Genomic DNA, 70,830 nt, shown 5'->3' on the forward strand with positions numbered 1-70,830 from the left:
AGGGAAGGGACCGCAGGAAACAGGGTCCCAGAGACACATGGAACCTCTTCCTTGAGCTCTTCAATTCAGGTCAGGTCAGGTCAGTCCAGTCGCTCAGTTGTGTCCGACTCTTTGCGACCCCATGAATCGCAGCACAGCAGGCCTGCCTGTCCATCACAACTCCCCGAGTTCACCCAAACTCATGTGTATTGAGTCGGTGATGCCATCCAGCCATCTCATCCTCTGTCGTCCCCTTCTCCTCCTGCCCCCAATCCCTCCCAGCATCAGGGTCTTTTCCAATGAGTCAACTCTTTGCGTGAGGTGGCCATAGTATTGGAGTTTCAGCCTCAGCATCAGTCCTTCCAATGAACACCCAGGACTGGGCTCCCTTAGGATGGACTGGTTGGATCTCCTTGCAGTCCAAGGGACTCTCAAGAGTCTTCTCCAACACCACAGTTCAAAAGCATCAATTCTTCAGCACTCAGCTTTCTTCACAGTCCAACTCTCACACCCATATATGACTACTGGAAAAACCATAGCCTTGACTAGATGGACCTTTGTTGGCAAAGTAATGTCTCTGTTTTGAATATGCTATCTAGGTTGGTCATAACTTTCCTTCCAAGGAGTAAGCGTCTTTTAATTTCATGGCTGCAGTCACCATCTGCAGTGATTTTGGAGCCCCCCAAAATAAAGTCTGACACTGTTTCCACTGTTTCCCCATCAATTTCCCATGAAGTGATGGGACCAGATACCATGATCTTAGTTTTTTGAACGTTGAGCTTTAAGCCAACTTTTTCACTCTCCTCTTTCACTTTCATCAAGAGGCTTTTTAGTTCCTCTTCACTTTCTGCCTTGAGCTCTTAGGTGGAAGCTATTTTGGGGGTGGCAGCAGCCTTCTCAGAGGACCTGTCTCCCCAGCACCCCCCAGCCCCAGAGGTAAGTCAGGGCTCCCCCACCGTTCTGCCCCTGCCTCTGCTCCTCCATAAAAGCAGGCTCTCATCTGAGCTTTCAGCATGCAGTCACATCCTTTGTATCACTGCATCTCCTGTGATCCTTGTGATGAGCAAACAGAGGCCCAAGGAGAAGAAGAGGCCCCCCACTGGGCCCCCGCTGAGGCCACGACACAATTGGAGTTTAAAATTAGTGCTTTTTCTAAAAAAAAAAAAAAATTGTATGCAGACCATTCTTTTAAATTCTTTACTGAATCTGTTACAATATTGCTTCGGTTTTATGTTTTGGTGTTTTGGCAACGAGGCATGTGGGATCTGAGCTCCCTGGACAGGGATTGAACCCATACCCCGTGCATTGAAAGGGGAAGTTTTAACCACTGGACAACCAGGGAAGTCCCCCAACCTAGTATGTTTTGTCTTCATCAAGAGAAGGAACTTCCCACAGCAGTTTGGGTTCTTTGCAGAATGAGACTCCAGGGACATAAGGAGGGGAGGGCCCCATGGGGACCCTGAAGGGCCAGCGCCCCCATCCCCCTCTGAACATCCCAAGGCCCTGTCTGAACATAGCTGAGCAACAGGGTCAAAGTGCAGCTGCCCTGGTGAGACCCTTTCCGGGTGGGCAATGCCCTCCCTTCCCCGCACCCAGCACGTCTCCCCTCCTGTTCCTCACCCCTCCCCTCCCTGCAACACAGCGCCAGGCAGCACTGTCCTTATCTGTAATTAATATTTAACATCTCTTCAGGGTCACTGGTCTAGACCCAGTATCTCCCTGGCGGAGGGTGGGCCAGCCCCTTCTCCTCCCGGCAGCTGCTACGCTGGCCCTGATGATTGCTCCCTGCTCCGACACGGCAAACAAGCCTGCTTCCTGTCACTCGGGGTGAACTTGGTCAAAGGTTGACGGTCTCACCTGGTTTAGTCATGAAATCAACTTACCAGCTGGACTCTTCTCACCAGGTGAGTGGGTCAGGGTGTCAGAGACTTTTTAATTAAAAGCTGTAAACATCTCTTCCAATTCACAAGGCCACAAAGCTCTCTAAGCTCCCTGGGGTAACTGTTGGTCCTACAGTCCGTGAGTCTCTGAGTCCTGTGACCCTCCTCAGCCTGGCCCTGCGTCTACTAGGCTTTGTCCCCTCTCAGGCCTCCAGCCTGCAGGCAGGAAACTCAGGCTACAGATACAGCTGGAACCAGCTAGGGGGCAGCGTGTCCGAGGCCCGGGAGCTGGGCTGGGGCACTGGCATTCCTGAGCGTCCTAGACCTTGACCGCCCTGCAGCCTGGCCCCACCCAGTCCAGAGAAAGGTGAGTCTGGTGTCACCAGCCTCCAAGTCACGCAGGGCCCAGCCCAGAAGCAAATGAGTAAGAGTCCAGCAGAGCCCGACAAGGAGTAGTAAGAGGAGGAGGGACTCAGTCTCACTGTTGGGAAGTTCCTGCTCTTGATGACTCATTCTTCCATTAACCTGCCATTTTCCTCCTTTGCAGAGTATCAGTGATGCAGCCTAACCTGCCATGATAGGCTGCATCACTGATATTCTGCAAAGGAGGAAAATGTGGCTCAGAGAGTTTAGGTGCTGCTGCTGCTGCTATGTCGCTTCAGTTGTGTCCGACTCTTAGCAACCCATGGACTGTAGCCTACCAGGCTCCTCCGTCCATGGGATTTTCCAGGCAAGACTACTGGAGCAGGGTGCCATTGCCTTCTCCGGGGTTTAGGTGAGGTTTCCTAAACTTGCCTCACAATGAAAAGCCCTCGAGAAGCTTACAAAAAATACATCTTCCTTGGCCCCAGCCCAGACCTGCTGGGTCCACAGCTCCTAGGGAATCAGGCTTTTAATAAAGTCCTTTAGTGATTCCTCTTAGGCAAGTGGAGGAACCCATGCTATTATATCAATAGTTCTCCTATCCATTGGTCTCAAATATCCCCCTAGAGCCACCCCTATCTAACCCCCTAGACGGGGGTGGGGAGCTGAAAGAAGGTGGGGCAGTGGCGGGGGGTGGGTATTTCAATCTGGGATATCTGAAGACTCCTGGCCTCCCAAACCCCTCACCCTAGGAATGCACATGGTTTGCCTGAGTTTCCACCCAGAGAACAGGGCCTTTGGGGATGAGGGTTCCTCCAGGGTCCCATAGGACAAGGCTGGATCCCTCTGTGCCCCTCCCCAGTCTGAGTGTCAGCCTGGACAGAGGGACACAGCTCTGAGACCCCAGCCCCATCCCCCACCCTCCCACCCCCACCCCCACTCAGCCCTTCAGTTGCTTGAGCCAGTTTTCCCTTCCCACTCTAATGAGGAAGGGGCATGAGGAAGATGCGTTTTGACCTGTTAGTATGAGACGAACTGTAATGGGAATTAACTGAAGTGTGAGAGCAACAGAGGAGGGAAGGGAGACGACTGACGCAGGACAAAAGGAGGTAGTGGGAGAAAGCTTTGGACCAGACAGTTCTCCCCTTGGTCACCAGGTGGAACGATCAGCCAAAGACAGTTTGGTTGCTGTCCCAGAAACCCTCATGGCAGTTCAGGGTGGCCGGTAGGTAAAATAGGAGGTGGGAGGGGGGTTCAGGATGGGGGACACATGTACACCCATGGCTGATTCATGTGAATGTATGGCCAAAACCACTACAATATTGTAAAGTAATTAGCCTCCAGTTAAAATAAATTAATTAATTTACAAAAAAAAAATGAGATTCAGATGAGTATCCTTAATATTCATAAATCCAAAGAGGGCAATGAAAAGGAAAAGGAAGGGGAGAAAGAATTAAGTATTTAAGAAGAACTACCTATGGGTTAGAACTTCCCAGAGGGCGAGGGCTTCCCCAGTGCTTCAGAGGTAAAGAAACCGCTTGCAACGCAGGAGATACAGGTTCAATCCCTGGGTCTGGAAGGTCCTCTGGAGAAGAAAATGGAAACCCACTCCAGTATTATTGCCTGGGAAATCCGATGGACAGAGGAGCCTGGCAGGCTATAATCCATGAGGCCACAAAGAATTGGACACAACTTAGCAATTAAACAACAACAACAAGCCATGAGTTAAGTATTATACCAGGCACTTCATGCATTTTAACCTGATTTGAATCTCATAAACATTCTTCAAGGAAGGTACTCATTCATTCATTTTTAACAAGCATGTATCAAAGACCGGGTTATATGCCAGCGCTGTTCTTGGGGCTGGGGATACAGTGAACAAGACGGGCAGGCAATTCCCTGTTGTCTCAGAGCTTGCATACAATTTGCAGATAAAGAAGCAGCCCAGAAAGGAGGCCAAGTTCATCCCATCAGTAAGGACAGCTGCCAGAGGTTGGTATTTAAACCAAGGTTCATAAAGCACCAAGTCTGACCTCTGCTCTACCTCTCGACCTGAGGCTTGGTTGTGCTCACATTAAGGCACCCCAGGAAGAGTGAGGGCCTCACTGGGATTTGGTCTGCAAAGGGTTACATGGGAACACCACACCCAAAGGAAGGTAGAGAAAGCTCTCCGCTTTCTCAGTCTCGAAGCTAGTGGTGGAGCTCTCATTTAATAATGCTGTTGGCAATAGCATTGTGCAGCAGGCTTCACGTTTCCTAATTTAATCTTTTCAATCAGACTGCAAGGCAGGCATCACTGATCCCATTGTACAGGTGATAAAACCCAAATGGCTTAGTGACTTGTTCAAGATCATAGAACTTAGAAGTTATTCAACATCATAGAATGTGTTCAAGATCATAGTGATCAGTAGCTCCTCCACCAGGCTGCTTTGGGGGAAAGGGGTTTATAGAACCAGTTTAAATGACTGTCTCCTGCTGGATTGGAAACTCAAACCTCTTGGTTTTTTGTACAGGTTCACACTCACTCCTCACAGTGAACGCATAAATGTGGAAATCCCTTCTTAAGTTGGATCAGTATAAGATGGGAGAGAACAGCCAAATGATCTCCCCCCAAAGAGGCTCTTAACACTGCAGTCAGGGATGAAGGGAGAATGCTGAGGAAAGAGTTTTCAAAAAGATCAGGTAACTAAGATTTCTTATTTTAATATTAATGTTTTTCTTGGGGTATAGTTTATGTATACAATATTACATAAGTTTCAGGTATATGACATAATGATTCACAATTTTTAAAGGTTATATTCCATTTATAATTATTATAAAATTTTGTGTATTCTCTGTGCTGTACAATATGCGCTTGTAGATTATTTATTTTATACACAATAGTTTGTACCTCTTAATACCCTACCTTCATCTTCCCCCTCCCCTTTTCTCTCTCCTCAGTAGTAACCACTAGTTCTCTAAATCTGTGAGTCTGTTTCTTTTTGTTATATCCACTCATTTATTTCATCTTTTAGATTTCATATATAAGTGATGATATATCATACAGTATGACTGGAAGGACTGATGCTGAAGCTGAAGCTCCAATACTTTGGCCACCTGATGCGAAGAACTGACTCATTAGAAAAGACCCTGATGCTGGGAAAGGTTGAAGGTGGGAGGAGAAGGGGACGACAGAGGATGAGACGATTGGATACTGTCACCAACTCAATGGACAAGAGTTTGAGTAAACTCCGGGAGTTGGTGGTGGACAGGGAGGCCAGGCATGCTGCAGTCCACGGGGTAGCAAAGAGTCAGACACGACTGAGCGACTGAACTGAACTGATCATACAGTATTTGTCTGTCTCTTTCTGACTTATTGCACTTAGCATAACATCCTCCAAGTCCATCCATGTTGTTGCAAATAGCAAAACTTCATTCTTTGTTCTGGCTGAGTAGTATTCCATTGTATATACTTACCACATCTTCTTTATCCATTCGTCTACTGATGGACACTTAGGTTGCTTCCATATCTTGGCAATTGTAAATAATGCTGCTATGAACATTGAGGTTCATGCATATTTTTAATTAATCTTTTCATTTTTAAAATAAGTAGCCAGGAGTGGAATTGCTGGGTCATATAGTAGTTCTATTTAATTTTTTTGAGAAACTTTCATGCTATTTTCCATAGGGGCTGTACCAATTTACATTCCTGTGAGAAATATATGAGAGTTCCCTCATAGGAGACTGAGATTTTGGCTGAAGCTCTCACTTGTATGTTCTGTCTGTCTGTCTGTCTCTCTCTCTCTCCCCTGAGGAGTCCCCAGGGCACTAGGGAGACTCAGCGCTGCTGGGCCCCTGAGGCCCCGGGAGGAGGCCAGGAGGGGAGTTGTGTCTCTGGAGTTGAGCCGTCACCGCCTTCCCCAAACCTGCTCATCCCCTGAGACTGGCTCAGGTGCCCCTCCTGACCACTCCCTGCTGTAACTGCCTGTCTCCCCACCTAGATGAGATGTGTCCTAATGGCCAGCATCTTCTCTCTCCTCCACTACTTCCCCAGTGCCCTGCAGGCCTAGGTGTGAATGTCCGTGAGGGGAGAGGGTTGAGAAGGGGAGGAGGAGCAAAGGTCCGGAAGAAAGTTCCCCCGTGGCCACTCCGGAAGCCTGGGAACTTTGGATGGGGAAGGAGGAAATGACTTGCCCTCCTCTGCTGCTTGTGCCACATCCCCCACACTGCCCACACACCCTCACGCCACCCCACACATATCATCGCACACCCTCATACCACCCCACACACACCTCATACCCTCACACACAGCACACACCCTCACACACACTCCACACACACCTCATACCCTCACACACTGCCCACACACCCTCACACATACTCCACACGCACCTTATACCCTCACACACACCCCACATACTCTCACACACATTCCACACACACCTCATACCCTCACACACACACCATACCAATTGTACACACATTCCCATACACACCTCATACCCTCACACATACCCCACACACTCTCACACACATTCCACACATACCTCATACCCTCACACACTGCCCACACACCCTCACACATACTCCACACGCACCTTATACCCTCACACACACCCCACATACTCTCACACACATTCCACATACACCTCATACCCTCACACACTGCCCACACACCCTCACACATACTCCACACACACCTTATACCCTCACACTCAGCCCACACACCCTCACACATACTCCACACACACCTCATACCCTCACACTCAGCCCACACACTCTCACACACACTCCACACACACCTCATACCCTCACACTCAGCCCACACACTCTCACACACACTCCACACACACCTCATACCCTCACACTCAGCCCACACACCCTCACACACACCCTCACACACACCCTCACACACAACTGCACACCCTTATGCACACCCACACAAACCTCATACCCTCACACACACCCCACACACTCTCACACATATTCCACACACACCTCATACCCTCACACACACCCCACACACTCTCACACACACTCCACACACACCTCATACCCTCACACACACACAATACACAATCATATACACATTCCACACATACCTCATACCCTCACACACACCACACACGCACACACACACCCTCACACACACATACACACACCCTCATACCCACACATACGGCCCACACACATTCCCACACACACCTCATACCCTCACAAACACCTCACACACTCACACATTCCACACACACCTCATACCTTCACAAACACCCCACACACACACACACATCCCCTCATACCCGCACACACAGCCCACATACAATCTCACACACATCCCCACACACACCTCATACCCTTACACACACATTCCCCCCCACACACACATACCCTCACACACACACACCCTCATACCTGCACACACAGCCCACACACACCCAAGACACCCTCACACACACACTCACACACAACTGCACACCTTTAGGCATACCCACACACACCTCATACCCTCACACACACCCCACACACCCCCACACACCCTCACATACACTCTCACACACACCTGCACACCCTCACATAAACACACACATACCCGCACACAAACACACACACTCACACCCTCACACACCTCACCATAGGCGAGCAGAGCCAGTCAGTAGCTGCTGTGTGGGGAGTGGGGGTATAGAGATGAGAAGAAACCCACTTCTATTTTAGCAGTGATAACTTATGAGCACTAAAGAGTCATTTTTCCAGTCACACATCATGTCTTCCTGATGTCTGGGGGCCCAGCCTCGCTGTCTCCACTTTCAGAAGGGGAATCAGATCTGAGAAGCTGCATGTCTTGCCCAAAGCACCTGTCACTGGGGGGAGCCGGGGGAGGAATTCAGAGCAGAACTCCCAGCAGCTGAGAAAGCTGTCCCTGATCCATTTTCCATATACCCAGGCCTGAGCTATGAGCTTCTTTCCACTGCAGCAGGGGCGAGGGTTGGGGAAGGGATGGAACCCAGGGGAGGAGCTGTCTGCGGGAGGTGGGTGGGGGGTGTGGGGACAGCTCCACCTGTCGCTGCGGCCCGGCAATGCTGGACCCAGGGACCGGCCCCTCCCCTTCACCCCCCCACACCATAGTTCTCATCCATTGTCATCACACTGCTATATTTAAGGCCCGTGCAAGCTCCAGGATCACATTCTTCTCCCGGTCCCCGCTGAGTCCGGGGCAAGAAGAAACCAAGGACCCTCTCATCCTCTGGAATCGTCCCCCCAGAGCCACCTGAGTGGGCACAGCTTCTTCTGTGAGTCATCTCCAGAGATCAGGGGAGAGAGGGGAGACCTCCAGATAGTGAGACCCTCAGCTTTTCATTCGGAAGTGCGGTAGGGGTGTTGGGGGTGGGGTGGGGGAAGGATCCTGTGAGACCGGGAAAGAAGAGGCAGACTTGTGCTCAGCCGTGGAAATGAGAGGGGATTCTAGAAAAGAAATCCCTGCCCCGCCTCACTGTTCTGTGTGGCCCTGGGTCTTCTGAGCTGAGCCTTCTGTGATATGAAAGCTACAACACTCCCCACCCCGGCCCAGATCCCTTGGGGATGCCCTGGGAAGTGGAGGCTTTCCTGCAGGCATCGGGGATCAGCAGGGACCCGGGTGGGCTGGCAGGTCCAGCCAACCTAGAGCTGTCCTGGCGGAGCCCTGCTTGGCCCGGCTAGCGGGCAGGGGATGAGAGCAAGGCCGCGGGGCCCACATCGCAGGGCTGGGAGGGCGCTCATCCAGCCTGGACTCACTGGCACCAAACCCGGGCCAGCACTCCCGCCTCAGAAACTGGTGGGGAGTATTAAGAGCACGTCCCCGCCTGCCCAGACCCCTGGGTAGGCTGTGTCTCCACTCCTGCCCACAGGACCCAGCTTTCTGCTGTCAGGGCTCAGAGTCTCTCTGGCTCGTATGCTTCTCTTCCCATCCTGAGGAATTGGAGAGACCTCCTTGACCCTTCTCACTGGGAGATGCAGTCAGAGAGCTGGGGGGATGGTGGGGGGAGCATTGCAGACAGGGCAGTGGCCAGACTGAGGCTTGGGAGGAAGGTGGAGAGAATAGAGTGGGTGGGGAAGGCCACAAGGCAGGATCCCTGGTGGCTTTGCACCCTCAGGGGAGGGCAGTGGGGGCCGAGGTCCCCTCCTGACCCACCACGCATCGCTGACCCCTCCCCAGCAGACACACACCGCCTTCTGGAGAGAGAGGGCTGGAAAGCTGCAATCTGCTCACAACCTAATCCCAAGCCTCAGTCAGCGCTTTAAAAAGAACCGATGGCTCATCCCTAAAGCCAGGGGTCTGGTTGCGGGCGGCCCAGGAGGTCAAGGATGAGCGCCAGGCCCACCCCGCTGTGCCCGTCAGGAACAGAGCATCCGGGGAAAGCAGCCAGCAGCTGAGGCCAGGGAACGTTAACCCTCCGCTGCTGGGGCCAGGGCCGAGCCGGGGCCTCCCTCACTGGCACCCAGCGGCTCTCTTCTGGGCTGAGGGGAGGAAGGCACAGAAAGAGCAGGCCAGTCATTGTCTGGGTGCAGCCAGCCTCTTCCTCGAGGGTGTGGGGGTGCTGGATAGGAAGCCGCGGGATGATGTCCTGTTGTGTTCAGCGAGGTCATTGCAGGAAGCCTCACGGGCAGTCCTTGGTCCCAGCTAACACTCTGCAGTGACCCAGGCTCTCCTGGGGTTCTTTTCTGGATGCCCAAACGGAGCAAACTTTAAGGAACCAGAAGAAATAAATTCCCATTAAGACGGACCCTTGGCAGCCTGAGCCCTCTGACACCCCAGAACAGGCCTTTCCGGCTCAAGGATCTCTGATGAGGCCAGCATGCTCACCTCCCACATCATGGACTTAGAGACATGGCCCTCCACAGGCATGTTCAGGTCAGAACACAATACACACACACACACACACACACACACACACACACACACTCACTCTAGCTTGGCCAGCAGGCCCCGCAGGAGAGGCGGGGACAGGGCAGAGCCTAGAAGCAGGCAGGAGAGGGCTAAGGTGCAGGTCTCCCCTTCTGTCTCCTCCTTTGTGCCCAGGGTCTACATCAGGGCCAAACCCAGTAAGGACCTTTCCAGGTAAGAGGGCTATCCCAAATTCCCACCTGGAGGAGCATGGAAGCCAATTCCAGGGGTTCCACCAAGAAGCACCCTAGGGTTTCAGCATCAGAAGGTCCTCAGAGGCCCGGGGATATCATTGTACCCCAGATCCAGGAAAGAATGTACTGCAAAAACTCAGAACCAGCTAGCTTGGGGCCCCCACTCTCCTGCCCACTTCTCCTTGCCCTGGACATCACAGTGCTCAGTCCCTCACATGTGGGAAGCTGAGGCCAGAGAAGGGAAGGCCTTGCTCAGACCACGTGGAGGGGCAAGGACAGAGTGCAGCTGGAAGCCAGGGCCTGCTCCTCAATGGGGGGCAGCCCATAGGGTGGTGGGCGAGCCAGGCTCCCTGTTGCATCTTGAGATTACCTGCCTGCCCACCATAGAGAGACACCCCCCAGCCCAGACCTCCGGAGAGATGCTGGTGGACCCCACGGGTAAGGGGCGGGTGGACACCAGGTGGAGTAACCATGCACTTCAGCTCTGCAGGTTGTCGCTCTCGCAGCCATGACTCTGCCTCACAGCCCGGGAGGTGTCGGGGAGCCCCGGCCCCCCCAGGCCATGCAAGTGCACCGGCGGGAGCATCGTCGGGAGGAGGAGCAGAAGGAGGAGCGGCAGCACAGCCTGCAGATGGACTCCTCGACGCGGAGACGGACCTTCCGCAGCAGGTGGGGCATCAGGAACCCCGCCCAGCCACTGCCCTTCCCCCAGGACCCCCAGTTTGAGCAGGGAGGCACAGCCTGATCTCTGCATACTCCAGTCCAAGGCGGGAGGCACAGTCCTGCTCTCTGCAGTCTCCAGTCTGAGGGAGGAAGCACAACCTTGACCTCTGCATACTCCAGTCTGAGGGAGGGGCCACAGTCCTGCTCTCTGGAGCCTCCAGCCTGAAGGGGGTCACATCCTGACCTATTCATATTCCAATCTAAGCAGGGAGGCATAGGCTCACTCCTTGAACTCTGCATACTCTAGCCTGAGGGGTGAGGTACAGCCCCACTCTCTGGAGGCCTCCAGTCCAAGGAGGGAGGCCCAGCCCTGACCTTGGGAGATTCCTGTTGAAAGGGGAGGAATGACCCTTCTTTTTGGAGGGCCCAGTCTGAGATGGGAAGCACAGCCCTGCCTTGCCGAGCCCCCAGTCTAAGAGAGGAGGCGTGGCCCTGACCACGGTTTGAGGAGGGCACCACAGTTGTGCCTCCTAGTACCCTGAGGTGGGTAGATGGAGCCCCCAGCCAGACCCCCAGCCAAATCTGCAGGAGCCATGAACTCTCTTTTCCCCGGGGCAGTGAGGAAGAGTACCAGTTCAGCGCTGCAGACTACGCCCTCGCGGCAGCCTTGGCTCTGACAGCCTCCTCAGAGACAACATGGTAAGTCGAGTGACCTTTCCAGAGAGCCCTGGGCTGGGAAGAGGTCATATTATCCAGTCCCCTGCCTCCCTACTGGGCTCCCACGCTCGGCTTAAAAAAAACATGCCGAAGTTACACACCTAGAGCGGTGACTAGTCAGAGGTTTAAGCCCAGGGCTGACTGATGCCAAAGCCCACTGCACCACCCTCTGATGGGTCCACAGGCGGTAGTGAGGGACCATCCCTAGGGGAGAGGATGGGGGTCCACGCTTCACCACCCAGCTTCCATGGCGGGGAAGGAGTCTAGGGATAGAGCTAGGAGAAGCAAGTAAACCAGCCCACATGTTGAACACAAGCTCTGAGATAGGATGGCCTCCAAGCTTGGGAGCATCCTTAGGCCTATGTCCTGCTCCTGGATGGCCCAGAGCAAGTCACTCAGCCTATAAAGCAAATCTCTACCCAGTCAAATGGGGAGACTAAGCCTGTCCGCTTGGTTGTAGTGAAAACAAGAGGAACCATGGCTTGTGAAAGACCCTTGTGAACTGTATCGATAATATTAAGTGTTAGTCATTCAGTTGTGTCCAATTCCTTGTGACCCCATGGACTGTAACCCTCCAGGCTCCTCTGTCCATGGAATTCTCCAAGCAAGAATATTGGAGTGGGTTGCCATGCCCTGCTCCACCTTCTAAAACCCAGACTCATTCAGGGGATTTTGGAGGCAAGAAAGGATTAAAGTTGCCCTGTCCTCAAGAAGCTTCAAGCATGGCCGGCAAGGCCGGGCATAGGAGGGGCAGGGCCAGGGCACGCCCCCAAGGGCTCTCCGCCTCTGACGGCCTCTGTCACCGCAGGGAGGCCCAGCTGAGGCGCCAGACCAGCACCGTGGAGCTGGAGGAGCGGGGGCAGAAGCGGGTGGGCTTCGGCAACGACTGGGAGAGGACAGAGATCGCCTTCCTACGGACCCAGTGGCTGCTGCGCCAGAGACGAGACCGGAAGGCGCTGAGACGGCGGGTGAGAGGGGTGGGCAGGGGCTTCCGGGGCCCCGGGACCTGCAGCCCTTCTCGTGCTGCCTGCCCCGACCCTACCCCCTTCTCCAGAAAAGCTGGGCCTCCCAGGGCCCCCACCTTCCAGCTGCATGACCTTGGGCAAAGCAATGACTCTAACCGAGCCTCAGTTTTCTCATCTGTAAAATGGACGTATGTGGTCCAATACTGAGCGTCGACATGGGAAGTAAATAAGAACACGCTTATAAAACCACTTTCCTAGAACACAGAAGACACTTGGGAAATGTCAGGGATCTGAAGCCACCTCCATACCCCATCCCTGGGCAGGACAGGAACAGCTGTAAATACTTACATGGTTGTTGTCACTGCCCATGTTTTTCACGTAGTGACTTAAGTAATCCTCTCTACAATCCCACAGGAGGGTGGGGCAATATGATTATCATACCCATTTTACAGATGAGGAAACAGAGGCCTGGCCTATGATTGGTCTCATAGCCCGTAAGTGGCAGAGTTTGGCCTTGATTCCAGGTCAGATCCCAAAGCCCCACGGCCTGCCCCCTGTGCCATGCTGCCTCTCAGCCACTGGCAAGGAGAGTCCAGCCTGGTGTCAGAGGAAAGGTAACAGCAAAGACTGCGGAGGTGGTGCCCCGGCTCCTGGGACTCACAGACCCTTCCTGCTTCCAGACAGAGGAGAAGGTCCGGGAGGCCAAGGAGCTGCGGGAGCTGTGTTCCGGCCGTGGGCCCTGGTTCTGGATCCCTCTGCGCTCACACGCGGTCTGGGAGCACACCACGGTCCTGCTGACCTGTACCGTCCAGGGTTCGCCTCCACCCCAGGTCACCTGGTAAGCCCCCGGGGCAAGAGACAAGGGGTCCTTGCCCTGCCTTCAGGCTCCGGGCCTCAGGGATCCCTTGAATGTGACTTCCTTACACCCAACAACTCCCCTCCAGGGGCCCGGTCCCTTCCCCAGAAGTTCCTGCTGCCTTAGAAAAACCGCAGACCCACAGCCCTGAGCTCTGCCCACCCCCAAACAGAGCAGCAGCTGCTGGGGAAGCTCAGGAGGGGTTATTCTTAGCTGCCTCCCAGCCAGCCTGGGGCTAGAGGTCCGGGCCACCCGGGGAGCCAGCACTTGTGAAAATATGATTCTGGTGGCATGAGAAGGCAGCTGCCCCCAGCTGGGCGTCTCCAGGGTTGCAGGAAGATGGCGGAGACAAGCCCAGGGTTGGGGCAGGAGAGGAGGCAGGAAGGGTGGGGGCTCTCAGTGAGAAGGAGCCCAGGTCCGGCTTGCTCTCTCTGCTAATTCTGTGTGTGGTCTCAGCTACGGTTCAACCACTCTGATCCTGCCTCAGTTTCCTGATCTGTGAAAGGGGTTGAAGACCTCCTGTCCAGCTTGCCTGTGTTAAGGATTTAATACCACGACAATGTGGAAGCCCTCAGAACTTGAAAGCTGCTGGGAAAGCAGGAGGTGCCATTCCTGGGAATGTACTCATAAAAGAACCATGGCGTTGAGGCCTTGCTGGCACAGGGGAGCGGAGGCAGGAGTCTTCTGAAAGGACCTTGGGAGGTGGGCATGGCAGCATCTGGGGTCTCACTTCACCCCAGAGGGAAATGTGTCATTCACACAGCTGAGTTCAGTCTATCCTGTGCTCCCCAGGGTCTAAGGCCCATTGTCAGGTATGCTGGGAGACAAGGAAGAAATTTCAACAAATATTTACCAGGAACATAATCTGTCCCAGGCCCTGGCTCGGGCAGTGAGGCATAGAAATGACCCAGACACATCTCACCTCAAGGAACTCTCAACCCAGAAGAGAAACGTCAACACAATGAAAAATATGTCCAAGGGCGATATTTGAGGTAAAAGAGTGGAGGTGAAGAAGGACGGTAGCTGCCTCCACCTGGAGAATCCAGGAAGGCTTCTCAGATGAGGTGACATATAAGCCCGATCTCAAGGGTGAACAGACCAGGGTTTTGGTAGGAGAAAGAAGGTAAGCACACAAATAACTGAGGTCACAAAGGAAAAAGCAACGTCTTACACTTGAACCTCCCTTACACTGACCCAGCACTTTTCCTCTCATTTGAGCCTCTGGGCCATTCATGAGGACTATATCTCCATTTCACAGGTGAGGGTATCAAGGCTCAGAGAGGTAGTGTGACTTGTCTAAGGTCACACAGCTAGTGCGAGCCCAGATTCAAATTCAGGTCTCTTGCCTCCCAGCCCAGATCTCTACTGGCCAAGAGAGTAGGAAAGTGATCATTACAGTTGTTTTTTGGTTTTGTTTTTCTTTAAAGCATCTATAATGCCTCTGAAGTGAGAGAAAGGGAAAGAACTTAGGCCAGGAGCAATCAAGAAAAATGTCCTGAAGGAAGTGTCATTGCTGGTCTCTGCCAGATGGCATTCATTCAAATTCTGTGGGGACCAAGGCAGTCAGGAGGAAGACCTGGGCTAAGTGGCAGTCAGCCTGGCAGCCAAGCCCTGCCCTGCCCTGGCACTGAGGCCCACATCTAAGGCATTCCATGGGAGCCTCTTGGGAGGGAGGCTTGTTTCCACCCCTGCCAGCAAGGTTGCCACAACAAGGAGCTGAGCAAGTGGTGGAGGCCAAGGCCAGGCCCACCTCCAGCCGGAGGGACTCAGGGGATCCTGGGGGCTCCAGGCTTTGGGGATCTAGTTCCTATCATCAGGCACCTCTGGCAGGGCCAGCTCATCCTGGATTGGCCTCCAGAGCTTCACCCAGACCCTGGTAGAGACCCAGCCCAAGTCAGCAGGACGATCCTGGCTCCCCAGGCTTGTCAGGAGAGTCCATTCATTCAGCAATTATTGAGCACTTCCTGAATGCAGGGGCAACAAGAGGGCACGTCAGACAAGGTCCAGGCTGGCTGTGTTTACTCTGCGGAAGTGGGTCCTGGCCACAGTTCATGAACATCAGAACCACTCTCCCAGGTCAAGCCGCCTGCAAAAGTAAAGCGGACACCAAAATATGGCAAATTCCCTGGCTGTCCGGTAGTTAGGCCTCAGTTCTCTTACTGCCAGGAGGGCAGGTGTGATCTCTGGTCAGGGAACTAAGATCCCACAAGCCACGCAGTCAAAAATTTTTTTCACTTTATAAAAGAGGTTGGGGGTGGCAGGAGGAAAAATACCCACCAGAATATGTAAGGGAAAATAAATTTAGATAAATAATAAAAAAAAATCTCACTCTTTTATGTAGGCCTCGCTGAGCCAGGCTCTGGGTTGGGCACCTGCCTCAGTTGTCTCGTTTAATGCTGTTTAATGATTGGCTGCTATTCAGCCTCATCCACACAGCCAAGCCTTCAAGGGCCTGAGGAACCAACAGGAGACTGATGCCCAGAGTGGGGCAAAAAGAAAGCTGAGGCCCCGGGCTGTCCAGGTCATGCCCAGAGCTGCAGCTGCTGCTTTTTCTGGGAAAGGCAGAGGCTGGCCCAGACTGAGGTGTCTGGAATGTTCCTGACAGCTGGGGGATGGGGGGGCTGACCTTGGCCCCCCAGGCCTGGGAGAGGTGGAAAGATTGGGCATCCAGATTAGGCACCACCCTCCCCACAGAAGATTTAACTGGGCTCCTTTCAGAAGAGGGCACGGCCTGACGGCCATAACGTGGAGTGTGAGCACAGCGCTGTTTGGTTGCCGTGGAGACAAACAGGGCATGGGGGGCGGGGGTGGGCAGGTCCAAAGAAGGTGATATACTGGGGCTGGGGCGCCCTCTTTTGGCCAAGGCCTCCTCTTTGACCTCAACCACCACTGGGGCTGGGCTTCCCTGGTAGCTCAGCTGGTAAAGAATCCGCCTGCAATGCAGGAGACACCAGTTCGATTCCTGGGTTGGGAAGATGCCCTGGAGAAGGAATAGGCTACCCACCCCAGCATTCTTGGGCTTCCCTGGTTGCTCAGATGGTAAAGAATCCTCCTGCAATGCAGGAGACTTGGGTTCAATCCCTGGGTTGGGAAGATTCCCCCGGAGGAGAGCATGGCAACCTACCCCAGTATTCTTGCTTGGAGAATCTCATGGACAGCGCCCAGAGGGCTACAGCCCATAGGGTCGCCAAGTGTCAGACATGACTGAAGCGACTGACCATGCTCACACACACACCTCTGGGGCTGACTCTTCACACAAAGGCCTCTTGGACACAGAGGCCCAGAGAGGGGGAGTGATTGGCCCAATGTCACACAGCAAACAGTGTCAGGAACCCAGGCCTCCTAACTTTCACAGACATTCACTCATCAGATCTCCAGAACATACCTCATGGGCTGTGGGCAGAGGCAAGGACGCCTGGCTGTCCAGGGCTTGCAGCAGAGGGAACAAAACTTCACAGAAAACTAAAGGAAGTATCCAGGGTGCAGTGGGGTGGGGCCATGGTTGGGAATCACCTGGCAAGTTTCAAAATAACTGATGCCCAGATTCTACGCCCAGAAATTCTGATTTCATGGATCCAGGCTAAAGCCTGGGCATGGAGTTTTTTTAATGACTTAAAGAAGATACATATTTTTCCCCCTTTCATGTAAATGTCTGATGTAGACAGGGAGGGGCTGCATAGCAACTCCACCCCTTAGCTTAGGGACTCAGGCCTGTTCCCACGCACTGCTGGAGACCTCGGGTCTTCCTGGTTCAAGATGGCAGCCGTATTTATGGCCGTATTCTTGCCTCAAGATTGGAAGGAAAGATGATGTGAAAACGGGCAGAGTGCCGTCAGAAGCAGCCACGTGACACTTGGACTTATTTCTGTTGACAAGACTTAGTTTAGTCACGTGGTCACACCTAGCAGAAGCAGAGACTAGGAAACATGTTAGATCTACTTTAGAATAAGAGAAGAATGGCTGGTGGAGAACAATGAGAAGTTTATGTCTTAATATTTATTTAATTTATATTTGGCTTCACTGGGTCTTAGTTGCAGCTTTTCTCTAGTGGCAGTGTAAGGGCCTTGCTGTCCTGTGGCATGAGGGATCTTAGTTCCCAACCAGGGATCAAACCCACATCCCCTGCACTGGAAGGCGGATTCTTAACCACTGGACCACCAGGGAAGTCCCTGCAATGAGCAGATTCTGATGCAAATTCTCAAAGGCTTACATTCAGACTCTGAGCATGGAGATTTTTAAATGAGATGGTTGGATGGCATCACCGACTCAATGGACATGAGTTTGGGTAAACTCCAGGAGTTGGTGATGGACAGGGAGGCCTGGCGTGCTGCAGTCCATGGGGTCGCAAAGAGTCGGACATGACTGAGTGACTGAACTGAACTGAACTGGTGATTTTAAGAAGAACTTGTCCTGAGGGTTGACAAAAAGGAAGGGATGGAGAACTTTCCTTGGTACCCCTTCAGAGAGGAAGGAAAAGCTGGAGCCTGGTCCTTGGGGGTACCCCTGGTAAGGGAAGGGGCAGATACCCCTAATTATGGCTCCCTCTTCTCTGCCCTCCAGAAGGGAATAAACACTTGAGCATCCACAGCCTTCAAACTTTACATATCTTATCCCACTTAATCATCACAACAACACTGCAAGATCAGCGCAGTTATTATTCCCATTTCACAGATGAGAAAACTGAGGTTTGGAGCTGCCCTGAGTCACACAGATGAATAAGCAGCACAAAACTGAGGTTGGAATCCAGGTCTAAGAGGCTCAGGATCCTTCCTGCTCAGAACCACGTTGCTTCCCACACTCCACTGTGTCTCCACAGGTACAAAAATGACATGAGAATTGATCCCCGCCTCTTTCCTGCCGGCAAGTATCGAATCACCAACAACTATGGACTGCTGACACTGGAGATCAGGAGGTGAGACCATGAGCCCCAGAGAGGCGCACGGTCCCAAGCCCTGGCGCTACCAAGGCCAGAGCAGGTCCAACCCCTCCTCAGAGCTATGAACCACGTCAGCCTCAAAATAGTAAATGTGGGATGGACCCTCCTTTAACTCCTATAAAGTCAGATCAAATAGGTCTGAAGTGGGGCCCAGGAATTGGTATTTAACAGACACCCCCATGTGATTCCAATGTCTTAGAATACACAGAGAGAAATCTGGACTTGGCTAGCAGCTAGGCATGTGGGGAGAGTTCCTTGCTGGGGGCGAGAACACACACACATACACACACACACATGCGCGTGCAAGGGGAAGCAGAAGAGAGAGAGGCCTCCTTTCAGGAGGCAGTGAGTCTTAAGCACTGTGTTTAAGGAAGAGGCAGCATGCTTGGAGAAAATGAGCACAATATTCCCCAAAGTGCGCACTGTTCATATGAACTGCCAGGCGCTGAGTTCCTGCAGGCGCCAAGCCCTGTGCTCGCTGCTTTCCGAACACAGTTGTCAAGGCCCACCCTCATTCTCTCAAGGAAGCATTGTTGCATCCATGTAACAGATGAAAAAACTGAGGCTCTGAAAGATTAAGGCTCTTGCACAACTTGTACAGGGCAGGGCCTGGGGTTGAGTCAACTCTTTTCGCCTGGGTTCTTTCCAATACACCAAACCCTCCACCTCAACCCACTGGGGCTCTGGGAGACACGAATATAAACAGGAGGCTCCAGAAGCCAAGTGGGGCTGCGTGGACATAAATACCAGACCCTCCAAGGCTCCACAGGGAGGTGCCCCGTGGACCGCACCGTCGGGGACAGCACGCAGGGCCGGGGCAGCCTTGGGGAGCAGGTGGAACTGACCCGCAAGCAGGGGAGAAGAGGGGGCCCCAAGGGGCCTCTCTGCTTGCTGATGGGGCCAGATACGCCCTGCCGCCACGGTGGCCCTGGGATGGAGCCAGCCCCAGGCACCACGAGGAACAGGGTTGGTCTGGCTGGTGGTGAGCCCCAGGCCTGGGCTTGAGAACACCTGGGCAACTGGCCCAGGTCTGGCACAGGCTGGCGGTGTGCCCGGGCATCTCCTGCTCCAGAGTTCTGCCCAGGAGGTGTTGACAGAGCAGGGAGGCCGTGCCTGAGAGCGGGCTTGTCCCCTTGAAGTGGGCTTGAATTCCAGTTGTTCTGCGACTCTGGACCAGTCACTTAGTTCAAATGATATCCTAACAATTGTATTTTCAAAGCACTTTCACCTTAAGCTGCAGTGTTGTTTTCCCCGTTTTTCAAAGGAGGGCCTGGAGGTGTGGAGAGGGACGGGGGCAGCCCAAAGGCACCCAGCTTCTCAGGGGCAGGCCCTGACCTAGAGCCTCCCGTAACCACCCCCTTCCCCACCCACCCTGCTCTCCGGACTTGAGTTTTCCGTGGAGCCCAGCAGCCTCGGGGAAACAGCTCCCTCCTCCTTTTCAGATGTACCATTGAGGACGCAGCCACCTACACGGTGAAGATCAAGAACGCCTACGGCCAGGCCTCCTCCTTTGCCAAAGTCCTCGTCCGCAGTGAGTCCTCCCATGCCCAACAGGCCAGGCAGCCCACAGCAAACCCTGGACAGGCAGATGAGGATGCGGGTCTGCCCCAGACTCGGGGCGCAGCAGGGGTATTTGTCCTGGGATTGAGTAATCAGAGCAGCCACTGGGACTCCTGCTTCCCCAAGGCCTTCAGAGCAAGTGAGATTCTCCACCCTCAGGCTATACAATCTATATCCCAGTTCAGTGCCTGTTTGGGAGCAGGCTTGTCCCACCGGGTTGGGCTTGGGTCCAGATCCCAGGACCTCTGGGAAGGCGGCCTGGTCCCCAGCAGTCCTCAGGGGACAAAGGCTGAGTCCTACCACCTCCCCTGCTGACCCTCACTGCCCTTTTTAGCTTCTGGTGCGTATTTCCCAGTTAGCTCAGGCTCCTCCTGGGCACTGATCAGGGCCCAAAGCAGGAGAGACCCTCGAGTCCACCAGACCCCAGACCACAAGCTTCCTCTGATGCTGATGGGCCGTGTGAGCCTGGGCGCCACCTCGCTTCCCTGACCTCCCCACCTGCAGACGGGGAGCCCTCCTGCCACCTCAGATGCTCCCGTGGGTTCAATGAGATGGTTTAGGTAGAGCTTGGCTGCAGCAAGCTCTTGGGGAAAGATAATCCTCCTCCCCACCCTATCAGCCCATGGCCCAGGCAGTCTAGCCAAGGAGGCCACAGCTTTGAGCCTAAGTTCAGTTCAGTTCAGTTGCTCAGTCATGTCCGACTCTTTGCGACCCCATGGACTGCAGCACTCCAGGCCTCCCTGTCCATCTCCAACTCCCGGAGTTTATTCAAACCCACGCCGTTGAGTCGGTGATGCCATCCAACCACCTCATACTCTGTCGTCCCCTTCTCCTCCCGCCTTCAGTCTTTCCCAGCATCAGGGTCTTTTCAAATGAGTCAGCTCTTCGCATCAGGTGGCCAAAGTATTGGAGTTTCAGCTTCAACATCAGTCCTTCCAATAAATATTCAGGATTTCCTTTAGGATGGACTGGTTAGCCCAAGGCCTTGCCCTAAGGACCCAGAAAGAGAAACTCCATGTATGCAAATTCAAACACACACTCACACACATACCCTCACACACACTCACTCACACACACACATTCACACACACACACACACTCACACACACACACACACACATACTGGGTGGCAGGCAGGCTGGAGTCCAGCCCCACCCCCCCCAGCTCTCATCATTCCTTGTTAAACTGTCCTTCACAGCCTTTCCACACCTCTTCCCTATTCCCCAAATAGCTCTTGGGAGGCAGTTGTCCCCGTTGCCGGGCCAGGCTCTCTGGGTGGAATCTGAGCCGTCCAAAGTCGAGTGCAAGGTCAGGCATCAGGCCCTCCGACCCTGCCTCCCTCTGTCCGCCTCTCCTTTCCACCACCTCCTCTGAATCCCCATCCCTCCCTCCATCAGGGCCTTCCCAGGGACCAGTGCCATGCGGTGGTTTCGGGCTGTTGGGGTGCTTGCTGGGTGATCATGCCTCAGTTTCCCCATCTGTATTAGAGGATAATGATGTCACCTACAAAGAAGGCTGCTGTGAGGATAAAATGCGTTAAAAAGCAGCACGTGGTGTGTGCTATGCGAACAAAAACTGTTGTCGCCGTCCCCTGGTGATCTGTGTCCACACCAGCTTGGACCTCACCCTGAAGCCTCCAGGAGTTTTCCTAGTGCTGCCCTGAACCTACCAGAAATCCCAGTCTGACCACGCTCCACCTCTGGGACTCTGTGACCCTAGCAGAGGGTGGGTTTTGTCCATGGCGATTCTCCAGGCAAGAATACTGGAGTGGGTTGCCATGCCCTCCTCCAGGGGATCTCCCCAACCCAAGGATCAAACCCAGGTCTCCCACATTGCAGGTGGATTCTTTACCATCTGAGCCACCAGTGAAGCCCAAGAACACTGGAGTCAGTAGCCTATCTATCCCTTCTCCAGGGGATCTTCCTGACCCAGGAATCGAACCTGGGGTCTCCTGCAATGCAGGCAGATTCTTTACCAGCTGAGCTACCAGGGAAGCTTTTGGGAAGGAAAACACCATTTAATGAGCACCAACTATATGCCAGGGTCCTGCTAAGGGCTTTGTTCATGTGAACTCAGGTATTCAGAACCCACCTCCACCCCCAACAGGTAGGACTCAGGAAGGAACCAAGGCACAGATAGGCCAGGGAATGTTCTCCGAGCCTTAAAGGGAGGCCCTGCTAGACCAGGAGTTGAACGCACACCCAGAGGCCATACCCCCAAAACCCAGTAGGAGTGAGGGTGCTGAGCCTTCTCCAACTCCCATTTGCTCTGGATTTCAGCTTACCTGGGGAAGGATGCTGGCTTCGATTCGGAGATGTTTAAAAGTAAGGAGGCTGGGGAGGGACGGGCTTTCAGGGAGGAGGTATCTGGGGTCCCTTTAGAATATAACCATCCATTCCCCACAAAGGGATGTCCACGTGGGGATTGCCTATAAACTGTTAATACTTGTGGACTGGCTTCTGGGGGCCCCTAGGCACCCCAGAGCTGCCCCTAGCCGCTGGGCTGTCCAGTGGCCAAAGCTGAATGAGAAAAAGGCAAAGCCAAACAGACAAATGGATATTTGCCATTTCAGTTCACCTGGTCCCACCTAAAGAAATCTCTTCCCTATCCCGCAGCCCCCAGCATCAGGCTCTTCTCCTCATTAAGACCACCAGGAGAACTGTGAATCCTGACCCAGAGGAGTGGGGACACCCCAGAAGGTCCTCCTCACTCCCATCTAAGCCCCAGGCTAAGCTGACACGGTCTCAGAAAATTTCTGTCCTAACTTTCTGTTGCCACCAGGACTGATGTTTGGCCCCAGCGTGGACTTCACATCAGTGCTGAAGCCGGTCTTCGCCCGTGAGAAGGAAACCTTCTCCCTAAACTGCCTATTTTCAGAAGATGTGTTGGACGCCGAGCAGAACATCCAGTGGTTCCGAGACGGTGAGGAACCCCGGTCCCAGCCCCCAGCCTGCAGAGGCAGAGATAGACCCCTGGTGGAGAGAGGAACTCAGCTATGCCTCTCCCCTAACCCATACAAGCCGAGTGATGAGCGTGGACGAGGCAGAGGGAAGCTGAATGAGCCAGGTGGGCTCAGATCAAATCACCCTGCAAAGGGTCACTGAGCACTCACAGTGCCAAGCCTGCACTGGGTGCCAGGCCAGGGGTAGGCACAGACACGCCATTAAGTCAGGGGACCCTCCATCCGAGAGAGGGCAGGAAGCTGAAACACAACTGCAGCCTCTGCCCCTCGAGAGCCTCTGGTTGAGAGCCCTTTATGCACACACGATTGCCATCAGCACCCTCGGGTGAGGACGTATGAAGCAACAGGAACAGAGGCCAAGCGCAGGAGGCAGGTCAGCCTAAGGAGGGTCAGGGCACTTGCCTCGGGCTTTTCAGAGTCAGTTTGTGGGTGCAGGTAAGAACTGCTACTCGTGAGCTGGAAGACCTCTGGGGGATCACAGGCCAGGGCTGGGGAAGGCCCAGTCAGCTCAGGCAGGAAGAGATGGACCAGCCAGGGAGGAGACAGACAGCTGGACCTCCTGCCCTATTCATGACCAAGCCAGCAGCCGAAGGGCCAGGTGCAGCACCCTCAGCAGCTTGAGCCTAGGGAGGTGCCCCCTGGGGGGCTGGGGGCAGAGGAGTAGAGAAGCCACGAGCCCTGAGAAACAGCTGTGATAATAGGCCGAGATGTCCACCAGACCCGTAGATCCTTGGGAACAGAGGTGCTGACAGGCAGGAGGGGCCTTTGCCGGGACAAGGAGCAGCATGGTGCACAGCAGGACCTTGGGTGAGGCCTGGAGCCCCTGGCCCCTTCCCTGAGTCCCCAGCCCTCTCCCTAAGGTCCCAGCTGCCGACCTCCCACCCTCCTCCCCGACCCTGACCCTCCTCACCAACACCCCAACCCTCTCAGTAAGTCCTCTCCCCCTTTCCTGAGTCCCCATCCCCTGAACAAGTCCCCTCCCTTCCTTGAGCTCACAACCCCCACCCACCAAGCCCTATCTCCTTCTTTGAGCCCCCAGCCTCCCAAAGAGCCTCTGCCTCTCATACCAGGCCCCCACTGCTCTTGTTTCCACTTTCTCAGAGAACCTCCAACTCCTCACCGAGCCAGCAGCCCCTGGCCCCTTCCCCGGGTGCTCCCCACCCCCCACCCCCACCCCCACCAAGCCTGCTACAGAGGAGAGTTCAGAGACCACCTTGGCAGAGTCCTGAAGGTCACTACTCCCTTCCCCAACTCCCCAGCAGAGCCTCGGGCTCTAGCCCGGCCAACCGCATCTCTACCTGTGAACCCCGAAGCACCTATGGGTTCCCGGCTAAGCTCCAGATCCCCCAGGAGCTCACCCTGGAACCCCTCTCCCCACAGGGAGGCTGCTGAGGTCCTCCGGCCGCCGGCAGATCCTCTACGCTGACCGCCAGGCAGTCCTGAAGGTGGCCTGCGCCTACAAGGAGGATGAGGGCCTCTACACAGTCCAGGTGCCTTCGCCCTTTGGGCTCCGGGAGCAGAGCGCCTACGTGTTTGTGAGAGGTAAGGGGTGGCTGGGGGAGGGCGCCCAGCCAGAGCCCAGGGACCAGGACTCTGCCTTGACCGACGTGCCGTGGGACACGTGGGCGAGCCCCCAGCTCTTTGGGGCCTCGGTGTCCCGGCTATATAGTGAATGCGGGTGTTGAGGCAGAGTCTTTCTAAGACTGCCCGTGACCCTCCAAAGGGACCCAGCCTGAGAGTCTCAGGCTTGGAGCGAGCTGGAGAGGAGGGCTGAACGTGGGCTGGCATCCTTCTAGTCCTGCTTGATTTCTGCCTCCGGGTTTTGCCGCTTCACCGGCTGGGTGACCTTGGGCGACTGGCATTTCCTCTAGGAGATTCAGTATTCCCACCTGCAAAACAGAGAGTTGCTCTGGGACTCAAAGATGAATTGTGCCAATTGCTCAGGCAGATGGTGTAGAATGGGCCCCTAATAAACTGGACTCTCACCCTCCCACCCCTAGATGCTGCTGTTTAAAAGAACAGGCTGTCATTCAGGTCTTGGTCTTCAAGATCAACTGCATCCCTGGGGGGTTCGTGAGAAGAGGGTGCTGGGTGGGAATGGGAGGGGGTTGGTTGCCGAGTGGACACTGACTAGAAGAGCCGCCCCTACTCTCTTCCCACGCCCCCCACCATCCCGGGTTTCAGATGCTGCGGCCGAGAAGCCAGGGGTCCCAGGCTCCCCCTTGAACGTTCGATGCCTGAATGTGAACAGAGACTGCCTCATCCTGACCTGGACCCCGCCCAGTGACACCCGGGGCAACCCCATCACCGGCTACTCCATCGAGCTGTGAGTGGGTCTCTTGAGTGGCAGAGCCCACAGGGGGAGATGGTTCTGTGAGAACAAGGGCAGGGGCCACAGGAAACAGGGACCGAATGCCTCTCCTCGGGACAAGGCAGGAGGTAGGTGTGTTATTTAGGGGCAACAGAAGGGTGTCCACCTCTGGAGGTAGCCACTGCCCCTGGACCCTTTACGGCACAAGCGGACCCTGGCAGGGGCAAACATCAGTGCTTGAAGCCTGAGCACATGAGGCTTCGGTGGCTACTCGCCTCCCTGAGTGACAGAGACCCAGGAGCACTGAGCCTGGAAGGAGGGGGCTTCCCAGGAAGGGGAGGGCCTGGACACGCCGCCTCCTCCACCCGCCAGCTCTGAGGCCCTAGCTGGAGGTAAGGCCTAATCCAACCATTTGAATCCTTATGACAATCCCTATCTGAGTGGGTAGGGGATGCTCTAGTGCCCCATTCTACAGATGAGGAAACTGAGGTACACTGCCCCATCCAGCCAGTGCGAGGAATGGCAGTACCCAGAGGGTGTAGAGATCCCAGACTCTGAGGGTCACCCTAGAACACACACCAACAGGGGAGTGGACAGTCCTCAGGGGAAATGCTAAGTCACCCACTCATGAGCCATGTGACCTTGGGCAAGTCATCTCACTCTTTAAACTCAGATCCCATTGGTAGAGTGAAAGTAATCACACCTAACCTCAAGGACCTTCAGGATTAAACAAGATGATGGATGTGATGGGCACAGCACAGCTCCAGCCCACAGGAGAGTTCCATGAAAGGCACTAGCTCTTTCGATTAGCATCCTGGCTGGTGAGAAGGCCTCCTGTGGACCCGAGGCTGGAGCCGGGCTTTTAAATGGAGAGCAGGTGTTTCCCTGGCCGAGACAAACTGGGCGAACAGCCCAGGGTGGGGGAATGTCCTGGTAGAGGCTCATACTGGGAGGGTGTGAGTCACGGGCAGGGGCTAAAGCCGGGGCTTCTCTCCCACAGGTGCCAGGGAGAATCTGAGGAATGGGTGCCATGCCACCAGGCTCCCGGCGGGACCTGTCGGTGCCCAATCCAAGGCCTTATCGAAGGCCAGAGCTACCGGTTCCGGGTGAGAGCCGTCAACAGAGCGGGCAGCAGCGTCCCCTCCAAGGCTTCTGAGCTGGTCGTCATGGGCGACCGCGACGAAGCTCAGAGGAAGACAGGTAGGCACAGAGGCCCTGAAGGACATGCTAGAGCATCTGTCAGGGCACACCAGGACTGCCTCACACTGGACACAGGAGCACGGGCCCCATTCCCAGCCCTGGTCCAGGAGACGAGATGCAGCCCAGCCCTCAGGAACCCCCAGTCTGATGGAGGAGACACAGCCTCAGTTCAGTCACTCAGTCATGCCCGACTCTTTGTGACCCCATGGAGTGAGCACACCAGGCCTCCCTATCCATCACCAACTCCCAGAGTTTACCCAAACTCATGCCCATTGAGTTGGTGATGCCATCCAACCATCTCATCCTCTGTCGTCCCCTTCTCCTGCCTTCAATCTTTCCCAGCCTCAGGGTCTTTTCTAGTGAGTCAGCTCTTCATATCAGGTGGCCAAAGTATTGGCATTTCAGCTTTAATATCAGTCCTTCCAATGAATATTCAGGACTGATTTCCTTTAGGATGGACTGGTTGGATCTCCTTGCAGTCCAAGGGACTCTCAAGAGTCTTCTCCAACACCACAGTTCAAAAGCAACAATTCTTCAGCGCTCAGCTTTCTTTATAGTCCAACTCTCACATCCAAACATGACTACTGGAAAAACCATAGCTTTGACACAGCCTCAGGAACCCCTAGTCTGACGGAGGAGACACGGTGCTGTCCTTAGTAGCCCCTAGCCTGAGGGGAAGGTAAAGCTTGTCTGATGAAAGAAACACAAATCTTAGCACCAGATGCTAATCTGGGGTGAAACCACAGCACCTTCTTCAGATGCCCTTAACCTGCAGGTGGGAAACTGCCCTGACTCAGAAGCTCCCAGCCTGGAGGGTGGAGGCGGGGAGGCAGAGAGTGGGGAACACAGCCCTCTCAGCCCCGAGGAGTCACCCTGACGTGGGTGTGCTGTGCCCTTGGAATCCGACCCCATTGCTCCTCCTTTCTGTGCCCCTTTGCCCCCAGCGGGCAGAGCACCTCTGGGGTCTGAGAATGCCACCTGCCTGAGGACACACAGAGAGGGGCCGAGAGGTCAGGACCAACAGCGGGGGAGGAATTCGCCCCCAGAGCGGGGCAAGCCCTGTCCTGTCCCTTCCTGACCCAGCCACACACCCTGCAGCCCTTAGTTCTCCACTAACGGGTTCCATTCTCCACCCTAGAGATCCCCTTTGATATGGGAAAAACCATCACGGTCAGCACAGATGACTTTGACGGTATGTGTGAACCCCCTGACACTTGGCCTCAAGACTCTAGCACCACCCCCCCTTGTGGTCTGGAAGCTGGGACACAAACTGGCCCGAGGCAGAAGTTGTCTGCGGGCATGGGTGGGGTGGTGAGCGTGGGCGGAGGTCCAGCTTGGGGGCCAGGCTCTCGGGTGGGTGACTGCGCCCCTCCTGGGGGACGCAGACATTGGGGAAAGTCTCCAGCAGGACGTGGGGAGACCCAGGCTCTGGTTCCGGCCCTGCCCTGCCCAGCCTTGCTGGGTGACTAAAGCAAGTTCCTGCCCCTCTTCTGGGCCCTGGCCCTCTCCTCTATGAAGTGGGAGGCTGAGATCTGGGGTCTCTGTGGGCCCACACATCTCAGCCCCTGGGCGACTCTGATTCCAGACTTTGTGACCATCCCCTCACCCCCGACTAACGTCCATGGCAGCGAGATCCGTGAGGCCTATGTGGTTCTGGGCTGGGAGGAGCCGAGACCCCGGGGCAAAGCCCCGCTGACGTACTTCCTGGAGAAGGTATGGAGACCCCTAGGGCCCCACCCCCAGGCCAGCCGGAGAAATAGAAAGGCTGTGGGACCAGGATGTGAGGGGGAGTGGAGGTCCAGGGAGGCGCTGAGAGACCCCAGCCGCGTCCCCTGGGGAACCCTAATGAGAAGAGAATCTCCTGTCTGGAAGTCCTGAACATAGCCCTACACAGAGGCAGGGGGGTGGATTAAATGACCTTTTCAGGTTATCTCCAGCTCTGGAAGGGATTTGAAGTGTTGAGGGGAAGGGGCTCCTGACATTTAGATGGAGGAACCGGAGAGGTCTCCGTGAGAAGGTGAGTTTTGAGTAAAAGCCTAAAGGAAATGGGGCTTCCGTCAAAGCTCAGCCGGTAACAAGTCTGCCTGCAATGCAGGAGACCCGGATTCAATGCCTGAGTCAGGAAGATCCCCTGGAGAAGGAAATGGCAACCCACTCCAGTATTGTTGCCTGGAGAATCCCATGGGCAGAGGAGCCTGGCAGGCTACAATCTATGGGGTCGCAAGAGTCAGACACGACTGAGCGGCTAAGCACAGCACTAAAGGAAGTGAGGGGCCAGCCAGAGATTTCTGGGGGAAGAACATTCCAGGAAAAAAGACCAGCAAGTGCAAAGACCCAGAGGCAGGGGTGGGGCCTGGCACCATCGAGGAGCAGCAGGGGGCCACGGAGCCTGGTGGGCGGACAAAGTGGGACATGGAACGTGACCAGACAGATGGCAGGAGTCAGACCACAAAGCAGCTTTTACTCTGGGGAGACTCGGGGCTTGGGAGGGTTCTGAGCAGACACGAATGGGATTTGACTTGTGCTGTAAAAGGATTTCTCTGCCTGTCATTTGGAGAAAAGATTGAAGGGAGTTAAAGTTAGAAACAGGCAGACCAGATCAGAGGCTATTGAGATAACTCAGATGGTGAGAGACGACGGTGGCTCTGGATCAAGGTTCTGGAAGGAAGCATGAGAGAGGTTAACCATGGTTAGATTCTGGATAAATTTTCAATGTAGAGCCAGCTGGATTTGGGATTTGGGGGTATTTTTTGGTTGGTTGTTTTGTTTTATTTTTTTGGCCGCACTGTGCAGCTTGTAGGATCTTAGTACCCGAATCAGGGATCAAAGCTGGGTCCTGGCAGTGCCTAACCACTGGACCACCAGGGAATTCCCCCAACTGAATTCACTGATGGAGCATATTTGAGGGTGAGAAATGAGAGAAAGAATCCAGGAAGGCTTCCTGGACTCTGACCTGAGCAGCTGGAAGGATGGGTGCCTTTGACTAGATGTGGGCAGCACTGGCATGGAGGCAAGTTCAGGGTCAGCTCCACTGAATGTGAGATGCTTGACGGGCATCCAGGCAGAGACATCACGGAGGCAGGTGAATCCAAAGCTCAGATATTGAGGGGCATCCTGGGGTGGGGAGAGAGGTTAATGAGAGCACGTGTGGGAAGTGCCCTCCCACTTAACCAACACCGAGTTTCTCTCCTTTGTCACAGTCGGTCATAGGCAGTGGCACCTGGGAAGCCATCAACTCAGAAGCTCCCGTGAAATCCCCAAGATTCGCCCTCTTGGATCTGGAGAAAGGGAAGTCGTACGTCTTCAGAGTGCGGGCGATAAACCAGTACGGCATGAGCGATCCCTCGGAGCCCAGCGAGCCCATCGCCTTGAGGGGGAAGCCAGGTACCTGGGATGCAGGAGACGGGCGCAGACCAAGCCAGGCTGTCAGCACCCAAGCCTCGGGCCCCCGGTGGCTGCAGGGACAGAGCCACACACATTTCTCTGCTCCTGACCACTCTACCTATCACGAAGCCGAGAAGCAACGTGATTACAGGCCTGTAAAGTTTCAGACCATCAAGAATTACATTTCTCTGGGCAAGAGGCTCTTGGAAGTATAGGCATTTTTTTTTCTAGATCAGCAATTCATGAGTTGCAGAATCCAGCTGGGTTCAGACAGGAGCTGTCTGTGACCAATGGCCCCTCAGGACTAAAGGTCTCCAACCAGAGCCTGATCCCCCTCGTGCAGCCAGGATTGAGCCCCTGGGCAGGCCTCCCACCCTCTCCTTGGTCCCATCCCCCAGCCCTGCCTCATCAGGTGGGACCCCTCTCAATAGCAGCACAGCATGGACCTGGGCAGGTCATTTCTGAGCTGCAAACCTTGATGTCCTCACCTGCCAAACATACTGTTCTGAAGGTCTGGTTATCGCCCTGCCTCTGGCTCCTTCCTGAGCCTCCCAGCGGCAGCTCCGTGCTAGTCCTGACTTGCCAGGGTTCCTCTCTCCTCTGAGGCCTCTGGATTGTGGGATCTTTCTCTCTTTGATAAGACCAGACGGGTCCCTGGAGCTGCCATCAACAACGAGTCTTTTAAGGAACCAACGGCAGCACTGCCCATCTGAGAAGAGCCTGATGTGCTGCAAGGCCTGTGTGGGGAAGATTGCCAAGTCCTAGATTTGTAGTGCTCAATAATGTAGAAAAAAGATATATATATATATATGTATTATATATATATATATACACACACACACATATATATATGCATATATTCAGGCTTGAATATATGGTGCTAGAGGTAAAGAACCTGCCTGCCAATGCAAGAGATATAAGAGACGCAGGTTCTATCCCTGGGTTGGGAAGATCCCCTGGAGGAGGGGCATGGCAACCCACTCCAGTATTTTTGCCCAGAGAATTCTTCCTCTGTCCATGGGGTCTCAAAGAGTCAGACATGACTGACGCGACTTAGCCCACGTGAATGCATGTACATATTCAATGTAAGTATAAATAGGCTGGTGGGCAGATGGAGTTTTTCTTTCATTCTAGTCTGGTTAACAATTAAGCTTGATTTAGGGTTCCAGCCAGTGAGTGGTTTGTGATTGGATGTGGGCAGTCTCTGGACCACAAGGTAGCCTTAGGGCAAGGTTCTGGTACACTTCAGAGAAGGAAAGGAGAGGAAAAGAAGAGGGGAGGAGAGGAAAAAGGAAAAGGAATTGACTTGTATTATGAAAATGAAAGTATTGCACAAAAGTAGGAAAATACAAAAGAAGCAAGAGAGAAAGAATGGAAGCGAGGGAGGGAAGGAAGGAGGGAAGGAGGGACAAGAATGCCCCACCCCCAAAAATCCCACTGACAGGGTAACCACTGTGAGCATCCAGGTACCTGGGCTTCTGGTCTTTTGACCACATGCCTACCAGTGCCTCTTCTTGAAAGTCCAATCAAGCTGTATGTAGAGCTTTGCATTCTACTTTTTTAAATTAATGATATATCACAAACATGCCCTCAGGTCTTGAAATCCTCCTTGAAATCAAGGTTTTAGTGTGTGAGGATGACTCCATACATGGATACCCTCAGCTCCAGTTCTTGCCCACTGGTAGAATCAGGTCTCTCGGATGGTCATTGCCTGACCTCCTACAAGCCTCTCCCCACCACCCAGCCTTCATCCACTGCCACACTGCCTTCAACCTGAGAGACTAAAATTTGTGATAGGACCTTCCTGAGCCCAGGACCCCAAGTCTACATCTCAGTACCTCCCCTGGGCCAAGTACAGAGCCTGGCTCAGAGTAGGCGCTCAGTAGATACTGGGTTTGTGTTGGATGGATGCTGAGTTCAGCCTTTGCCTTTTGACTTCGAAGGACCACTAGAACACAAGGAGAAGTGTCCAGGGGAAATGGAAGACGAGGCTCTAGAATTCAGGAGAGAGAGCAGGGCTGGCAGTAAAGCCTGGGGATTCACCTGCAGAGAGGTGAGGATTGAAGCCATGGGCATAGGTGGACCCTCCATGCCTTTCTTGAGAAGAGTTCAAGAAAAACAGAGCAAGTCAAGGAACTGAATCTTGGAGGAGTCTCAAATTTAGGGACAAAGGCAGAGGGGAAAACATAAACAGATGTGTAAGGAGTTTGAGAAATACAAAGAGTACTAGGAAGGTCCTGTATCTGACATCCATCCATCCATCCATCTGTCCATCTTTCCATCCATTCATCCATCTATCCCTCTATCCATTCTCCCATCCATCCATCCAGAGATCTCTTCATTTAACAAATCACAGCAGACCCACCTCAAGGAACATTGTCTGAGAAAACCATGAAAGATAATGTTTCAAGGGGAAACAAGCTATGTTTCCTAGAGACTAGAGATAAGGGCTGAGGAAAATTGGCAGATCTGATAACTTCTAAGAGAGAAAGTGACAGTAAGGATTGATAAAAGAATTTTAATAAGGAAGTGGAGCTGTTTGGAGGTGAGAGAGGACTTTCAGAATACAAGAGCCTGGACCACACCTCTGGGACTAGGAAAGAGCTGCCCAAAGCCCCAGGGCATGTCTGAAGTGCTTGTGGCTACCCCCAGCCACCCCCACCCCCCATGCTGTGTGCGTCCCTCTCTGCCTCTCCCACACCTCTCCCCCTTCCCAGCCATGGGACAGCATCTTCACTCAGCCCATATTTCTGTGTTTTAGCCACTCTCCCGCCTCCAACGCAAGTTCAAGCTTTCCGAGACACACAGACCTCTGTCTCCCTGACCTGGGATCCAGTGAAAGACAGCCCAGAGCTCCTGGGTTATTACATCTACTCCCGGGAGGCAGGATCATCTGAGTGGCGAACAGTTAACAACAAACCCATCCAGGGCAGCAGGTGAGTTTGTGCCCACCCTTCCTGCCTTAGAAATAATAATAACGGTAATAATGATGAAGCCTGCCTTTCAAGACATTGGTTGGGCACAGGGCACTGTTCTAAGCTCTTTTCATATGTTAGATCAATTAGTTCTACCTGCAATCCTATGAACTTGGGGCTACTTTTCTGCTTCTTTGTTTGGCTGTTCTGGGTCTTCATTGTGGTACACAGGCTTTTCTAGTTGTGGTTCACAGGCTTAGCTGCTTCATAGCACATGGGATCTTAGTTCCCCCCCAAGGATCAAACCCGAGTCCACCACAGTGCTAGGCAGATTCTTTACCACTGGACTACCAGGGAAGTCCCAGGATTACTATTTTTATTGTCATTGCACAGAAGAAGAAACTGAGGCACAGCACAGATAAGTAGCTTGCCAAAACTTCCTTAACTAGTGAGTGGAGGAACCAGGACTTGCCCCGGACAGCCTCTTTTCTGGCAAACACTCTCTAAGGGCACGCTGTTTGGAGGTAGCAGGGACTGGCTAGGTCTTGTCCTTCCGGAAGCTTAGAGACAGAGAAGCAGAGCGTACAGGCCGGGAGGCCAGGGTTTAGGCTCCTCACCCACCCTCATTCACCAGGGACCTTGGCACAGAGACTCGCCCTCTCTGACCCTCAGCTCAGCCTGCCTGTCCACCCCCACTCCGCTCTGAGCCTCCCTCCTCACTTGGTGGCCTCATCCTTGAAGGCAGAAGCCTCAGGCTTATGGACTCATGACTTCTCTCCATTTTGAGGCCCTGTGGGATCAGGGACTCAGTTAATGACACATACCACCCATTCCATCCAACGACTGACCGGGCCCTGAGCGCACCCGTGGGCTCCCCTCACCCTGGGCTGCAAGATCATTTCACCCAAAGAAAGAGACAGGACCTGGCGCCCCACTGGCTCACGGTGCTCGCAGTCACTCACGCTTTGTCACTGCTAAAGTTCAGGTTTGAGACAAATGAGAGTCCGAGTTATCCCTGGAATGGCATCTCCCCAAGGACTTGCATCCAGGTGGGCGTCCCTGAGGGGCGGGGGTGAGCGAGAGTCACGTGACAAGAGTGGCATGTCGGAAGAACGCGTCACACGTGCAAGTGACCATCCAGAGAGCTCATCACACATGTGTATCTCATCGGTTACGTGTGTCAGGGCTGGGAAGAGGTTAAACACAGCTGCCCGGGAGTGTTGCCTGAGGTGGTGCCTAAAGCGAGCTCGGCTGGAAGGCAGGGCCTGGTTCACCACCGTGCCACGACCTCCTCAGAAGCTGGCTCACAGGAGATGCTCAAAAAAGACTTGGATGAAGGAATAATGAACGGGCAGGCACTGCACTGGGATTCAGGAGGCCTGGGCTGCAGCCCATTCCTGGTGGGCTGTGTGTTCTTGGCTCCCCTCATTCCTCCTGCAGAAGACCTTCCCTGCCTATAAAATGAAGACACTGGTTTGATCCATAAGGGCCTCTCCAGCCTTCCAACATTCAACTCCTTGAGGTCAACTGACCGAGAGAGGCTCCCTATAGAACAAGATTTGCTCCAGGAAAATGTTGTTAAGTGGAGAAGGGTTCACAGTCTGGGGTCTTACTGAGAAGGGAAAGGATGGGAGGACATTTTTCTCTAAGCCAGAGTATCCTTGTATGTCTCTGGCTGATGATTCTCTTTGGGGGTCTTTAAAGGGACTCTATTTTAGAGTTACAGCATTTGTACAGATAAAAAGACCACACATGTTCCCAGGATGAGGCCCAAAGTCCTGGCGATCTACTAGATTGCTCAGTTCAGGGGTTGGCTACCTGGGCCTTCAAATGGTACCTTTCCCAAGATATTTGCTTTTTTTTTTTTAATTTTACTGCCATGGTGCACAGGCTTCTCTGTAATTGTGGCACTCAGGCTTAGTTGCCCTGTGGTATGTGGGATCTTAGTTCCCCAACCAGGGATTGAACCTGTGTCCCCTGCGTTGCAAGGCAGATTCTTAATCACTGGGCCACGAGGGAAGTCCCCAGCATGTTTGCACTTTAATGACAGGCTCTAGAAGTCACAGCCTTTAAAATCTTAAGGACCTCACCCTCTAGGATGCAGGCATCACTTTGGGGGCAGGGGCAAGGTCTTTAGGTGAGGACTGAGGCCCTCCAATCCTGCCATGCTGGGGGCCACTTATCCCGCACAAGGTTGTTCTAGAAGTTTCAGGGATGTCTCCAAACTGTTTGGCCGTCCCTGAAGGCAGCACATTTCTCTCCCAGGTTTACAATTCCCGGGCTAAGGACGGGGAAGGAGTATGAGTTTTGTATCAGGTCCGTCAGCGAGGCCGGAGTCGGGGAGAGCTCAGCCATCACCGAACCCATCAGGGTCAAGCAGGCTCTGGGTGAGTGCACAGGGCAGGTGCAGCCTGCAAGCCTGGGGGGTGGGCGGCCGTGGCCTGGGCAGAGAGCTGGGGGCTTATTGACCATCTCTTGGAGGGTCCAATCCGGAGGCCACAGGGCAGAAGCCCCCCTGACCACCCGATCCTTTGAGGAGAGAGTAATGGTGGCCTGAGACCAGCGTGGAGGCTCAGGTGTCCTCTGTGTAGCAGAGTCAGAGTTATCAAGGGACACCGCCGGCTAAGTCAGCGCCCCCAGAGCAGGGTGGGCACCCACCAGGGGAGGCTCACTACGTCCCTCGGGCCCCATTGCCCAGTCTGGCCATGCCCTGGGAGCAGTGACCCTCACCCCCTTGCCTCCCTGTAGCTACACCGTCTGCGCCATATGACTTCGCCCTCCTGAACTGCGGGAAAAATGAAATGGTCATTGGATGGAAACCCCCGAAGCGGCGTGGAGGGGGCAAGATCCTGGGTTACTTCCTGGACCAGCACGACTCCGAGGAACTGGACTGGCACGCGGTCAACCAGCAGCCCGTCCCCACCCAGGTTTGCAAGGTGAGGCTGGAAGGCGGCCACCGGCCTGCAGTCCTGACTTACGCAGGCAGAGACCAGAGGTCGGGGCTGGAGGTTCTGAGGCTGAGAGACCTCAGGCCCCTTGGCCTGCACGATCCAGCTGATTGTCAGGAGCAGACCAATCTCACCGAAATTCCCCACAGACCTCCCGCTGTCAGCTCGATCCTCTGTCTCCCCAGCCTCGGCCTTCACAGTCTGTGTTTCTGTTCTTCAAGGTCAGCAACCTCCATGAAGGTCACTTCTATGAGTTCCGTGCCCGGGCCGTAAACTGGGCAGGTGTTGGGGAGCTGTCAGCACCCAGCAAGCTGTTTGAGTGTAAAGAGTGGACGATGCCCCAACCAGGTGAGCGGCTGGGAGGAGCCGAAGCCCAGTACCAGTCCTTGTCTCCCTCCCCAAAGCTAACCAGTGAAGATGAACATCACCGCCCTGCTCTCTTTCCCCTGTCCCTTTCCACCAATGGGCCCGTAATCTTATCCACAGATGGTTGTAACCCAGGCAAGTCAAAAGAGCCCTGACCTTGGCCATTGACTGGCCCTGCACCCCCGTCCAAATTAACTCTCTAGCTCAGCACTCCATTGGAGCTCTGATTCTCGCCACAGGCCAATCCCAAACCCCAAAGGCACACGGCTAGGTGACCAGCTCATTCCAGTTTGCCCAGCACATTCCCCGAATTATCATCAAAAGTCCCATGTTCCAGTCCTGGACAAAGAGCCACATGAGCGTTCTCATGAGGTAGCCCTTCACCTCCCACTTAGGAAGGGAGGATGCCAGCCTTCCACCTTTCTGTTTAGCTCAGTTCGGTTTCTGCATAAACCTTTTACCTGAATGGCAGACAGTCACTCTGTGTGAGGCCTGAAACATTATAAACAACCGATACTTACTGGGTACTAACACTAAGGTGTATTGACACCTCCCATCAATTCTGTCATTGAAGCTCACAACAGCACTCTTCTATAAGAATTATTATCATCCCCATTTTACAGATGAGGACTCAAGAACATAGAGGGGAAGTAACTTCCCAGAGTCCGCATGGCCTGAAAGGGTGGAGCTGGGACCTGAACCCCACACCCTGAACTTCTACATGAAACACTGAAATGCCAAAGAGATCAAACAGATGAATGCCGTGTGGGGGCTGGGAATGAGGAGGATCAGGGATGTTTCCCAGAGGAAGTGCTACTGGACACACTCCGAAGAGTTAACTCTATTTCTGAGCCAGACCAAGCTTTGCCATGAAGCCAAGGCAGGCCAGGTCTCCACCAGGCCCTGAACAGGCACTTCCAGGCCTGGGAGGGACCGGAAGGTGGACAAGCTTGCTGACTTGCCACCCGCTTGCCTCCTGACTGTGTGGCTGGCATTTGGCTGTCTGGCTGGCTGCCTGGCTGCCCACCTCTTTCTCTCACCCATCTTCCCACAGGGCCCCCATACGACCTGCGGGTGTCTGAGGTGCGGGCCACCTCCCTGATGCTGACATGGGAGCCCCCTCTCTACCGAGGGGCTGGACCTGTCACAGGCTACCGCATCAGTGTCCAGGAGGAAGGCTCTGAGCAGTGGAAGCCAGTCACTCCAGACCTCATCTCTGACACCCACCTGAGGGTGAGTCCCCGCCCTGCCACAGGATATGGCAGGACTCCAGGACATCAAAGCTGGACCAGCCCTCAGAGGTCACTGCCCTCACTTACTAGCAGAGGATCAGAAAGGGGGTGTGGCTTAGCCAGGGTCACACAGCAAGTTGGCAGTAGGTCTGGCTGGCAAGTTGGCCTTAACTTGCTCTGTGCTGAGTAGACTCCTCCCGAAAACCTCACTTGTGATCAGCAAGGTGTAGCAGCATTTCGGAGAAGGCAATGGCACCCTACTCCAGTACTCCTGCCTGGAAAATCCCATGGACAGAGGAGCCTGGTAGGCTGCAGTCCATGGGGTCGCTGAGGGTCAGACACGACTGAGCGACTTCACTTTCACTTTTTACTCTCATGCATTGGAGAAGGAAATGGCAACCCACTCCAGTGTTCTTGCCTGGAGAATCCCAGGGACGGGGGAGCCTGGTGGGCTGCTGTCTATGGGGTCACACAGAGTCAGACATGACTGAGGTGACTTAGCAGCAGCAGCAGCAGCAGCATTTAGGTGTGCATATCCCTCTTTAAAACATTTATTCTTTACTTTTGGCTGTGCTGGTCTTTGCTGCTGAGAGGGGGTTTTCTCTTGTTGCAGAGAGCAGGGGCTACTCTCTAGCTGTGGTGCCCTGGGTTCTGATTGCAGTGGCTTCTCTTCCTGCAAAGCACGGGCTCTGGGGCATGTGAGCTTCAGTAGTTGTGGCGCACGGAGCTTAGTGGCTCTGTGGCATGTGGAATCTTCCCGGACCAGGGATTGAACCCATGTCCCCTCCTTTGCTGGGTGCATCCTATCCATTGTACCGCCAGGAAAGTCCTTGATATGCACATCCCTTAAGCTAGGAATTCTGCTTCTAGGACTGAACTGTAGAGGAGCAATTAGTCAAATGCATAAAGACCTCAGGACAGTGACGCTCATTGGAGTGTTGTTTATGAAGGCAAAAGCTGGAAACAGCTTAAACGTCCATCAGCAATGGGTTTGTTTAAATAGATCACAGTGTATCCTTGATGCGAACTCAGTGCCAGGGAGTGTAAAGACTGTGGGAGTTTAAGGAGCAGCAATAGTATATACAACAAGGTACAGCTACATGTAAGTTTTGACACAAAAATATATCCATCATATGTGGCTAAAAAAATGCACAATACAGAGCAGGATATTTATATGTTCAGTTCAGTTCAGTCACTCAGTCGTGTCCGACTCATTGCAACCCCATGAATCGCAGCACGCCAGGCCTCCCTGTCCATCACCAACTCCCGGAGTTCACCCAAACTCATGTGAACCAAGTCGATGATGCCATCCAGCCATCTCATCCTCTATTGTCCCCTTCTCCTCCTGCCCCCAACCCCTCCCAGCATCAGGGTCTTTTCCAATGAGTCAACTCTTTGCATGAGGTGGCCAAAGCATTGGAGTTTCAGCCTCAGCATCAGTCCTTCCAATGAACACCCAGGATTGGTCGGTCTCCTTTAGGATGGACTGGTTGGATCTCCTTGCAGTCCAAGGGACTCTCAAGAGTCTTCTCCAACACCACAGTTCAAAGGCATCAATTCTTCGGCGCTCAGCCTTCTTCACAGTCCAACTCTCACATCCATACATGACCACAGGAAAAACCATAGCCTTGACTAGACGAACCTTTGGTGGCAAAGTAATAACTTAGTCACTAAGTCGTGTCCAATTCCTGGGACCCAATGGACTGTAGCCCGCCATGCTCCTCTGTCCATAGGATTCTCTAGACAAGAATACTGGAGTGGGTTGCCTTGCCCTGCTCCAGGGGATCTTCCCAACCTAGGGATCAAACCCAGGTCTCCTGCATTGTAGGCAGATTCTTTAACAACTGAGCTACAATGGAAGCCCGTAGCATTCTTAACAGACACAAATTACTAACAGACAATCCATCGGATCACAGGCTTCCAGACGGTAGTATCTGTCTCTGAAGACAACATGTCTCACAGGCCTCCTTGGTTTAAGGAAAATTCCATAAGATGTATTCAATTTTATCTTCTGCAGCTCTAAGGAGAGAGGGAATATTTTCTCCAACTCATTTTCCCGAGGCATCTCTCACCAGCAGGCAGGAGGGTGTGTGGGTTTCAACACCATAGGTGAACACTCTGTTAGCACCAAGAGGAAAGAAAAGCATGCTCGAGAGGCCCAAAACTATGTGGAAAGAAGATGCTAACAAGCAGACTATGGTGCGTGTCACATTTCAACGTGGTCTGAGTGCTAAGTCGCTTCAGTCATGTCCAAATCTTTAGGACCCCATGAACCGTAGCCCATCAGTCTCCTCTGTCCATGGGATTTCCCAGGCAAGAATACTGGAGTGGGTTGCTATGCCCTCCTCCAGCGGATCTTCCCTACCCAGGGATCGAACCTGCATCTCTTATGTCTCCTACATTGGCAAGAGGGTTCTTTACCACTAGCACCACGAGGGAAGCCCACAACATGGTTTATATGCATTTAATACAAGTACTAATGGATTTTTACAATATTGGCAATTTTGGTCATCTCTAGAGGTGGGAATACCAGGGGAACCTTCACTTTATATTCTTTTCTATTGCTTTGATATTTCCCCCAACAAGCATGCATTTCTTTCATAATCAGAAAAAAATAAAAAATATTTCATTTTGAAGCAATAATATTAAGTCTTAACTGAATCACAGAGGGATGAGAGCCCATGGGATGCTCTGAGATTCTGCAGCTGCTGCACCCATGGGAGCCGGCTCCCTGCGGTAGAGTCAGCCAGTGCTGGACAGCTGACCCTCGAGAGCCACAGGAGATGGCTGGTCCCTCTGTTCTCCAGGGTCGGGGAGCTTCAGTGACTTGGCAGCATTTCTGCTTGTGGATGATTGGCCAGCATTCACTCAACGCTTCTGGATACCTCCTTAGTGCCAGACCGGGAACTAGATCCTGGATGTAAAAAGCTCAAGGCTCAAGTCACAGGCCTTGGGGAACAGGCAATTACAATACTGTATGTCATACAATCGAGGCAGGTTCAAGGGATTCTGGGCGCTCCAAGCAGGAAGGTAAGAGACCCTTCCTGGACTCGTCCCATCTGCCACGCTGAGGATGAGTTGGAGCTGCTAGACCAAGAGAAGGGGAGGGCATTCCAGACAAAGGGCTCTGCGAGGGTTAAAGCAGGGAGGCATGAAGCAATGTGATGCATGGGGGACCCTGAGGAGTCAGGGAGTGAAGGGGGCACAGAGTGGAAGAAGAAGACAGAAGGCTGAAGATGGTTGGATGAGGAACACTTTGGTACGAAGCCACAAAATCTGAAGTTCACCCTGAAGGCCACTGAAAGAGTTAAGTGTAATCAGACTGGCATCTTGGAAAGATTGGTAGAGGGAACTATAGACCAGGAAGATGGTCTAGAGACAGAGGTGCCATCTAGGAAACTGTTGCACTAATCCTGGTGAAAGAAAAAACACTTTAATCAAGGCATGGCTGGGACACAGAGAGGTCCCATTCAGGAAACGTTAGACGGACTTCCCTGGCGGTACAGTGGATAAGAATCCACTTGCAAATGCAGGGGACATGAGTTCAACCCCAGGTCCAGAAAGATTCCACATGCCACGGAGCAACTAAGCCCATGTACCACAGCTACTGAGTCTGTACGGTCCAGAGCCTTGCGCCACAACAAGAGAACCCACCGCAGTGAGAAGCCTGTGCACTGTGCCTGGAGAGCAAGCCCTGCTCGCTGCCAGTAGAGAAAGCCCACGGGCAGCAACAGAGACCCAGCGCATCCAAAAATCAATCAATAAATAAAAAAGAAACGTTAGGGAAATAAAATGGGAACTTTGCTGATGAGAGGTTTAGGGCTCAAGAAAAAGATGTCAAAGATGATCCCCAAGCTTGTTTCTGGGGTGATGATGGAGGAGAGGTGGGGGGCCCAGGAGGAGAAAGAGTTTTCTTGTGAGGAAGCTGATGGCAAGCTAAGCCCCAAGCAGATGGAGTTCCGGGCGTCACAGGCATGGGAGGTAATCTCAGTGGAGATGCCTGTCTGAAGCTGGAGCTCAGGAAGGCAACATGCCCCCAACCTGTCCCCTCCTCCGGGCAGCCTGCTCCCCCTGCCCCCCTGGGGTGGATGGTGATCAGTCAATCCCCTGCAGCCGTGGCCAGAGCTGCAGGAAGGGCGGGCCTCTGCCCTCCTCAGGGCTCACTCTTATCCCCTCCTTTCTTCCAGATTTCTGATTTGCAGCCGGGGAAGACCTACATGTTCCAAGTACAGGCTGTGAATTCAGCGGGCCCAGGGCAGCCATCCATGCCCACCGACCCGGTACTCCTGGAGGACAAGCCAGGTAGGGGGAGGGGGAGGGGAGGATCCGCAGCAGGAAGATGGACTGGCTGGGCCTCCCCTCCCCTCTACACCCCTTCTTGCCCATTTCTCTCCCAGCCCCCACTCTCCTTTATTTCTGTGGGATCCTGAGATGGATCCTGAAATCTGAACACACGGTCTCTTTCTACGAGATGGGTCCTCCATCTTTGATATGCCACGTTCCTAAACTCTTACAACTCTTCGTGGATATTTAAAATAATAGCCAGCTGCATTTCAGATACACCGTGCGGCTTTGCCTGCCTTGCAGTCACAGCTCCCTCCCGGGGTCCCCTCCTACCACACAGGCCGGATGCTATGTCAGGTCCTTACACTGTCTGACTCTCCCAACAAGCCCTTGAGAGAGCTGTCCTTGTCCCCACTTTTAATTTTTATTTATTTATTATTTTTGGCTGCACTGGGTCTTCATTGCTGCTCGAGGGCTTTCTCTAGTTGCAGCGAGCAGGGACTCCTCTCCAGCTGCTTGGTCGTGGCACATGGGCTTAGTTGCCTCACAGCGTGTGGGATCTCCCTGGACCAGGGATCAAACCCGTGCCCCCTGCATTGGCAGGCAGATTCTTAACCCCTGGACCACCAGGGACGCCCTCACCGTCCCCACTTAAGAACTGATTTCTTTGTAGCTCGGAGAAGCTAAATGACCAAGTCACACAGCTCGTGTATGCCGGACTCGCTCAGTTCTTCTCACTATAAAGTGTGTTCTTTTCCCATTCTTTTAATTATTCATTCAGCAAGTATCTGATGACACCCACGTTGCACTGGGGACGAGGCAGTGATGAGACAGCAAGGTTCCTGCTCTAGTAACAGGGGTGGGGACGGATGGACAGTAAACAAGTAAATGCTGAAAAAGTCAGTGATGAGGGCAATAAAGGAAATGAAAGAGGGTGATAGGGTGGGGTAGGCATTACTTTAGCCAGAGTAGTCAAGAAGGGCCTCTCGGAGGAGGTGACATTTGAGCTGAGAAAGAGCCTGGTCATGCAACGCCTTGGAGGCCACAAGAGTCTAGAGTTTATTATTTTATTCGAGTGCAATGGGCAGCTATTGGAGGCTTTAAGCAGGGAACGGGCCTTACCTAGTTTATTATTTCTAAATGTCTGGTACCCTCCATTGAATCCTGCCCTCAGATGCCCGGGAGATCGAGGTTGGTGTGGATGACGAGGGCTTTATCTACATGGCTTTTGAAGCCCCAGAGGCCCCCGACTCTGCCGAGTTTCAGTGGTCCAAAGACTACAAGGGCCCACCGGACCCAGAGAGGGTCAAGGTCGAGGAGAAGGCTAACAAGTAAGTGAGGGGAGGGGCAACACACCTAGAGCACAGGTCCCGGATGTTATCAGATGAGTGGGCAAAAGCTCGCAGGTGAGACCACCTGGCAGGACCCCCGATGATGAGCTTGAGGGGGCTGCATGGTCTCCCGTGAAGGATGCTGACTGCCACCTCCGGGAGAAGTGAGGGAGAGGGCAACAGATGGGCTGAAATGGTGATACTCATCTAGAGATCCTTTTTCTGCAAGAAATGTGCCTCTATGTGGCTGCTTCCAAGGAGACGCTCAGGATTTGGTTTCTAGCCTGGGTACCAGCAACTTGCTCTTGGAAGTTCTCTGGGCTCAGCTTCCTCATCAGTAAAAGAGGGGTTAGGATGTCAAGGGCCTCCAGATCTTGCTCCTCCATCTGTAGCAGCTCTGGCTTTGGCCCCGTCCGGCAGGAGACAAAGCTAATGACTTGAGCCCAAGGAGAGGCAGGCCTGGGGGATGTGGCCAGTATGAAGACAGTTCCAGAGAGCCTGGCTAGCAAGGGCCATTGAGGGCGGCAGGCCAGACTGGCTCTAGAGAGGGGACCCTGGGAACATGGAAGGAGGCAGACGCCCCTGCTTCCTGGCTTGGCCAGGGTCTAGGTCTGGGAGGCAGGGCTTCCAAGGCCAACCTAGACTCCCCAGCTCCCAGGCTTCCAGGGCACGAGTCCCCTCTCAGAGCCTCTGCTCTGCTGACTCTGCAGATCCAAGATCATCCTGAAAGATCCCGGCCTCGAGGATTTGGGCACCTACTCAGTGGTGGTCACAGATGCTGACGAAGACATCTCAGCAAGCCACACGCTGACGGAGGATGGTGAGGTCCCTCTCCACTGCCACCACCCAGAGAGACAGGCCCAGACTGCCAAACACAAATACCCCAGGGGCCAGCAAGTAGCCACAAAAATGAGTAAAGCAGAGATTTCAAGAGAAGTAGGTCCTCTGCCACCCACTCAGTCAGCCGGTCCATGAATAAGTATCAGTTGAGCACTGACCACATGCCAGAGGCGTCCCAGGCACTGAATTACATCAGTAAAGCCCGCTGGCAAAAACCCCTGCCTGATGGAGCTCATACTATTCTCTCTCTTTCCTTTTTCTACTATTGGTAAAAGCAAAGGTACCAGTGAATTATTTCACTTCCTTCCACAGCCTGAAAAAACAACAGTGTAAGTGGAGTGATAAGCTGCCGAAGGCAGTCAGTCTAAGGGGTGAGGATGGCCACAGGGAGCAGTGGGCGCCATGGCCACCAGACAGGGGAGGCTGGGCCTAAAGCCATCGTCCAGGAGACTCACCCTCTGCTGTCTCCATAGTAACTGGGACAGCCATGGTCCTCCCTGCTGAATGCACAGGGGGCCCTTTGATTTTGTTAAGACACAGTAGCCAGGTGGGTCCAGATTTCTATTCCAGTTCCACAATTTCCTGGCTGCTTGACCTTGGGCAAGTCATGATCCCTCTCTGGGCCTCAGTTTTCTCACCTGTAAAAGGGGGGTAATAACCCCTGATACCCCAAGTGAAACAATGTTGTTATGCAGACACATTTACGTGACTCCATGCAAGCTAAAGCCAACCACAAAAGCATAAAACCATCCACAAAAGCAGTGGGTGTCGTTTTTTGGTTTGGAATTTGATGCTTGCCGTGTGTCCAGACTCATCATACTCTGGACTCTAACCTTACAAGGGACAATGAGATATGGGCTCTGCCTCTGCCAATTCATTCATGCAACATGTACTTACTGAGCACCTGCTGTGTGCCAGACACCCATGTAGGTCCAGAGTTCAGCTTAGCACGAGAGACAAACCTAACACGAGGAAGCAGTTAGTGGTGAGACAGCGCTGTGCCGACCTGCCCCCAACACGTGTTGCCTGAAGTACTCATTGAAGGGGCCAGGCCCTCAGATTCTAGGACAGCATGTCACAGTGGATTAACAAGGGGGCTCAGGAGGCAGACAGTAATGCTCACCCCCCACAGCATGGTGTGAGGATCACTGAGATTATGCAGAGATTGGCAGACAGTAGGTGCTTCTCTGGGGAAGTGGCACTTGATCAGGTCTTGAAGGACGAGGAGGATAAGCGATTTCAGGGGGCCTACAGCAACCCCTGAAGCCCCCTCGGTGCCCCAGAGCCAAGGCTCGCAATAGTCATCATTAACCTCCTTGGTAACCAAGTGACCCCGAGCTGAGTCTCTCAGGACTTTCACCCAGTGTGGATGCTAGAACGGTTCCCATGACCCCCACTAGCCCAGGTATCTCATTCTCTTTGGTTTCTTCCTTGTTCCTCCCTGTCCCAGAGCTGAACAAGCTGAAGAAGTTGAGCCATGAGATCAGAAACCCAGGTAAGTGGTCCAAGCCGCCAGACTTGGGCAGTCATGCCAGGCCCAGTGGGGTGTCCTGAGCAGAGCTGAGTCAGCCAAGAGCCAGACACTAGGCTGATAGGGGGTAGGGGAGGATGGGGTCACCTTGGGGCTGGAGGGTCAGACACCCAAGGAGTCCCAAGTCCATAAAGGGAAAAGAATGGCCAGCAGGGAGCACGTGGGGTGCAAGGGAGGGCAGAGTGAATGATTTCTTCTTCCTCTTGGATTGTGGATCATCTAAACCCCTCCTTTCCTCCATTGGCCAGGAGTAGCATTTGTAGTCCCTGTGGCAGGGGTCACAAACTTGGGTGTATACTGGAATCACCCCGGGAGCTTTTCAAAATCCAAATGCCCAGGCCATGCCCCAGATAAGTCAGAATCTCTGGAACTGGAGCCAGATATTGGTGTTTTGAAAGTTCATGGATGCAATGTGGGATCCTAGATTGAATCCCACACCAGAAAAAAAAAAATCATCTTAGTAAATAGTGCCAAAATTTGAACAATATCTGTAGAATAGTATCAATATTAATTTCCTGGTTTAAAAAATATATACAGTGATTTGGGAAAGTTCAGGATACTCGAATTTTCTGTCTGTTTTTGCAACATTTTGCAAGTCAAATGATGTCTAAATGAAGAGAAATAAATGAAATTACATATTTTTTAAAAGTCTTTACGTTTCTGGTGTCCAGCCAGGGTGAGAAGCACAGCCTCAAAGCCATAGGAGGAGGGTGAATTACCTGAGATGAATTCAATCTAGGGTGACTGAATGTGGGAAACCCTCCCCAGACCCTCACCCTAGTTATGTCTCCACCAGACTCTGAAGCACTTTGCACATGGCATGTCCACGCAGTGCTCAAGGTGGGGCTGTCGGGAGTGGGGAGGGGAGAAGGGTGCCCTGCCCACCCCTTCCTGACCTCTATCTCCCAGTGATCAAGCTGATCTCCGGCTGGAACGTTGAAATCCTCGAGCAAGGAGAGGTGCGGCTTTGGCTGGAAGTGGAAAAGTTGTCTCCGGCGGCTGAGCTGCATCTAATCTTCAACGAGAAGGAAATCTTCAGCTCACCGGTAACTGGGGGCTCAGAATCCCTAAATGAGGTCCCTGGCCCAGGAGGTGGCCTCGCTGGCAGTGGTCTCTACCAGCCAGAACGTCCCCCTAGTAGGCATTTCAGAAATAGCCTCATGCTTCAGCTGTCACAGTGAAGGAGTCGGGGTGGGGACACTTGGATTTTAGTACCTGGGGGATGGGGGGGGCAGGGATGCTAGACATTTGCCAATGCAAGGGACACTCCCACAAAGAATTTCCCATGCCCCCCACAATTTTTGAGTATCCTGACAAACATTCGTAAGATGAAAAACCTACATTCATGTTTGTAAGTATCCAAGCCTAGACCCTAACTCTGAGACACAAACACAATTTTTTTTAAAACTTTTTTGCAGTGTTAACATACACTGATAGTTTTATTCTATTAGCCACATTACCTGTGCTCTTTTTTTTTTTATTTTATTTTATTTTTAAACTTTACAAAATTGTATTAGTTTTGCCAAATCTCAAAATGAATCCGCCACAGGTATACATGTGTTCCCCATCCTGTGCTCTTTTATTCATTTTCCTGTTCTTGTACAGAATAGTTTTTGTTTGCTTTGACTTGCAAGATCTCAGTTCTCTGACCAGGGATTGAACCTGGGCCACTAGACCACCAGGGAATTCCCCCATACAGAATAGTTTTCTTTTCTAACTTCTCTTTAGTTAAAACGAATTCACTGTAAGTCATGAAGCACCAGTGAGTGATATGAGCATCTGTGTATTGAAAAGCATTACTTTTATTTCCTCTTCCTATTATAGTTGTGGTGTTACATTGCTTTTTTAAAATCTTTTTGTGCAGCAAGTTGTATTAATTGAACCATATAAGTTGCCCATACTCAACTGTTTTTACTTACAAAGATGCCAATTTCAATCTCATGAGAGATTTAATCATAAAATGATCTTATTTGTGAATTCCATCTCCAGATGGCCAAGTGGCCGTCATTACATATGTGTTATCAAGAGAGGAGCTGGCTCTGACAGAGGAGAAAAGAACTCGAGGCTAGATGTCAGAAGCTTCATGTTCATCTCCCGTGGGCCGTGTGCCCCTGGACAGTTCTCTTCACCTCTCTGTGCCTCAGTTTCTGCATCTGTACAATGGGGTTGGTTGCCCCAGGATCAGGAGGAACAATTGAGAAGATAGAGAAAGTTTTGCATAAAGATGAAGCATGCATGACTTTGGCTCATGATAGAGGAAGTGTAACAAAGTCTGGACTCAGCACACAGCACTGAGACTATAGAAATACAAAACAAAACTAGGAGTTCCCTCAAATCATAGTACAAGTGAAGCCAGAGGGGAAAAGATCCTAAATGTGGAAAACAAAACGTTTTGAAAATTGTTAGAATGTGACAAAATATAAACAAGTATTAACTCTGGGTAGCAGACACACAGGATTTTTATAGTACCCTTTATAATTTTATGGGGAACTTTTGCCTATTAAACTGCAAAAAAAAAAAAAAAGTAGAAAATAACCAAAAAAGTATGGCGCAGTAGGAGATTGGGGGATTATTATGAACTGAAATTGACGGGGGCACAAGACTCTCCTGTGCCCGCTGGGCTCCAGGGTGTTCTCAGGAGCCGGGTGTGTCTATACACATGAAGAGAGGTACCCAGGACCCCTTCCCCAAACCTGAAGTCTTCTAACTTTACCACCCCAAGTCCAACTACACCCCGATTTGCACCACCACAACACAAATTCCCTATAATTGGAAGAGAGCAGAACAGACTCTCGTGTTTTGTTCTCCCCAGCACCGTAAAATCAATTTCGTCCGAGAGAAGGGCCTGGTGGAAGTTATCATCCAGCACTTGACCGAGGACGACAAAGGGTCGTACACTGCCCAGCTCCAAGACGGAAAAGCCAAGAACCAGATCACCCTGGCACTGGTGGACGACGGTCAGCTGTGCCCCAGCCCCCGACCTCAGCTCTCAGCCCTGGGGTCCCTCCCGGTCCATCCAGACGCCCCCCTAGTCCACTCCCTGACCTGCGCTCCTCCTGGCTCACGCCAGTTCCTCCCCACCCACTGTGTTCACAGAGTTCGACAAACTTCTAAGGGCGGCAGATGCTAAGAGAAGAGACTGGAAGAAAAAACAGGGTAAGAGCTGCTGGGACGAAGTCCAAAACCCTCGGCCACTAGCGTTCGGGAACCGCCGGACAAGTGGGTTAATAGATCCCTCCGTCCTGCTGGGGTCCCGAGGGAGGGCCACTGCCGTTTGAGCCAGTGGTGTCCTCGTGCCAAAACGTGCCCAACCCCTAGAGTGAGCGCCTCCTTAAATTCTGCACCCCAGGGGCCTCCCTAGCCTCACCCCAGGCCCCTCCTGCCTAGGGGCGGGATTCCAGAATCCGAGGGGCCTTTGGGCATCAGGCGCCCCGCCCCAGGTGCCTTCCCCCGTCTCGCCACCAGGTGGCGCGCGAGCCGATCCTGGCGCTCTGACCGCCGGGCGTGTCGTTGTGCCCTTGCAGGTCCGTATTTCGTGGAGCCTTTGCAGTGGAAGGTCACGGACGACTGCCAAGTGCTGCTGACCTGCAAGGCAAAGCCTCGCCCCCACCTCCAGCCCTGCCCCCGGGCCACGAGGGCCCAGACCAGTGGTTTCCCCCAAGCCCAGTGGCTGTCTTAAGATTGAAGGCGGGGGGAGAAGGGGACGACAGAGGATGAGATGGTTGGATGGCCTCACCGACTCGATGGACACTGAGTTTGAGTAAACTCGGGAGTTGGTGATGGACAGGGAAGCCTGGCGTGCTGCAGTCCATGGGGTCGCAAAGAGTCGGTCTTGCCCCACTCCCCGGAAACTCCATACTCGGCGCTAAGTCTGATCCCAAGTAGGGGAAGTAGCCCCAGGCATTTTGCCTTTAACCGAGAAAACAAAAGCCCAAGGAGCAGACAGAGTTGGAGTGAATTAGAGTGCGCTAGGTCAGCCTTGAGCTAGGTCTCCTAGCTGCCCTGGGGGAGGGTCCGGAGGCCAGGAGTCTGGAAGAAAGAGAGCGCACTGTAGATTAAGGGGGAGTCCCTGTGTCCCGCCAGACACTGTGCCCAGCGTTTTATACGTCATTTGATCTCATCTACTTCACAACCATCTGTGAGAGAGGCGTGAGGATCCCCACTTTAGGATGAAAAAACAAGTGGAGAAGTAGCTCAAGACCACAGAGTAAGAGGCAGAGCCTGGAGCCGGGGTTTAACCAAGTCTGACTCCAGGTGCTGCTGTTTCTCAGCACCCTGCAGCCTTTTAGATAACTAGGGGACGGCGCACTCCCAGAAGGGCATCCATTCAGCAAACTTAAGCACTCTGCAAGCCCTGGGCCTACAAGAACGAAGAGGTGGTCTCCTGAGGCCTCCAGCATCCCACAGTCCAAAGCAAGAGCCTGTGCAAACAGCATGCCTGGTGTTGTGATGGAGACATGCATGAAATTTACTATTCATGATAGGGGGCACTCTGGGGCGCAGAAAGGAAGGCTTCCTGGAGGAGGTAACACAGCTATTTACAGAGAAAAATAAGGTAGGAAAGGGATCAAGAAGCAGAGGGAATGTCATTAGCAAAAGTCCAGAGTCCAGAAGCCATCAGAGAAGACATACTGTGTGAGGAAGGAGTTGGCTGAGATTTAGGGGGAGAGCAAGGTGGGAGCAGGGGAGGGGGGAAGTCATTTTTGTAAAAGAAAGTTCAGATGAACTGGGTCTTCACTTAAAAGAGGAAGCCTGAAGGAGTCTCCTCACTCCTGACCTTCCTCAGGTGACCAACACCAAGAAAGAAACCCGCTTCCAGTGGTTCTTCCAGAAGAGAGAGTTCCCAGCTGGTCAGTACGACCCGCAGACTGGAGCAGGGCTTCTCTGCATCGAAGAGGTAAGTGCAGCCCTGACCTGAGAGCTCATGAAGTTGCGGTGCCAGGAGCACTGGGCAGGGAATCAGGACCAAGACGAGGCGAGTGAGGCACTAACTTCATGCACGTTCTTTAAGGGGGCACTAAAAAAGCTTAGTAATCAAGATAAATAATATTTTAGGCAATAAGTAAGTAAATAATGTCACTCAATCATGTTCGACTCTTTGCAACCCCGTGACAGTAGCCTACTAGGCTCCTCTGTCCATGGGATTTTCCAGGCAAGAGTACTGGAGTGGGTTGCCATTTCCTTCTCCAGGGGATCTTCCTGACCCAGGGATCCAACTCAGGTCTCCGGCATTGCAGGCAGACGCTTTACTGCCTGAGCCACCAGGGAAGCCCTTTTTAGGCAATAGTAAGAATCAAATTAATGCCAAAACAAAAGACCATGGGGGAAAGCAATACCAAAATTGTAAATAAAGACAGGCTCAGTCATACTGATTTTTCCTTTTCTTTGAATTCCAGTCCTGGCCCGGCCCCTGACCATGTGGCCTTGGGCTAGTCACTGTCCCTCTCTGACCTCAGTTTTCACCTGTAACCTGAGAGGGTCAGGCAGGGTGCTGTCTCAGAGATTCCTTCCTGCTGCTGCGGCCTGAGATTGGGGCAGGAAGACTGTCTCCATGGGAGGCAGTTCTGGGCAGAGCAAAGCAGGCCTGGAGCTCACCTCTCCCACCCACTTCCTCCCCAGGGCCCTCAAAGGAGTGTGACCTGGTTAAGATAGAAATACAAAGCTCGTTCTTAAATATTCAATGTTTTTCTGCCCTGCCACTGATTTCTGTGGCCCATGTGCTAAGGAGCACGGCGCAAACGCAGGTTTGCTGACAAGGAAAGAACTAATGATTTCAGGGTCCTCGCTCAAATCTCAGCCAAAATAATGACAAGTTGGCCTTTGTCATCACAGTGCAGGCCCTTCCACTGGGCTTGGCGTCAAGGAGGGGCTTAATTGCTACTGAGTCTTGTCATAATCGTCTGGCCTATTGGTGCGAGAACTTTCTGGCTTCTGAAAAGTTATCTCCCTTGATCGGAAACTGTAGCATGTGGTCAGGGCAAAGTTTATGCCACCATTTTACAGATGAGTAAACTGAGACTCAGGGAGTTTAAGTACCAAGATGCAAGGCTGGAGAGTGGACCCAAAAGTCTCTCCAAACACCCTCCACAGAATGTGGCTGGGGCTTTGGAGCCTTCACTGAAGGAGCGGGGAGGGAACATAGGGGAGGACTGTTGGGTTTTCAGTCCTTTGATCCCTGGATTAAGAGATGCTTCTTGAGGAGTGGGCTGGGATGGGTGGGAGGTTCACGAGAAAGAGGGCATATGTATACCTATGGCTGATTCATGTTGATGTATGGCAGAAACCAATACAATATTGTAAAGCAACTGTCCTCCACCTAAAAAGAAATAATTTTTTTTTAAAGAAATGTGTCTGCCTCAGATCCTGCTTCAAAGCACACTATGTGGAGATGGTTGCAAGGGGCCCTTTGATGGGTCAGGGAGGCAGATATCGTCCCACCCCCCCACCCCCAACCCAGCCCTTGGGGAGATGCTGTGTAATGAGAAGGCACAGTTGACCTCTGACCTTTCTTTCAAAGAACAGCCCAAGTTCTTGCTTTGCTGAGTGTTGACCCAGGCTTCTCGAGGTTGACAAGCATGTGACAATAAGGACCCCCTTGTCCTGAGCAAAAGAAAGCACACCTCTTCTGAGAGATGCAGAGAGACCCCTCCATCCCAGGCCCCCCAGAAGCAGGGCAGCTCTGGTGGAGGGTACCCCCAGCTCAGCCCAGCTCTGCAAGGAGGACTGTCTGCTCTGCTCAAAGCAGCTGACTCAGAATCCCCCTGGGGGAGGGGAGAAGGGAAGGGGGCACCTGTTTCTGCCCTCAGGTCCGCCTCCCTGCCCCACGTCCAGGCCCAGACAAGCCGAGAGCTTGGAATCAAAGAGCTCTGGAGCTGGAAGGAGCCAGAGACGGCCCATCACAGGGGGGTAAACTGAGCCCAGGGAGGAGAGTTAGGGGCAGGCCTGGAGCCCAGACCTCCTGATTTGCTGTCCATCGCTCTTTCTGGAACCCATGCCAATACTGCCTTCTCTCCTCCTTCTTTCCAGCTGTCCAAAGAGGACCAGGGCGTTTACAGAGCAGAGGTTTCTGACGATCGAGGGGAGGACGATACCATCCTGGACCTCAGAGATGAAGGTAGGAGCTGGCGATGTCAGAGACGGGCCAGGAGGGTCTCTTGCTGAACCAAGAGATGCCGTCTGTGATCCCCGTGTCACTGGGGGCAACTGAGGCCCAGGGGGGTTAAGTGACCTACCCATGGCTGCACAGCAGGTCAGGGCCAGGGCGGGCCCGGCCTGTGTAATGCTGGAGCCCACGCTCACTGCCCTGCCCCACAGCGAGCCCAGGCTTCGTGATGTGGAGTCTGGGTTCTCTGCTCTGCCCCACATGGGCCCCAGGGTCCTCACCGGGCCGGCAGGCTCAGCCTGCAGGAAAATCATCAGGTCAGCCCATCTGTCCTCCATCTGCGTGGCCCCACCCCATCCATCACGGAGTGCCCTGGGTCCCCTCCTCACCCCTACGCCTGCATCCTCAGAGCTGCTCATAAGCTCCACCAGCCTTTTCCAAGGCCGGGCCCACACTGGTATGTCCCTCGGGGAGCCCCCCATATCAGCTGACTGTTCCCTCTTCTCCCTCCAGCCCTGGATGCCATCTTCACTGAGCTGGGCAGGATCGGTGGTAAGCAAGCCCCACCCACTTTTGCCCAGCCCTGTCCTGATGCCACTGGAGAAGGAAATGGCAACCCACTCCAGTGTTCTTGCCTGGAGAATCCCATGGACGGAGAAGCCTGGTAGGCTGCAGTCCATGGGGTCGCACAGAGTTGGACACGACTGAAGCGACTTAGCAGCAGCAGCAGTCCTGATGCCACAGAGCCTCCGGGGGGCCTCCAGCCATCCTTAGCTGCGAGGGTGGGGTGGGTTTAGACTCCAACCTCAGAGACTGTTGGGCGTGGGGTACGGGGGAGGGGGCGTTCCTGCTCCATGACTACACTTGCCTTCCCCCCACCGCACCCCAGAGCAGGGGCGAGCTGGCTGCCCCCCAGATGTGAGGCCCAAAGGGCCTTGGGGAAGACTCAGCCTTCTCTTCTGCCCCCCCACCCCCAGCTCTCTCTGCAACCCCACTGAAAATCCAGGGGACGGAGGAAGGGATCCGGCTCTTCAGCAAGGTCAAGTACTACAACGTGAAGTACATGAAGACCACCTGGTTCCACAAGTAGGTTGGCCTTGCCCTGGAGTCCCAGGAGGGAGGGAGCCAGAACCCGCCCCCGAGCTCAGTCCCAAGGGCTTGGCAGAGACCACCCCCCAACCCCCACCCCTGGTCCACAGAGGGAGCCCGAGAAGGGAACAGCTGTCAGAGGCACAGAAGGGAGGCTCCCCAGGGAAGGTGGGCACCCTGGTGCTGGGAACATTTTCCCAGTGTCTCCATAGCCACGGGAGGACCATTGTCTTAGAGCAGCACCTGGGAACTGAGGGAGGGAAGGACTCAGGAAGGAAGGAAAACCAGGTGGTCACGTGGGTCATGGTGCCTTTGTGGGGCTCCGCAGCCTTAGCACACTCAGGCAGCCAGGCTGAGGGGAGACAGGCAGGCAGAGGGACCTGGGGAGCTGACGGCTAACTTAGGGCCAGGCCTTGAAGGCAGGATCAGGCATCAGGGACTCAGCCGGAGCTAAGTGACCCCAGAGAGTCTGGGAGCAGAATTTTCCCAGTGCTTCTTATGGGCATACCTCAGCCTCGTGGAGCACACATTATTGCACCCATTCTAGGGAGTAGGCTAGACTGACTTACTCAAACTTGTCATGTGAGTGAGAACAAGGCCAAGTTGAATTTCAGAACAACAAAGCTCCTTCTCCAGAGTCTCTGAGCCCCGTGACTAAGCCCAGAAGTGTCATTTTGCAGCACGACACTGGGGGCATGGGCCAGGTGTCTTTAGGTATGAAAGTTAAGTAAAGAAGAAAGGGAGTGTATACAGTTTGTAAGAGCTTGGGGCCAGTTATTATGGGAAGAGCTCCTGGGAGGTTTTTTAAGATGAGGAGAAGGATGAAGTGAGGAAGTGGCCCCCATGGGTGGGGTGGGGGGAGGTGGCCACTGATCCTGGAGCACCATTTTCTCAAGGTCCCAGCCTGCAGGACGTGTCACAAATAGAGACTCAGCTCGGGCACAAGCTTTGATGAATGATGAATGGATGAGTGGGTAGATACTTATCGAATGTCTCATGGATGGTCAGCCCACACGTCGGGAAACAAAACCTCAGGAGAGGAGTCTGGGGCAGGGGTGCCTACAGCTGGGCAGGCAGCCATCCTGTCGTGGGCACAGCCCTGTTAACCATTGCCTTGCCCTCACGTTCAGAGAGAAACGCCTGGAGAGTGGCGATCGGGTGAGGGCTGGTACCACCCTGGATGAGATCTGGCTCCATATCCTGGACCCCAAGGACTCAGACAAGGGCAAATACATCCTGGAGATCACGGCTGGGAAGGAAGTCCGGCAGCTCTCGGCTGATCTCTCCGGGCAAGGTGATCTCTCCACCCGTCTGTCCTTGGGGGAAACCTGTTTAGAAAACCCCACAGTCTTTGGTGGCGGGGTGGGAGGGGTACTCCCATCTCCCACCCAATCCTAGCACTGCCCCCAAGAGAATGCTGGAACAGAGAGGAGGAACAGTCATAGCTGGGCTCTGGGCCTGTGATTTGCAAAGGTCAGGGGGATGGAGTGGAGGGGTGGTGGGGGGGACGCTCTGACGCAGCTGTTCCCCTTCTCCTTCTCATAGCTTTTGAGGATGCCATGGCGGAGCACCAGAGACTGAAGTAAGTTCCCAGTGTGATCAAGGCCCCTGGGGTGCAGGCACACAGGACCCTTCCTGGGAGGTGCAGCTGGCTGGATCTGCCTTTCCCCTACCACCCCTCCCCCAACTGCGGGCAGGACTGTCCTTTAACAGATGGAACCCCAAGCCCTTTTCCCTTTTCTGTTTTCCAGAGCCTTGGCCATCATTGAGAAGAGTAAGTCCAGCCATATTTCTGCAGTTTCCTTTTCTGAGTTGGGGATGACTTCCCAGCTGCTCACAGCTCCTGGCAAGGCAGCTGGAGCCCCGGTTGCCCGGCTGTGTGGCTCTGGGCTATCACAGAGTTGCCAGGAGACCTAGGTGGCAGCGGCAGCATGAAGACAGGTGGATAAGAAGTCCGAGGACACCTGAGACCGTGGATGCACCCAGCATCCACTTGGCTGATGTCAGAGGGACTCCGAAGGCAGGGGTGGACAGGACCGAGGCTGCGCTGATCTTTCTGATCGAGGTCTGGGAGGGGACGACTTTAAAGCTGAAGCTGGTTCTGGCTCTCGGGGCACTAGGGTCTCAGCTAATCCAGGACACAGCCTCTGAGCTGCCCGGGGGCACCACCAAGTCCATGCGCTGGAGCTTCATCAGGTCCCCACAGCCAGTGCTAAACCACCCCGTTCCAGGAGGCTGGCTTACTGGTCCCACTGACCCAGCAGTCACTATGGGACTTTTCAAGAGGGAAAGACTTCAGGCAGCACAGCGAAGCAGCTCCGGACAATCTGAGAAAGGAAACCGACCATTTGCGGTCATGTGTAGGAGGACGGATTAACCCTATATGGCTTCTTGTTCCCAAATGTCCTCACTTGGCAGGAAGTGCAGGCTGTTTGTAACTGAAATCTGGAAGGGGTCAGTCATCTGAGGTCTAAGGGCAGTGAGGAGCCTTCACAGGGGGCGGCCCACCTTGGTGAGAGGATCAGAGGCTGAAGACCTGACTCAGCCCATCACATCTCTGTCTAATTACTTCCGTCCCACAACCCATCCTGGGATTCCGAGTCGCAGGACAGGACACCCACCCCAGGACCCTAACAGTGGGAGCCTGCACTCACCATTTGTGGTCGCTGGGACTTGTGAAGTCCAGAGTCTAGGGTGGTGGATTGTTGCCTGGTGAACAGTAAGCCCACATGAAGGTCCATCTCCCCCCCTCCCCCCAACCCTGATCCAGAGTCCTTCTCCCCTACATCCATTGCGGACACCAACTGCTTCAAGGCTCTTTGCATACCCCTGATCGTGATCCAGGGGCCATTCCCACAGCCTCAATTTCAGCATAAGGGATATGTTGGCTTTCTGCTTAGTGATTTACAGCCACTCTGTCTTCCTGCCCAACCCCCGGGGCCACTGGGTCCCCTCCCTTGACCAGAATCAGTGTCCCAAAAGCTTCCTTCCTGTTCCCTCCCTTAGCTGGATCATCACACCTGTTGTGTGCACTTTGCCAGTTTAAGGCTCAGAGCAATCTTATTCACCTTCTTTCCCAGTTCTCAAGGGGAAGGGCACCTCACTATTGCCTCCAGGTACCACCGACCATGAGATTAACCTCAAGGCAATGACAGAAACATTATGTCCTCTATCTTCTGTTTGTAAAGGCAAGGAAATAACGTAATACAAGTTTAAATATGTCCACCCCAAACAATGCCAATAGGAAAAGAAGCATTGCTGAAAAATAAACCACAACTCCAGGTAAAGGTTCATCACTGGGCGGGGGTCTCGTTTTTTTCCTTCCAGATCGTGCCAAGGTGGTGAGGGGGCTTCCAGACGTGGCCACGATCATGGAAGATAAGGTACCGATGTCCCCCGGCCCACAGCCAGCAGTCCCACCCTAGGCTCCCTCCCGCATCCATCAAAGAGCACAAAACCACAGAGCGCTGTGGATCCCAGAGCCGGAGGGGCTGGTTCCGCCAGAGTCCAGCTTAGCGGCCACCCCTCGTTGGTCACACGTATGCTGTGTGGCCTGGGGGGAGTGCTGTCCCCAGCTTCACCCCATCTCTCCAGGGGGCCCTGGATGTCACGGGCTTCCCTCTCTGAACTTCAGTTTCCACAGGAGTTCGACTCGATAAGCCCAAAAAAGCCTTTTCCGGACTGAAATTATGCAAGTCTAATATTCTAGAAAAGAACAGCTAGCGTCTTCATGTTGCTCACCTTGTACCAGGCACTGTTCCATTTTTTTAACCATGGAGGCAACCACATGGAACAGTGTGTTATTACTAGTCACCCTTTATAACTGAGGGAACGGAGGCCCAGAGAGGTTAAGAGACTTACCTAAGGTCACACGGCTTAAAGGAACAGAGCTGGGAGACACCCAGACAGCCCAGCTCCAGAATCTGGGCATCTGCCCCTTACACTACAGTTCTCTGCACTGAGGACTGCTCTCCCGAGAATTTTCAAACTCAATTCTTAACATCTTTATGTTAAAGCAATCCGGGCTTATTTGCCTGGTAAAATGATAATGAAGTGTACAACAGAAAGCAATAAAGCAAAGTCTAGGCCACTCTAGGGCAGGTCACTGCTCAAGTAATAAAGATCTGAGATTCTAGCAAGCATTCCTCTAGAATAAAGTTGAGAATGGAGGATGTGGGGCTGCAGTAATATGTCTCCCTTTCATGTTATTACTTTATGGGTTACAATAAAGCACACACAATTAACTTGTCACAAGGAGCAACTTGTACTGGGAGCTCCCTGGGAGCGTGAAGGTGATGCCAAGGGTTAGTCCCAGAGGGTGAGACTGACTGTTCCTTTCAAACAGACCCTGTGCCTGACCTGCGTCGTCTCAGGAGATCCTGCCCCTGAAATCTATTGGCTGAAGAATGACCAGCCTGTCACCTTCCTGGACCGCTACCACATGGATGTGAAGGGGACAGAGGTCACCATCACCATCGAGAGGGTCAACAGTGAGGACAGCGGGCGCTACGGTGTCTTCGTCAAGAACAAGTACGGGTCTGAGACAGGCCAGGTCACCATCAGCGTGTTCAAGCATGGGGAGGAGGAAAAGGTGCTGAAGATGTGACGGTCGGATTCAACCGCAGCCTGAGGTCTAGTCTGTGTGGACTAGGAGGGTCAACCAGTGGGTCACAGCCTGGCACAGGCCACAGGGATGAGACTGGAGGGGAGGGAACAGGGCAGAACCCAGGGCATGGGAGTGGGTGGAGTGGACACACCCAAGTGGAGAAGCAAAGACGGGGTGCTGGGAGGCCTCCAGGATTGCAGAATCAGGACTGGACTTGGACTGGAGGATTTACGTGCTGAACTGTTTCAACTCTAAACTCTCCGTGAGCCTGGCCTTTTTCATCTATCAAATGGGAATTCCTACTCCTAGGGATTCTTTATGAAAACTCTATGAAATCGTGTATCATTGGTTCTCAATGGGAGGCAATTTTGTCCCCTAGGAAACAGTCGGCAGTGTCCAAATTTGGGGTTGTCACAACTGGGGGTGTCCACTGGCGTCTAGTGGATAGAAGTCAGGAAAGCTGCTAAATATTATAGGTCCCTGCCACGTAGATTCAACCTTGACAACAGTGCTGAGGCTAATGAGCCCAGCCATAAATGGGTATACCACAACACCCCTCTTTGAGGATACTATATTTTCGATGAAGTTCAGCAAACATTCATTTGAAGTCTAGCATATGCCAGGCTTGTGGATGGCACTGGGAGCACAAAGATACATAATATGTAGGCCCCACCCTCAAGGGCACCTCAGCCCAGGAGAAGAGACAGACCTGGGTCCAGATGACTCCAGGACAAGCCAGATGATCGGAATTCTAGAAGGTCCAGATAAAGTTCCACTGGTGGTCAGAGGAGGGAGGCAGGTGTTTGTCCCAACGAGGGCAGGTGAGCTTTAAAACACCTTCATGGAGCTAGCGGAATGGGTTGTTAGGTCCTAAAAAATGAGTGGCATTTGGTGATGGTCATGGGAGGAGATTTCAGGAGCAGGGGCTGGTGAGAGCAAAGGGGAGGTGTGGAGGTGATATCACCTGGGCGGCCTGGGACACCACGTTGCAGAGTTCAGACCTTCAGGACTCCCAGCTCAGGGCCTCTGCCTGGCAGGACACATACTGGTTGGCCTTGCTTCCCGGACCTCAGAACAGAGCCGGGCATTTCACCACCCTCCAGTATCCCTGTTTAAAATCAGATGGGGAGGGGAGGGCATTTATAAAGTTAGAGATGTTTGTTGTAAAATTTTGGATAACCTTGAAAATGATGAAGGAGAAAATAAAACTCATCTACACTCTCAATACCAGAACATAACACCCACCTCTGATTGCTGAAATGATTTCTGAATTTAAAGATAAAATGAATCACTCCTGCATTTACCACCTACACGTGCATCAAGGCATGATGGGAAGCTTATACCCCCAGCAGCTACAGGTGCAGTTCAGGCCAGGTGTTCAGTGATGGCGGTGGGGGGCAAGGGGCCGGGGTCCTGCCGTGCCTGGCTGGGAATCAATATGGAGAACTGAGTGGGTCTTGGAGGCAAACACATCCAGGCTTGAAGCCAAGATCTCTCTCTGTGTGATCTTGGCCATTTTTCCCCCCTTTCTCTGGGCCTTGATTTTCATCCATAAAACAAATCTGAAAGATCATTTTTGAAGGCCCTTTCAGCCGACACTAAGATTTTGATTATTTCCCAGAACCTGGTTCTCCTTTGCTTTTCTCTTCTTATGACGATGGGATGAAGAAACAGGTCCTGCCCTCATTCACTCTCCCAGCCTCATACTTGGAATCTCAGAGGAGAGACTCGGCTTCTTTCATTTGTCCATGAAAAATGTTTCAAATGTCAAAGAAATTGGGACGCACAGAATCCATGCACTTTATTCCTGAAACCAGAGGGGCCTGACATATGCTTACGTAGGTTCTTCGTCTTCACACAGAGCACCTCCTCTTCTCCTTCATATGATCATCGCCCCAACACAGGGAGGCAGGCAGGCAGACGCTGCAATGGCGACAATAAATCTCATAGGCACAGCACTTAGAAGGTTATGAAGCATTCTCGTGTCTCAGTGCTTATCAGATCCAATGGAACATCATCATTGGCCCCATTTTTACAGACATGACAGTTGAGAACCAAAGTGGTGCATGGCAGAGTTAGGACAAGAACCAGAGTCCCTGGGTCCGGGTTTGAAGGACATTCTGCTCTGTTACACGTGCAGAGTCCAGGGGCTTCCCTTGTGGCTTATGGACTTCCCTGGTAGTTCAGACGGTAAAGCCTTTGTCTACAATGCGGGAGAGCTGGGTTCGATCCCTGGGTAGGGAAGATTCCCTAGAGAAGGAAAGGGCAAACCCACTCCAGTACTCTTGCCTAGAAAATCCCATGGACGGAGGAGTGTGGTGCAGGCTACTGTCCATGGGGTCGCAAAGAGAGGCTTAGCTGCTAAAGAATCGCCTGCAATGCAGGAGACCTGGGTTTGATCCCTGAGTTGGGAAGACCCCCTGGAGAAGGGAAAGGCTACCCACTCCAGTATTCTGGCCTGGAGAATTCCATGGACTGTATAGTCCATGGGATCGCAAAGAGTCGCACATGACTGGGTGACTTTCACTTTCACGTTAACACAGAGTTCAGAGCCCAGAGGTGAACTCTTGCTATGGTTCTCACTAAACCCCTGAGAATCGCCAAAGTGCTGAGTGAGCAGATCAGTGAACAGGTGTATAAATGGAGGTGGCTTCTTGGCCCCACTGTCCAGAACGGTAAAAATTTTCTCCACGGGAAAGCGGAGGCATTAGAAGTGTCCACAGCGATTTGTCCTGTTCTTGCTAGAGAAGCACCTTCCGGTTGGCCCTGATTGAAACATGATGTGATCGCCCCCTGTTGGTGGGGAATGGGTTTTGCAGTTTAAGAAGCAGCTCAGAAGCATCGTTAGACCGGAGATGTTGGGAGCTCCTTGATTTGGTGACAAGCCAATTTGGGAGCAGGAGTTGGTCCCTGCTGTGCTGCATATGGACAATTTTTCTTTGTCCAGTCTCCTTGGTTAGGGTCCCCTGCCTCCTGGAGCAATCTTGCTGAAGACCGGGATCCTCATTGTCCTTGATTGCTCTGCTCTCTTCTCTCTGCTCTGCCTTCTACAGAAGCCAGGCTCGGCCAGTTTTTCCATTGGGCCCCCACCTAGGAGGACTGTGGACAGGGAAGGTCAAGGTGGGGCAGTGGGGATGGAGGTCCCTAGGACCTTTCACTGTTCTCTGTCTCAGCTCCTCCCACTGAATCCCGAGTAAACCTCAAGTACCGCTCGGGGGGAGAAGGAGCACTACAGCACTGCGCATGCGTGTGCACGCTTAGTCGCTCGGTCGTGTCCGACTCTTGCGACCCCCTAGACTGTAGCCAGCCAGGCTCCTCTGTCCATGGGATTCTCCAGTCAAGAATACCAGAGTGGGTTGCCATTTCCTTCTCCAAGAGATCTTCCCAACCCAGGGATCGAACCCAAGTCTCCTGCGTTGCAGTCAGACTCTAACCACTGAACTACAAGGTGTGAGAAAGGGCCTTGCTAAAGAATATCATGATAAAATTTAAAAAAAAAAAAAAAAAAACAACTTTCTATCTGGTCTTTGTTCTTGGTTTGGAATATATAGCGCCCAAACCCTTGGGATCTCCATCCAGGGTGGGGTCTCCAGATGGGTCTTCAGACAAAAGAGCGTCTTTTGTATGCTGATGAGGTGGTTGGCGACTGGGGGCCCTTAGATAGCTTCAGGGTGGGAGCTGGTCACCAGAAAGATCGAGGTAGGACTAGAGGGTTGGAACTTTCAACCCCCCAGCCACCATCATTGCCCTCTGGATCGGGAAGAGAGACTAGAGACTGAGTTACTCATCAATGGCCAATGATTTAATGAATCATGCTTAAGTGCTGAAACCTCCATTAAAAATGGCTGAATGACTAGATTTTGGGGGGCTTCTGGGTTTGTGGACAAATGGAGGTGCTGGGAGGGTGGTTCACTTGAGAAGGCATGAGAGCTCCCCAACCCCCTACCCCTCACCCTGTGGACCTCTTCATATAGGTTGTTCATTTGTATCCTTTATAATAAACCAGAAACTGTAAGTAAAATGTTTCCCTGAGTTTTGTGAGCCATTCCTGCAAATTATCCACTGAGGAAGGAGTCATGGGAACCCCTGATTTATAGCCAGTTGGTCAGAAGTACAGATGACGACCTGGGGCTGGCATCTGACGTGCGGGCACCCTTGTGGGACTGAGCCTTTAAACCTGTGGAGTCTGACTCTGCCTCTGTGTGGTCCGTGTCAGAGCTGAATTGAACTGTAGGGCACCCAGTTGGCGTCTGGAGACTTGGAGAACTGGTTGTTGGCGTTGAAAAAACTCACACATTTTGTGTCCGAAGTGTTGTGAGCCAAAGCAACTCAGAGTTATGAATCGACCACCTCCCCATGGGTTCCTTTCCATCTCCATCTATTCTATATTTGAGCCCAGGGTAGGTGCTTGGTGGCACTCCATCATTCAACAAACCCAGGCACCCCAGCTTCACCTCTTTCATACTCTGCAGCCTGAACCACTGGCCTTGACTTTATTCTCCTCTTTTCAACCTGTCCCCGATAGTCTCCACTCCTGCCCTCAGCCTGGGTTACTTCCAGCATCCCAATTTCTGGACCCCTCTGATTCTTCCATAGCTACAATTTCCACTTGCTCCTTGTGTTATTCTTTTCCTGGCTCATCCTGGGAAGCATCTCAGTTGAGTTCAGCCTGATTCCTGGTACCCTTGTAACCGAGCAAAACCCTATGGAGCCTTCCCAAGACAGATCCCTAGCCCATATCCTCTGCATTAGCTCCTCTCTGAAGTACCTAGATAATAGTATCTGATGCCTATTTCCTGAGTTTTCCAGATACTAAAACCACAACCAAATGGGGAAAATTTGACTACTTGATGATCATGAGTACATAGCTCACAGACCCTCTAGTGCTTTAAGACTGAGCACCTTTAACCAATCAGAGAATTGTGCATGAGTGCACCCCACACCCTGGGATGCCCCTCCCTCACTTTGCCTTTAAAAAAGATTTGCTGAAACCCTTCGGGGGGTTCAGGGTTTTAGAGCACAAGCCACCCGTCTTCCTTTACAATAAATGCTGCGTTTTCCTTCATCATATTCCTCTGTCGATAGATAGGCTCTACTGCTCCCTGGCGAGGGGACTCAAGTTTGGTTTGGTAATACCTTTGGGCCTTACAAATTTAGGAACTTTTGTCTCTTATCTGTGTGTGTTAAGTCACTTAGTCATGTCCGACTCCTTGCTACCTGATGGACTGCAGCTCGCCTGGCTCCTCTGTCCATGGAATTCTCCAGGCAAGAATACTGGAGTGGATTGCCATTCCCTTCTCCAGGGATCTTCCAAACCCAGGGGTCGAACCCCAGTCTCCGGCATTGCAGGCAGATTCTTTAGCGACCGAGCCACCAGAGAAGCCCATCTGGCAAAGCCCACCAGCCAACACATGGTCCCAGCATTCTCCAGGAACCCTCCATTGGTCTCCAGGCATGTTGGGCTTCCAGAGAGCCAGGCCGGACCTAGGCTGAAGGAAGGCCCACCAGCCAGTGGGTTCCCCTTTATCACCCCAGCAGCCCCCACCCCCACACCCATGATGCCACCTTTCACACACCAACCCCTGGCTCTGATCCTTGGCCTGAAGCACTGAGAGCTGTAAACAGGAAGCGCATGAGAAACAAGAACCCTGCTGGGAAAAATGCCTGGCCTGTGTAATAATTAACCTCTCCCCACTGGGCCTCAGCCACAGCTCATCAGATGCTTTCAATACCTTAAAACTTCCAAAGCACTTCAAGCAACTTGGGTGACATTTGCACGCCAAAAATAGTTTCAGAAGCCACACTCCCCAGACGTCTCTAGCTAGAGGAAGCCAGATAGTTTATTTTGAGCATTTGAGAAAAGTTTCGATTCTGAGGCGGGAGGCGTTTCAGCCAAGAAAGGCCCTGGCTTGAGAGCAAAACAAATTGCACAGCCTGCAAGGAATGTGCCCCTCCTCTCCTGGGCCTCCCAGAAGCCCTTGCACCCCCAGGCTCTTTTTCTAGCACTGCTTCCTGTCCTAGCAGATCTGAAGAAAGAGAAACACGGGGCCACACAAGAGCCTTTTCATTCCAATTATAGAAATGTTTGTGGTGAAAGGAGCCTTTGGGTTTGCTTTAAAATACTCCAATTTAACAACAACAAAAAAAACAACTTCAGAGGAAGAGGAACAAAGGGAAATAAAGCAAAAACACTGGTAATTCTTGAAATGGGTAGTGAGTACATGGATACAATGCTCTCTACTTTTGCACTTATTTAGAATTTTTTTCATAATAAAAAAAATGTTAAAGATTCCACAAGAAACAAACCCTTGGCCATCTTTTCATCTGGAGTCATATGAGTCATTTATCCAGCAATTAAACACAAGGTGTCTAATTGTCAAGGACATTAAGCACAGGTGAGTGAGCACCGCCATTGGTCTCTGGCAAGCAATTTATACAGCCTGCTCTTTTTCAATCACACAAATCAAAATTAATGGCAATGTAGGTGTCCTGGACTGTGAAGAAAGCTGAGCGATGAAGAACTGATGCTTTTGAACTGTGGTGTTGGAGAAGACTCTTGAGAGTCCCTTGGACTGCAAGGAGATCCAACCAGTCCATTCTAAAGGAGATCAGTCCTGGGTGTTCTTTGGAAGGAATGATGCTAAAGCTGAAACTCTAGTACTTTGGCCACCTCATGCGAAGAGTTGACTCATTGGAAAAGACTCTGATGCTGGGAGGGATTGGGGGCAGGAGGAGAAGGGGATGACAGAGGATGAGATGGCTGGATGGCATCACCGACTCGATGGACGTGAGTTTGAGAGAACTCCGGGAGTTGGTGATGGACAGGGAGGCCTGGCGTGCTGCGATTCATGGGGTCGCAAAGAGTCGGACACGACTGAGCGACTGAACTGAACTGAACCGAGGTGTCCTGCAAGAAATAATGATCAAGTCATGACTATAGTGTTTTTTAAAAAAAATTGCACATCCCAGTGATCCCATTGACTCTGCATTCATTCAGCACAAGCTTGGCTGAGCTTACCATGTGGCAAGAATATACAGAACTAAAGCTTGGTGCTTATATTCTGAGATCCAGTTTTGCTTTACTTGATGTGTGTGGCTTAATTAAGTCATTTAAAGTTTCTGTATCTCGTCTGTAAAGGAGGGCTGCTGTGAGAATTAAATGAGGGGATGCGTGCCGAGTAACTAGTGTGGAGCCTGAGAGGATTGAAATAAATGGCATATTTCCCCACCCACCCACTCCCTGCAGTCCCAGTCGCTGGGGAAGATAGAGGGGCTGATCCAGCTCCCACAGAATTCAACGGTTCCTTCTGCACTATTTTGACTGATGACAGTATGGACACTTCCAGAGACAAGAGCCCACAACCTCACAGGGAATTTTTAAAGTAGCATCTGTTGTATCCTTCCAATGATAGGAATGATAAATGGTTGTTGTAGAAAAATTGGACAAGACAGAAAGGAACCAAGAAGAAAAGCAAAAATATCCGTAAGCGCAATAGACTTGTGGTTGCCGGTGGAGGCGGAGAGGGAGAGGGAAGGATTGGGAGTTTGGGACTAGCAGATGCAAACTATTAAATAGAGGGTGGATTAACACCAAGGTCCTCCTGTATAGCACAGGGAACGATGTTAAATATCCTGTGATGAAACATATGGAAAAGAATATGAAAAATAAAACATATTTGCATAACTGAATCGCTTTGCTATAGAGCAGAAATTAACACGACATTGCAAGTCAACTATACTTCAAAACAATTTTTTAATAAATCCATAAATCCACCAACCAGAAATAAGTACGATGGAATAGCTGTTTAATAGCCATCCCAACAGATATTCTCACCTCTTCTCCATTGCCACCTCCACTCTAGAGACTGGGAAGTGAAATACTCACTTTCCCAGGCTCCTTTGTAGCTGGGAGCAGCCATGGGACCCAGTTCTGGTCCAAGAGACCTCAAGAGAAATCTGCTGGGGCCCTTTGGTAGGGTCTTCATGTTCCTGATAAAGGAGACAGACACTGCAGGCACCAAACTATTCCCCTTCCTCCTTTCTGCCTCCGATGCGGACACGATGCCTGGAGCTGGGACAGCCATTTGGTGACCATAAACAAAGGAGGATTGCAGAGTTGCCAGCCCAACATCACCAAGCTGCTGATGCCAGATCCTCAGATCCTCAGAAAACTTATAAGTGAAAATGCACCATAACTCAAGTTTTCCAATCCTTTGAGCTAAAATTCACATACAACTTGTTAATATGTTTTTCATATATTTCTTATCAGTCTTAACAGAATTGAGAAATCTTACATATAATTTTACATTCTCAGTTTTTTCCTATGACATGAAACTGTAAAAGTTTTCTCACATCACCAAAAAAATTCCAAAACCCCATGTTAATATTTGTCTATCATGTAACTATATATCATTTCCATGTTGCCAGAAATAGTTTCCAATTTTTCACTAATGAATAAGCCTGGGATGAATATCCTTATGTATAAATTTTTGCCTGCATCTCTGAAAAATTCTCTAAGATTCTAGAAGAGGAACTACTGAGTCAAAGTACATGAATTACTAGGTCGAAAACAGACTAGTTACACAACAGGAGTGGCAGCCAGCAGCCAGCTGATGGTTCGGTAACAGGCAGGAAGGCCAGGGATCTCCAAACGGAGGAAATAGCCTGCGAGTGTCAGACATTTTTCTCTGTCTTTAAGTGGCAGGAGGAAACAAACTAGTGATATTTTTTCCCTTCTCTATACAAATTTAAAAGGAGGTTTCTCTTAAAAAACGGTGTTGCCATAATGACACCTGGTTTCACTTAAAGTTAACTATTCTCAAACCTAGAGATAACCAATGCATTTCTCTTATGGAAATGTTTATCTTTCATTTACCCCAAACTCTGTCTTCAAGTCAGTTCCACATTTTGACTCAGAACCCACTTGACAAACCAGCATGTTATACTCAGATATTTTTCCCCTAATCTATGTAGATGAAACTATTTGTATGGTGATCTGCCCTTCTACAAGATTCAAGTTAATCATTTTATGGCCCAGGATGAACCATTTGGTGCCAAGATTATCCCAAAATGCATCTTATGGGTGAGGGGCCTGGTGCCATTCTGAGTTTTAAGACATTCCTTTCTTTTATTAACAGATTGCTAGTGACTATATAACATCCAGCTGAAGACTAGCAGGGGTTACTCTTTCTGCCCCCTTCTGATGCCTATGTCAGAAGCTTTCTCTATCTCCTTTATACTTTAATAAAACTTTATTACACAAAAGCTCTGAGCGATCAAGCCTCGTCTCTGGCCCCGGATTAAATTCTTCTCCTCCGGGGGCCAAAAATCCCGGCGTCTTTGCGTGATTCAGCAACAACCTTTCAGTACCCTGGCCTTCCCCTCAGGGATACAAATCAAAAGTTAGTCAATCACCCAATGCATATTTATGGAGTAGCTGTTTCACTCCAGGCTTTCTGCTAGATGCTGGTGATACCGTGATGACTGAAACAGACATGGGTCTTGTCCACATGGGAAATACCATTTCTCAGATGGCTGCCCAGAAGGACGGTACCTGGTTTTTATTGAACCATGGCCAGCTAATGAATGGAGAGGCTCACCATAAAGCTAAAAAGCAAAAACCAACTGAGAAAAATATTTGTGATCTATATGGAAAATATAAGGCTCATACTTAATATATCATTACAGTCCAAATATATCATGACTGGTATGCTATCATCAAAAATAATGAAAAATATTTAGATGTGTGAAGAGATGTTCAGGATAGGTGTTAAAAATCAAAAGGCATATTTCAAACAGTGTATTGAGTGTGAACATATTTAGTGAAAATTAAAATTGTATATATTTTAGAAGACTAGAAGAATAAACATCAAAATATTGACAGTGAATTCTCTAGTGGTAAGATTATAATTGATATTTATTTTCTTATCTACATTTTCAAAATCTCTGTTATAAACTTGCATTATATTTTTAAATAAGAGAGAGAAACAAAACTTTTTAGTGTTTTAAAAGCTACCACAGGGCTTTCCTGGTCTGGGAAGCTCCATGTGCCAAGCAGTGTGGTGCAAAAACAAAAAAGATATGCACCCCATCTCTGCCAAACTAGCCTCTCCTTAGTCTCTGTGCTCCTGGTTCCAGGATCCTGTTTATTTCGCTCTCGTAACATCACTCAGCAATGTTACCTTGCGCCCTCACTTCACAATCATTTGAGACATAAGCCTAACCAGTGGCTTTTAAATTTCAGATACTGAATTGCACAGTTTTGGAATTATCATCTGGTTCTTTTTTTTTTTTTTTTTTAGAGTTTTTAAGCCATTTTTAGAGTTTTTATTTCTCTATCAAGATTTTCCTGTCTTTCATTAGGAGCCTACTTTCCTTTATAGTAAAGAACTAGCTGTAACAGCTACTTTAAAATCATTATCTGGTCATCTCAGTGTCAGTCTCTTTTGATCATCCTTTCACTTGAAAAAAGAATCACGCTTTCCTTTTCTTTGTATGTCAGGTAGCTTTGGATTCCATTTTGAGTACTACTTCGTGAAGACTCTGGACTGTGTCATATAACCCCTACAGAGTGCTGCTTTTTGCATTTGTTGTTCTCAGGCAGTTAACTTGGTTGACTCAAAATAACAAACACTGTCCTTGGGCAAGCAGTTCAAATGTTGGTTTGCTTCTTTTGTTCTTCGCTGAAGTTTTGTCCTACGAATGTATGATTTAGAGGTTGGCCAGAGATTGGTACAGAGCTTACAAAGAACTCTTCTCTCTGCCTCTCACCTTGCCAGGGTTTCCCCCTCACTTTTCAGTAGCTCTGTCCTCTGGGGTTTCAGGTCAGAAATGCTGCACGTTTTCTATTGAAACATTAGATGTGAGACATAGAACATTTGGAAATGTCCCCCTTTCCAAACTGTGCATAGAGTACCCTCAAATGGTGCTGACTGCAGTCTGCAACAAGGGATTTAAAAATGAGAAACTCATCCCGGGCCATTCCCTTCTCGCAGAAACAGACACGACCGAGTGACTAACACTTTCACTTTACTTTCATGCTTTCGTGAGCACTCTGACCCTCTGCTGGCTGCACCCTTTTTGAGGGGCCAAGGAGTCTTTGGAGCCAAGGGATCATGGTTGCACAGAGCCCGTGACATCTCCCCTTTCCAAACTATGCATACAGTACCCAGAACTCAGAATTCTGTGGACAAATGGTCCCAGCTCACTTCCAAGACCACATGGACCACTTTTGCAGATGTGGAAGACAAAATAAAGGCTCTTCAAACATGCCCATTTAAAATAAATTTTATGGGGAGGGAGGTGGGAGGGGGGTTCAGGATGCGGAACACATGTACACCCATAGCTGATTCATGTCAATGTGTGGCGAAAACCACTACAACATTGTAAAGTAATTAGCCTCCAATTAAAATAAATTAATTAATTAAAAATAAATAATAAAATAAATTTTAATTTATGAAATTAAAAGTGGATAAGAAAGACATGGTCCAAACGTAAAGAAACAGATCTAAATTAGAACAGGGGAGCAATACACAGAGCGGGTGGAGATTAGGAATGTGGTGAAGATGGCTCATGTCCCCTTTGAGAGCAGTATTGTAGTTAACCGTGTTGTGGACATGGATGCCAATCAGAGTCTGCATTAAACCCCAGCTCCACCACTTAACCTCTCTGTAGTTCAATTTCCTCGTCCATAAGATGGGGATTCTATTGTACTTTCCTCCTTGGGTAGCTAGCTGTGAGGATTAAATTAATCATTATGCGTAAAGCACTTTGTAATTTGCCCAGCATATGGTAATTGCTCAACAAAAAGATTCAGTTCAGTTCAGTCGCTCAGTCGTGTCTGAGTCTTTGCGACCCCATGAATTGCTGCACGCCAGGCCTCCCTGTCCAACATCAACTCCCGGAGTTTACCCAAACTCATGTCCATCGAGTCAGTGATGCCATCCAGCCATCTCATCCTCTGTCGTCCCCTTCTCCTCCTGCCCCCAATCCCTCCCAGCCTCAGGGTCATTTCCAATGAGTCAGCTCTTCGCATGAGGTGGCCAAAGTATTGGAGTTTCAGCTTCAGCCTCAGTCCTTCCAATGAACACCCAGGACTGATCTCCTTTAGGATGGACTGGTTGGATCTCCTTGCAGTCCAAGGGACTCTCAAGAGTCTTCTCCAACACCACAGTTCAAAAGCATCAATTCTTTGGCGCTCAGCTTTCTTTATAGTCCAACTCTCACATCCATACGTGAGCACTGGAAAAACCATAGCCTTGACTAGATGGACCTTTGTTGGCAAAGTAATGTCTCTGCTTTTTAATATGCTATCTAGGTTGGTCATAACTTTCCTTCCAAGGAGTAAGCATCTTTTAATTAGCAATTTATATTACTCCCAAGGAGAAAATTGAGGGGGAATGGTATGGGAAAGACATGATCCAAAAATAAAATACGTCGTGATTTTAAACAATTGGTGATGTGTATGAAAGAATTCAGTTGAAATTAACCCTGGGGACATTCTTCTTGAGTGGCATTGAATTAGCAGAAAAGAAAATGCCATCCTAGCACATTACTTGGCTCTATTTACATAATGATAAATATGTAAACTCTGTGTATTAGAGATCAAAAAATAACTGTGGAAAGCTGATGGAAAAGAAAAAATGTTTATGAAGCTCAAATATGTACAGCATATCAAAATGACAACAGGAAGAGGCTGGAGGTTGTATAACCCACAAGGA

General features: G+C 52.0%; 1 protein-coding gene across 2 annotated transcripts; it reads left to right on the forward strand.

Annotated features, from left to right (window-relative positions):
• The first annotated feature begins 8,355 nt into the window (after nt 1–8,355).
• Nucleotides 8,356–59,336, forward strand: MYOM3 (myomesin 3). 2 transcript variants are annotated; one of them, XM_055574128.1, is made up of 37 exons: nt 8,356–8,488; nt 10,804–10,982; nt 11,595–11,675; nt 12,502–12,661; nt 13,339–13,496; nt 18,331–18,426; nt 19,893–19,981; nt 22,290–22,334; nt 22,792–22,932; nt 24,353–24,514; nt 25,157–25,298; nt 26,284–26,483; nt 27,622–27,675; nt 28,069–28,196; nt 29,684–29,867; nt 32,629–32,803; nt 35,048–35,169; nt 35,531–35,718; nt 35,952–36,078; nt 37,151–37,329; nt 41,516–41,630; nt 42,787–42,943; nt 43,654–43,763; nt 45,234–45,278; nt 46,224–46,360; nt 48,127–48,271; nt 48,411–48,470; nt 48,839–48,906; nt 50,101–50,211; nt 52,341–52,428; nt 52,930–52,968; nt 53,394–53,502; nt 54,636–54,799; nt 55,051–55,087; nt 55,257–55,279; nt 56,833–56,888; nt 57,851–59,336. In XM_055574128.1, the coding sequence occupies exons 2-37, from the start codon at nt 10,822–10,824 to the stop codon at nt 58,109–58,111; spliced, it is 4,317 nt and encodes a 1,438-aa protein (XP_055430103.1). In that variant the 5' UTR covers nt 8,356–8,488; nt 10,804–10,821; the 3' UTR covers nt 58,112–59,336. The 2 variants fall into 2 exon arrangements, with proteins under 2 accessions (XP_055430103.1, XP_055430104.1); XM_055574129.1 differs by having other exon boundaries at nt 8,403–8,535.
• Nucleotides 59,337–70,830: the final 11,494 nt, after the last annotated feature.

This window comes from Bubalus kerabau, chromosome 3, assembly GCF_029407905.1.
Source record: "Bubalus kerabau isolate K-KA32 ecotype Philippines breed swamp buffalo chromosome 3, PCC_UOA_SB_1v2, whole genome shotgun sequence".
In the NCBI taxonomy this organism is placed as follows: Eukaryota; Metazoa; Chordata; class Mammalia; order Artiodactyla; family Bovidae; genus Bubalus; species Bubalus kerabau.

Coding starts and splice junctions, on each gene's coding strand:
- MYOM3 (XM_055574128.1), top strand. CDS start 10,822: ATGACTCTGCCTCACAGCCCGGGAGGTGTCGGGGAGCCCCGGCCCCCC. Junction 25,299..26,283: donor ACCGGCTACTCCATCGAGCT/GTGAGTGGGTCT, acceptor TCTCTCCCACAG/GTGCCAGGGAGAATCTGAGG. Junction 35,170..35,530: donor CAGGGTCAAGCAGGCTCTGG/GTGAGTGCACAG, acceptor GCCTCCCTGTAG/CTACACCGTCTGCGCCATAT.